Below are 72089 nucleotides of genomic sequence, written 5' to 3'. Positions count from 1 at the left end.
ACAGTACGTACATAGAATTTGTCACGTACAATATCACTAAGGAAAGAGTTCGGCGTCAATTCAATTTAAGGAGCGAAATAGGGATAGTAATTATTATAATAAAATGTCCATTTCTCGGAATCCTTAAAGTTAGAGACATGAAATTTGGTATTTAAACTTTTCATTTAAAATAAATTTAAATAAAACTTTTTTCAACGTTTTATTTCTTTATTTCTTTATTTTAATGTTTGTCCTAGAATGAAAGAAAAGAAAAGGGATTTACTAAGATATCCATAAGAGGCGTTCGAATTTCGTGCGAGACTTCGAATGGTTAGTTGTTTGATTTGAGATTTGACGTCCCTTTCAGCAACGAGGCTATATGAGACGTGGAGCCACAGCTTAATATTGGATCAGAATAACATGAGCTTCACTGGGAATCGAATCCAGGTCTCCCGCGTCAAATATGCGTACGCTAAAAATTATAGATACGAAGGAGCACATGCGAGATCAGACAAATTCTATATATAAAAGGTACAGGAAGAAAGCAAAATATTGCCTATTGCCTATATATATAATGCAGGCACACATGTATTGCAGGCAATATATATATAAAACTCTGATGCGACGTAGAATGGAATCAAATCATAGAGGTCATAGATGAAAGCAAGTGAAATATTAAACCATTTTGCGTGCAGTGCATCCATCGCCTAGTTCTGTGAGAAAGGATGGAGGCAACACTCTCAATATGAATCACAGCAGGGATTAAGCAGGCCAGTGGAGGTGTTCAACTGCATTCTGATGTTCCTCAAACCACGCCGCAACAACTTCAGCTGTGTGATGGACGCATTATCATTCTGAAATATTGTTTCATTGCTCGGAAATAACATTATATTAACAATATAAATAACATATAACCCACTGAAAAATGGGATAGTGTGGCCCAAAGCATCATAGACCGCCATCATGTTTCACGGTTGGGAGGATACACTGTGGAATATACGCTTCTTCGGGTGTCCGCTACACATAAACATGGGTCGTAGTTTGAAATAATGTGAACGGTGACGATGACTCATCCAATCACATCATACGTATCCAGTCATCAGAGGTCCATGTTGCATGTTCGCGGCACCGTTGATGACGTGCTAAAGCGTTATGGTATGTTATCAACAATTTCTGCCATACAAACCGACTTAGTATGTATGGCCATGTCATGTAACTCACGGCGGACTGTGATTGCCGACATAGACAATGGGAGGTGCTGCTTGAGTTCGTCTGTCAGTTGCACGACGATTCTGGGTAACAATCCGGCGGAAACTGTCACTGAGGGTCTTCTTCCAGCTACTGTTCTTTGCTGATGGGTTTCTGCTATGAATTGTCTTGGTTGTCATCATCTTGGACACTGTCCCTTCTGACACACCTGATGATATTTGGTATATAAACTCCTCAATAAAAATAGGAGACCTCGTGCACCATCGTTTTCCAAAATTCTTCCTTTTGGGGTAGGGTGAAGGGGGAAACTTCTGAAGTATCCTTATTTCCCAATTTGAATTTATTAAATAGCAAAAGCAAGGAAACGTTCCAACCGTTTAAAATGAATTTTTGAACATAGTTAACAGTTGGAGGATATGAAATTTTATCATTTGATTTTGATTGAAATGCGTATCATAAGGCGGAAAGAGGTTTACATTTTTCGCAGAGAATAACTCATTAAACGTATTCTACACAACAATTCTTAAAAATATTTTGAGTTCAGTTGCCATAGTAAATTTTGTGTAGGCAGTATTTAATGAAGCCCGCGAACGCCGTAGTGTTCAATGCAGGAACCTCTTAAATAAACGTTTAACCGCACAAGCCATAATGTCTTTTTAAAACTGCACGCGGCTCTGTACAGCGTATAATATACAAGAACGCCGATTTTGAAAATCAATGGATGTGCTTTTACAGTTCACGACCGGGAAATCTAGGAGTATGGAATCCTAAATAGGCTTAGCGGAATGTTCGGGGGCCCTCCTCTGGGAAGGGGGGGGATGAAAATTGCCCCTCACGAAAATGTTTTAGGTGTTTTGAAATAAAATTTTCTCACAGTGCAAAAATATGTAGGCCCTATTCTTAAATGACAATATGGCGATATAAACAGGAAGATTCTCACCCTCGATCTAAGTACTCGTCATGCTATTCTGAATGCCGACCATTTTCGATATATAGCGTGAGAAAATTAGCTGATAATAGCACAAAGAAACGCTCGTTCAAAGTGTCACTTTAAAAATCCTCAGCTTGCTACATTTTTAAAATTTATTTATTTTCATCCTTGGTTAAAGTCCACCCAAACTTTATATCCACCACTCTCCGCTATTTGAAGATATTGGATCCTACTACCATTTATGAAATCTGGTGATATACTATATTAGAATTTCCCCTCTTTTTTCTTATCTTCGTGTTTCTTCTTTTCTTTTCTCTCTTTTCTTTACTTTCTTCTCTCATTTTTGTGTTGATGCTGAGCACTCTCACAAAAATTCTCGGGAGAGGGCGCTGTAGCGCTGAAGTAGCACCAGAGTCGTCGCCTCTGATAATATAAAAGTTTAACTCGTTTGCAAGTTTCTATATTTAGATTGGTAGATCCATATTGCTCTGTATAACACATGGTTTTTATACGGCATAACATAAAATTGATGACGATGAAATTGAAAAAGATACACCTGGTTTTGAAGAAAAATAAGATAGTAATTATATAATTAGCATTGGTAGCCCCTGTTAGTGTGATTATAAGTTTGAAACGATCGCAGATCTTTTGTTGGAAACCTGTTTGTAAAATAAAAATAAAAAAAAAATCAGTGAGAAAACATACTTGAAAAAGAAGGGAAAAAAGGGATTTCTAAAAATAACTGAATTATGTTTTTCTGGATTCTCCAGTTCCTGAAACGAGATCTTAACCACACTTCATCTGACTCAAAGTTATTTTTGTTTCTGTTCTTCAGTTATTCAGTAAATATTCGTGGCTTCTCTTTTTTCTTTCCTCCTCTAGCTTTCGTCATATTCCATTTTCTTTTCAAAAAGCAGCCGGAAAGAGCTCTTAATAGTTTATGTTCTGTGAAACGATATTAATAGAAATTTCATATGCATTTTACAAATTCTAAATTTTGGATACGTGTATGGACCGTCCAGTGAACAAGGGAATCATGTCCACTTTCGGTCATTATGAATATATATTTAATCTAAAGCTCTTTTCAGAGCTTGTAAGATTCATGTCCAGATATTGCGTGAGTAAATGACTTTTATAATATAAAAAAAAACAATATTAAGGTGTACTGCTACTCTTTAAGAAGTGTAGACTGCTTATATTTGTCGGCTGATGATATGTCAGATCACAAATTGATTACTTTTCATCAGCTACAAGTATCGGACTGTAGACTGCAGATACGTTGCACCACGCAGGAAAGCCACACCAGGAGGAGAAACATTGTAACATATCAGGAATATTTGTGGTTGCAGTTATATTAAAGATGGAAAATAAAATAGTTAAAGCAACTTACGATACAAATAGATCACTCTCTATTAGCCCCATTAGGTTCAGGTCGATAACAGTTTCTGATTCTACATACGATTAAATACAGGTAAGACGCTAAAGATATATTTAAGGGATGCGTGACGTACAACTCATATTTACATTCGTCATCAGCCATCAAGTGCCTAAGGAGAATCATCATTTTACGTATACAATACACTTAATTATCATAGCTTGTTTCATATTTTTATTCATTGGTCCACTTCATCAAATATTTATATATATTATAATTAATCATCATCATCGCAGGATATATCATAAGTGATCTCCTCTAACAACATGAAGCCCATCAAACATGAAATTACATTAATGGATCAAGTCAACGCATTATACAGAAGAATTAGCACCTGAGAATCGATATTATAACTGTGACTGCTATCGCTATAGGTTTGACCTAATACAAAATTAAACAGCAATTCCTGATATGATATACACCAAATGTAAAACTAAGAGAAAGGAATATACTCCATTCACGGAATCCTTATGGATTCCGGACGTTTAGATTTAGCTGGACATTATTTATATTACTACAGTACGTCCAGAAACAAAATACATAAAATTAACGATTTATAAGTAAACATATGTATCATACATTTCAATCACCCATTTTACACATATCAAAACTCTATATGCCAAAACTATTTTTTCTAACATAACAAGATCGAACTACAACGGTCAAAGAAGAAGAATAAAAACAGGCATTAATTTCACTATCAATTTTGCCAACATTTCAATGGTGCAGATAAATTTTATATCATCTTTTACTTTGAAGATCAGTTTGGTAAGAATAAGGGTACAAACAGAGAAATAACACAAAACGCTGTAATGGATCAAACCGGTCCATTACAAAGGTTTCCATAATAAAATATCTCTTTTTCTATCACAATATTGGTAATTAAGCAATCTGCTTTTGGGCTCTGAACGCCCTATATAATTTTTTTTTTTGGGGGGGGGGGTACTATTCCTATATGCTATATTCTACTATATTAACCTACATAAACAAGACACTTTAGAAGTAATTTTCTAGCACACTACTTTGAAGTAGCATCTTTCATTTTTTTTTTTTTTTTTTAATAGTAAAAGCCACTTTTGTAGTCTGGCTGTTTTACGGACCAAAATGCTCTAGTCCTCACAAAAGTAAATTTATCATTTAAAAAAATTAGCAAACATTAATACCAATGTATTTATATTTTTTAAATAGTATTCATTAAAATTTCATTATATTTACATTGCAATTAATAGAAAAAATACATATTAATGTCTTTCAACAACTCAACGTTATTAAGAATTAATCTTTGCCTTATTAAATTATGTAACATATTATTTACATAATCAATAGTTGTTTGAGATTCTTTACTATAGTATGTAATACACAATTCACCTGATATATAGTATTTTTTGGGAAAATGCTCAATCCAAAAGGACCACAACAACATGCCTCGAAGATCATAGTTTAAAGAACATTCCAATATATTAGCCAACGTAAATAGAATATTTAAGTGAATTTCCTACGCACATTATTCTAAAGCTTAAAATATATACGTAAATGTAATAACTAGAGCAACCCAAAAGCATAAAAAGCATAATAGCAATTTAGACATATGGTTGGTACCTGGAACATGGTTGTGGTTGTTTAAGGGTCCAGAAGAAACTAATTTTAAAAGCATAATAAAGCATTAATTTTAGAAAATAAAGCATAAAGCATAATTTAAAATATATAGCACAATTCTTGGAAAATTCTGTTTAACTGCAAGTTTAACATACTGTATTAATATTTTAAAGACCAACATTTACAAAGCAATATCATTGAGAACATAACAATGCAACAATGAAAAGCTAATTTTTATTTCTGTGAATATTTTGGTGTAATCTTTTGATGTGGTGGAAAAAAAGGAAAAGAAGAAGGAAACTTTCCGCCAACAATGAATAGTGCACAAAAACTCAACACTATGTTGTTATGTGTACATCTTGAACTTGAGTACTTTCTGTACTTTTTGATGGCATCTTTTACTTTCCCTCTCTGTACACATGCACCTCAAAGGAGCACGCAAGTGATAAAAACTGACTCGAGTAAAGCATATCTCTTTCAGTGGCGAAGGGTGATAGTTTCAAGAGGAAATGAAATGGAATCTTTGTTTTACGTCCCATGGTTGTGCCGGTTAGGCTAAAGGAGACGGTGATAATGAGAGATGAGTGAAAATGGTGGAATGAAGAAAGTGGGAGGAAACGGGAGAACCCCGAGAAAATCCACGAGCACGATGTTTGTCCGCCACAAAGTCCACACGACGCGAGCTGGGATCGAACCAGGGACCCCAAGCACCGGAGGTGAACGCTCTACCACTGAGCCACCGCGCCCCCAGTTTCAAGAGGGTAGGCCCAATGTTCTACTACTACTACTAATAATAATAACGATAATAATAATAATAATAATAGTAGTAATAATAATAGTAAAATGAAACAGATTAGACATATATTTTACTACAGAAATACAAGAAGACGAATTCACATAAATTTAATACAATTGTAGTTCATCGACAGCACTTATTCGATCCGGATCTCAATTTTCATAATGAAATTGACATATGTGACTCATAGCTGATCTTAATTTGCCATAATGCAATTTAATTGCTTTAATTGGGTGGGGAAGATGGATTATCGCATTATCTGCGCTTCACAAGAAGCATATGCTGAAACAAAAACTGCTTGTAAAATTTTGTCTTTATGGGGCGTTTGCACTTAGTCGATTTGCGTTCGATTCAGTTGAATTGACGTCACTTTCAACTTAATCGACCGTGTAAACGAGACTTCAACTTAATCGCTTGTTGATCGAAGGCGACTAATCGACTGGCAACTGAATTGAAAGACGTTCTATTTTCTGTGGTTGAAATAATTGAACACATCCATCTATCTGATTCGGCCTAGTTGCTTCGATTTAGTGGCAAATGCAGCGAGTCGATTTAGTCGTGCGACTAAATCGACCAAGTGTAAACGCCCCATTAATTATATTGTTCAAAATACATGACATGCATTCAATCAAGATATTTTGTGTGCCACTTAATTTCCCTTTAAAAACAGAATCAGACTTAAATATTTCCATACGCTGCTCTTTATTTCAACAACTACACACACATATATGCAAAACTCTCTTGCCCTCTGTTTGTTCTATTTTCAACACAGGCGTTAATCTTCGTTCCTTAATTTTAATTGTTAACACATTAATTTTCAAAAGACCACTGACATAGAAGAGTCTTTAATAGCAATTATATTACGTATATTCAAATTCTCCACTTACTGACATTTTCTCTCATTCACTTTTGCAAATGTAAGAAAAAAAATCACTCATAATATCTCAAAAACACACTCTCTTTCTAATGAACTCAACTAGTCTGATTTCGTACAGGTTTGCGCCAACGCAACGGAATGAAGGGGCATTAGTTTGCGATAATAGGCGTAGCGCCTTTAGAATTTCTTGTTCCAGTTTTTGCGTTACGTTAGAGTCCGCAAAATTAAGCAAAGTTGGAACGGAATGGAGCCCACGTTATCTTGCTCTTTATTTGTTTGATATATCGAATCGAAATCGAAGGTCTCGAGAGAAACTAGTAGGTAGAAACGAAAGTCGATAAGCGCTGAGGCCGGTCTCTTTCGCAGGTTATACGCTGGTGAAGAAAACGTCATTTCCAACACGTTCTCTCGCGGGATTTTCTGAGTAGCTTGGCGGTAGTTCTTCTGCCTCCTGAGACACTGCTCGGTGAGCCTCCCAGCAGTGGTGCCAACCACGATTTCTTTATCGAACATTTTTTTTTCAACTTAGAAAATATCATGCATTCTGTGCAAGGAAAATGAATTAATTATAAATTATAATTTCTGAAAGTAAATGGGTAGGCCGGGCCTCAGGACCTCTTACCACCCTTCGCCACTGATCTCTTTACAGTGCACTAAGTAGAAAGTTCATTAAATATGAAAGAAACTGGTTGCATAAAATATTAATAAATAGATCAAGATATTTAGAATATTTAATGTATAGTAAATATTATACATTATACACAATTAACACAAAACAATGATTGGAATTAACAATAAAGCATAATAAAGCATAATTTGAAAAAAGTAAAGCATAATTACACAAAAAATAAAGCATAATGTGGGTTGCTCTAGTAATAACTAAAAGAAATTTGTACAGAAAAAATCTTTGGAGATAGATTACCTAGGTAGGCCCTATATGGATGAAATAAATCACTCAAAAGATTACCACAGAAGAGCATGTAGGTTGTTTAATTTCTGTAATGTACCTGCAGATGGCAGGTGAAAGTGTGTTTGGTATGTGTCATTGTATTGTTTTGCATATGGGAATCGCGACTTCGTTTTCCAATTTATTCAAAAGTTAGAAAATGTCACACACATATTATGTCCGCCCGAGCTGCTGATATGTATTACTTAAACAGAAAAGGGGACAATTGTCAAAGTAGGTCTACTAAACCGAAAAGGTATAGATTTTACGTACTGAAATAAAGCTTTTGGTCGAATAAAATTTTTCACAGTTATTACAGTTTTTCATTGCAGCGATGTGATTCGCTTCAATGTAAAAATATCTTAAATCCCTCAACTGAATTGAATAACATTCAGTCTTGAGATTCTATTCTATTCAGCTGAAATTATTTTGTATTAAACAAAGAATTTTGAGTAAAATTATGACAGAAAATAGCCCTTGAAACATAGATGGCAACGAATAAAAAATTGAAAATTCGAATAAAATTGACCTGGGATAGTTTTTACATTCAGATTCTCATTTGATTTACATTGAGTTCCTGCTGAATTTTCTTTTGAACTGTTTTGTAATCTTCCGATTATATTTAAAAGACGGAACATATGATTAAATTATGAAACTGTTAAAAATATTTGTGTTCAATTTACTTTCGGCTTGATTAAGTTTGTTATGTGTTCGAAGAATTTTTATATCGGTAGTGGATTTAACATTTAAAAGTGATATCTTCCTCTCTTCATTTAGATTTTTTAAAAATATTTTACAGACTGAAATAACTTCTTGTTTATATAATTTGATATCCAACTACAGAACATTATATAGTAAACAAAGGAAATAACAATAAAACGAAACAATTGCGGAAAGATATAATGCTCGGTGTAGATTGAAAATATCACTCTTCAATAAGAATACTATGAATCCTCTGTATAAACGTGTTGTACCGAAACAATGTCGAAGGTGTATGTAGAGTATAAAATATGTTAAGGGTCCCTCGATATGCCAAACTTCTTTTATTAAACGTTCACGCATTTTAAACATTCAATTGACAAACGTTTAACTTAATATACCAAACGTTTATTAACATAACAATTATAAATGTTTAAAATTCACAAAAAATGGTTAAACGCTCATTACTTGAGCTTATAATAGTGAACTCTAATATCCAGACGTATATTTTATAAGTAAAGCTTAATGTTTGTATGTTTGTTCACTCCTTAAAGCCACACCGTTGAACCGTTTGAAATGAATTTTGGAATATTGTTACCTTACAAGAGATTTTTAGTACCTCACTTTCATTAAAATGAGTGTTATTAGGGAAGGAAGTATAGAGTAGTATAAAGCTCCTTAAATTAGGGAAATGAAAATCTGTATATAAATTCATTAAAAATAATTGGACATGTGTCTCACCATTTCCGAAAATTCTGCTTCTAATGGAAGAGGAGTTCAGTTTCTATAATATGTTTCCCCATTTTGTATTCATAAAATGATAATAATAATAATAATAATAATAATAATAATAATAATAATAATAATAATAATAATAATAATTATTATTATTATTATTATTATTATTATTATTATTATTATTATTATTATTATTATTATTATTATTATTATTATTATTATTATTATTATTATTATTATTATAATGAAACGATTTAAAAATTGAAAATAAATTCTTGTTGCTAGTCTTGGGTCAGTCTTTTTTTCCATTACACTTTGATTCATATGCATATTCCAAAGTAGGGAAAATTTTCCTCGAAATATTACGGCTGCACCGTTTGAAATGAATTTTTGAACATATTTATTACTTGGGTTATACTCGGCTTTTGTAATTTCATTTCGATTTAAATACGCATCCGAACGAATTTGGGAAAAGGGGAACAAGATTCAAATATTACCATTCTAAAATATTCAATAAAGCTATTCTTCCCGTGCGAAGAACGAGTATTTCAGATAGCACATTTATATCATGCATATCGATCCTCAACAAAATGTTTTTATAATAAATCATTAGTAAGTTTACTATAAAAATAAAATCAAGTAAAGGGACAAATTATACATTTTTTCTTTTAAATTTAGCTGTAGACAAATGATGGATATATGTATATTTAATTTTCTATAGTCCCTGAATCTTACAAATGTATCCTATATTTATAATATCTCATAAAGTACAAGTTTGATTGTAAGTTACAGACACATAGAGAATTAGAAAATAATAACAGAAGGAGCTGGAGAGACTACATTCTTTCCTTGCTTTTCATTTCGCTGGTTTGCTGTGATTTCACATTTTACAGTCAAAATCGTAAAACAAACATATTTCATAATACCTGCTCTCTACAAATTCCATATGACATACTACAGGGCGTAATTAAGCCTTCCTGACGGCAGACAGACAAGAATCAATAGAGCATCACGCTAACTAAGGTGATTCATAATGGCCTAGTTGGATTCTCAAGAGCAGAAGCGTCATTTAGCTTTTAAGAAAAAAGGATTTCTGCTCTTTCGAATTAAAAAAAAAATTGAGATGTCTGTTTGTTTACGAAATACAAGTGATGCTGTGCATCGTGATACAAGCAAGCAAAAGTTCTTCTAATTCCACATTTATTAATACAATTTAATATAATTCCACATTTATACCGATTTCAGTAAGGCATTCGATGTCGTGGATCATGATGTTCTAGTGGCGAAATTAGCAAGCCTAAACTTTACAAAGTCGGCAATTGAATATATTGTGTCATATTTATGTAATCGGAAACAATCTGTTCTATACAAGGGACATCTCACTGAAAAGTTTGCTACTCTGGGGTTCCTCAAGGATCTCATCTGGGTCCTCTGTTATTTCTCCTACTTATTAATGATATTCCCCTTTTATATTGAAAACTCTGACAGTGAGATTCTCCTATTCGCTGATGATCTCAAATTATATTCTAGAATTAATTCAACGGAAGACTGCATACAACTGAGACCTGCAGCGAGTTCAAATATGATGCGATGACAACAAATTAATAATAAATGTATCTAATTGTCAATCCCTTTCTTTTACGAGAAAAAGAAATCCCATCACCTTTGACTATACATTGAAAGAAACCAAACTGTCTAGGCCAAGTGCTGTTAAAGATTTAGGTGTTATTTTTTATCCTGAATTAAATTTCAATCAACACATAAATATGATAACAAACAGCGCATATAGAAACTTTGGTTTAATGCACAGAATAGGGCAAGACTTTTTCAGTGAGACAACGCTAGCAACACTTTATTTTATATATGTTAGATCAAAATTAGAATATTGTTCTACTATATGGACTCCCAATAATAAAAAAATACTGTCAAGAAATAGAAAGCATTCAAACGAAATTCTTGAAAATGCTTACATAAAAAAAAAACTAGTTTTTATCCCAAATATTTTTTCTACAATGATCTAGTAAACAATTTTAATTTTAAAACTTTAGAAAAAAGAAGATGGATGTTGGACTTGTTATTCTTATACAAGTTATTAAACAATAAGATTGATTGTATGGAGTTGGTCTCAAAAATATCACTGCGGATTCTCACTTGCAAAACCAAAGCAGATAATACAGGTACACTCATGTCCAAAATGATTGTCGCATATCTATAACTGTCTTCTTGTAAGAATATAATTCGATAATGATTTTGCAGGGTACTTTTAATACTAATCGGGAAATGTATAATCGGGAAATGTATATTTGAAGTGAATTTCATAGGAAAAGAATTATAAATACGAAAATTAGAGTGAATAAATCAAAATGTTACTAAATGGACAAGAAAGTTTTATTTTCGTTTTATTGTTCTTATTTACTGCTGTTTTGACATGAAATTTACCACATACAAGTCTTTGCCGAAGAAATACCGGGCAAATTCGTTATCAAATTATATTCCTACAACAACATATTTATAGACATGCGACAATAATTTTGGACATGAGTGTACATTTTATTGTGCGAAACCCAGAAGCAATATATTATTTAAATCCCCTATATGGAGGCTGTGTACGTTATATAATGACATTGTAAATAAGCTTGATAAAGTGGATGTATTTAGTTTATCAGCAAACAGGTTCCGATCATATGTAAAACAAAAAAATTCTATAGAAATAATTAAGAATTTTATGTAACATTTACTGTATGTACACAACACTATAATTGGGCACTAAGCCTTTTGTGTTGTATATTAAATAAATAAATACATTTATTAATATAATCTCGTATATCACCTTAACGTTAGCCTTGACCAACTCAATCACAACCAACAGCACTAATTAAACTTCCGCAAAAACAAGCCTTGTTTCTGCAAATTATACTTTTTTTCCTTTTTATATAATGCTTTGAAACACGATGCTAAAGTTCTGGTCATTTGTTACCCTTTTCCTTGATTAATGTAAACCATTGGTCTCACCTCAAATCTGAAATAAATCATACACAATGACTTGTAAAAATCGTGTATTTTAAAGGAAAGTTATCATTAACTTACTCTATTAGGATGGGATGAATTCACTAGGGATAGACGCGAGTCGAGCTAAAACTCGACTCGACTCGAGTTTCGAGCCGAATCACTGTTTTTTTTAGGTCAAGTTTCGAGTCGAGTCGAGTTTGATAAATGGCTTGCTCGTTCAGCTCGTTTTAACTCGTTTTGAAATCATAGTCTAATTATACTGAAAAATGAAAGCCATGAGAAATGTAAGCAGTAATGTGGAATACTTTTAGTGTTGCTCATGAGAGGGGACACTGCTCGCATCTCGTCTCATCTCCATAACGAGACGACAATAGATTTTTTATAATGAGATAGCCTCAAATGTCGTGAGCACCGATATAAGTATATACTCTAGTTCTTAAAATCAAGGTTGAGATCTGCACGGTCGAATTTTTGAACCCAAGCAGAAGCCCAACTCGATTAGTGATGCCAACCGACTCGGCTCTGTTCAACTGAGTGAACAGCTCGAGCAGGCTCGGTTGGGAATATCCAAGTTTCACAATCCTGCGGTACTTCCGCAACAATTTTTATAGAGGTAGTTGCCGAGTACTTCACATTATATGCCCGTAGACAAACTTCCTCTATAAAAATTATTGCGTGAGTACCTTTGGATTCTGAAACATGTATTTTTGGATAGCGCACATATTAGTTCCTACGTGAAGTCTTGACCCTACTACGGTAAGTCCCATAGTTTTGGAGCTCTGGGCCTTTAAACTCCATTTTTTAATGTTTTCAGCAGCCTGTAACTCCGAAAGGAAGCATTTGTGTGCCCAGGTTGGTCTATATTCTACTTTTTATCTTATCTTGGTATCAGGAATCAACTCCCAAACGTTGTCGGTGTTGTTTTCAAACACCCTATATATATTCCGTAACTAAACTTTCTTTTTTAAAAAATGTAGGGAGAGAGAATGTGTCCTGTCTAATTACATGTGTAATTAGAATTTAACTTACCTTAGCTGTAGGGAGCGGCTGGAAGAAACACCATGTCCGATGATTCACGATCTATTAACTTTATCAGTATCACAGTATAGCATTTTATACTGTGTTTATACTGTAAACAAATTTTGATTGTCTAAAAATGACTAAAAGAAATATTTCCGAGATGCGAAAACATGTTCGATTATATTAAATAGAAGTCAAGGACGTACGCAAGAATTTATCCCAAGAGGGATCCAAAGTTTTTGGAAGTGGTCCAAATTTAATTTGAGCATAAATTTTCTCAAAATGTGTAAAATCACATCTATAATTACACTTAATTTACATAAAATCCGGATTTCGGGAGGGCTGGACCACCAGGACCCATCTCCTGCGTACGTCTCTGCTCGAAGTTCACATATTCGTATATTAATATCGTTAACGGTTATCTAATTTGGCCCATGAACAAGTATAGTACACAGTGTGTAAGAAGAAAATTCCAATAAAGTGGCTTGGCAAATGAACTGTTTAGCAGCTCAAAACATAATAAGATGTTGATATTGATTTTCTTCTTCTTTTAAAAAATGGATATAACTTAGGAACGAATGGCTGTATTTACGGCGGCTCAGCAACAGTAAAAGAAATCAATACATGTTAAAATATTTGATAAAAATTGTCCAAATGACTTCAAGACATTTATCCCTTCACCTTTAAGAAATTACTTCTAAAGCGTCATTCTTTGCATACTTTGACAGGAATTGAATCTGAGGATAGATCTTATTTTGCTTGGCATTTTACTGTGTGTGTACAAATTCCATCAGTTGTGAGTTTCCATTTTTTCTTTTCTTTTTTTCTTTCTCTCTTTTTTAATGTCGCCACAGTCATTTTGACACGCTTCCAACATATGAAGCTCTTAAAACACGAAGTATTTTTGATCGATCTGTATTGAACATTCTTTCTCTCTTCTTCACTTTGACGTAAGGAAACACCTCACAAAATTCGGTGATCATTTACTGACAGATTGTATATATTAGTTGCAGCGGAAAGTGTTTTTAATGAAAAGCATTGTCCCTCGTCATACTTCGCTCTTATTGTACTATGGCAAGATATAGGCTATTAAGTTCTCGCAGTTTTGGAATTACCTGTTAGAGAGTGTCATATCTTGCTTTATCTGCCTACACAAAGTCACACAGATTACTTTTAATTTGAAACCAAGTTCATTCATCTTGTAGAGAGATATGTAGATTTCATAAAATATTACTACTGCTTTTACGTATCTCTGTACATATACAAAAGCATTCCTTTACTAAGGCTAGTTTGCATTCCTTACCGTTAGTTACATATTTATATACATTCACATAATATGAGACAAGTTTTGAACGTGTATAGCAAGGTTGCCACGCTGCAAGAATCTTATAGCTGTCATTAAACATACCTTCCAACCCTATAATATTTCTCCATGTAAATATGTCTTGAAACGGATATGCAATAGTTTTTCATCTTGCAAGGATTCAAACCATGTGCAACTTTCTGGGTCGTCTTGCTTGCTACCTGCTATCGCCCTGCCATTAACATAAAGAAAAACACAATTTTGACGTTTCTGAAAAGACGGATTCTTTTAGATGGGGAGGGAAACGTGCCAAAATACACGTTTTTATTAGGAGGAGGCTCACTATTTGTCCACTAGAATACAGTGCTGCATTGTCTTTCTTGCTTTCAAGAAGTTGTAATGTGTAAATAGTAAATAGAAAGATGGTGTTCCAAGATTTTTTTAATGACAACTACAAGATTCTTTCAGCATGGCAACTTAGCTTAAAGGGGCTCTGTCACGCTACATGAATCTTGTTGCTGTCATAAAAAAAAGCTTGAAACCCTACCATATTTCTCCATGTAAACGTAGTCTTGAAAGGGACATACAACATTTTTTCCATCTTGCAAGGTTTTAAACCATGTGCAACTTTCTGGCTCGTCTTGCTCGCTACCTGCTATCGCCCTCCCGCTGACATAAAGGAAAGACCAGTTGCGTCGCTACCGAAACAACGGGGAGGGGAAGTGCGCGAAAATACACTTTTTTAATGAGGAGGTTCACTATTTGTCCACTAGAGTGTAGTGCTGCATGGGTGAAGATACCTTTCTTGCTTTCAAGAAGTTGTAATATGTAAACAGTAAATAGAAAGATCGGGTTGCAAGGTTTGTTTTATAACAGCTACGAGATTCGTGTAGCGTGACAATGTACCTTAAGTAACAGAACAGAAATATATGTCAACAAAAATGGTATAGCTATACTTCATGTGCACAAGATTTTATAATCACTTACCACAACATTTGAAAAAAAAATTAAATTAAAGATTCAATTTCACATAATTTTACAGAAGAATCAACAGTTCTACAAGAAGTTACATTTAATCGATGAACCGGAATTTAATAGAAGACGCAGATGAAGAAAAAATAGAGTTAATATCAGTGATGCAATAAGATGGATGCCCAAGTTATTATTAGAGATCACGGGTCTATTACACAATTAAACTTTTCAGTTTGCAGATTTTGTAAAGTTTTGAGTTCCGCCATTACTGTTAAGGAACTTTGCAATTAGATGCTATACAACTGTAAAGTTACCAAGTGTTTGCAAATTATCAATTGTATGTTGAAGTGTGAAATTTGGTACTATAATCATGGCAGCCATTTGTTTTAAAACAACTAAAATTTTTGTTCGGTTGTTCCTCATTTTTTTTTTCTTAAACAGTACTAGCTTTATTAATTCTGAGACTTGGCGTCGGACCAGTCTTGAAAGTGTAGGTTTTGTGTCGAATAATTATAATGAATATTGAATCCATGTTTACTTCAAATTCGTTTCGCTGATAAGTTTTATGTAAGACAGTGGAACGGTTGGATGTCCGAGGATGGTAGCAATCTTCATGTATACGGGGCATGGGCGGAGTTAGGAATTGTCTGCTTGGGGACAGACCTTTTTGTCTGTTGGGGGGGGGGGGAACGGTAAACACAAATGAGATTTGAAGGATCTTATAAGTGGTATTTGTATTTTTTTGTCAAAAAGTTGGGGGCAACAATGCCCCCCGTGCCCCGCCATAACTCCGCCCATGATACGGGGTAAAGAAAGCAAATACAAATCCTAATCATACTCTATTGAAAATCATTTTAAATAGCACACAATTCTGAACTGGGAGTCAGCATATTTTATTCTCTTTCCAGTCAACTTATTATAATTATCCAAAAAAAAAAAAAATGCATGAACACACATGTGTAACTATCATGTCAAGTATCATGCACATAAAATTGATAAAGTTCTATTGCTTTATTTACAAGAGGGATTTCCTATAAGGTAACCACGAAAGTTCTGGAGGTCTGTGTTCAATTGGCCCTCACACCGTGAGTTGAATGCGAATGGGGATAGGACGAAGGTTAGTTGTTGGTATGGGTGTATCCAACATACTATCTGGTTGTGGCAGTTCAGTTACACCGTGAACTTGCATAAGGACGGAGTGAACATGGGATCTCCACAGAGCGTCATAAGACAGTGTATGCTGTACGAGTTCAAACTAGGGTCAAACGCAGCTCAGCGGGGTGGAAGATATGCCAGGCATTTGGTGAGGGTGTCGTGACTACGCGGACAGTGCAGCGCGGTGGTTTAATAAGTTTAAAGATGGTGACGAAACGCTCGAAGGCGCCCCACGTGCCGAAAGAAAAGCACATGTACAAAATGAAGATCTTCAGGTAGCAATTGAGGCGAACAGTGGCCAGACATGTGAGGAACGGGGACTACAATTCAGTGTGAGTGGAGAAACCATTTGGCAGCACCTCCATTAACTTGAGAAGTACTACGGTTTGGGTCGATCGGTTCCACATGATTTGACTCCGGGCTAGAAGGCAAAGCGAGCAGACACCTATGTTTCTTTGCCGTCTCGTCTGAGGAAGGAGTCATTTCTGGACAAGATGATGATAGATGATGAGAAGTCGATCCTGTACGAAGCTCCACGGCGTCGTCATCATTGATTAGCATCCCATGAACCGGTTCCAAACCAATTGAAACCAGCGCTGCACCAGAAGAAGGTCCTCCTGTGTGTTTGGTGGACTGCTCATGGCATCGTGCATCACAAACTGCTACCAGAGCTGATCACAGCATTAATGCAACTGTGTACTATGAGCAGTTGAGCTGTGTTCAAGCAAAACTCAAAACTCTGGAGCCAGCACTTCTGAATCGCAAAGGGGTCCTCCTGTTACAGGATAACGCTAAGCTCCACGTGGCTAAGATGACCCGGGACACGATTCTACGATTAGCATGAGAAACACTATTGCATCGGCCATACTTCCCGTACATTACACTGTCCGCTTATCACCTGTTCCTTTCCTTGGACAATCACCTTAGAAGGCGCCAGTTCAAATCCCTAGTAGAGGTGCAAAATGCACTTGATTTCTTCTTCGATTCACGGCCCACCAAGTTCTACCGTGATAGAATCCATGGCCTTCCAGAATGTTGCCAGAAGGTCGTTAATGCTGATGGAGACTATTTTTGATCTTCCAGTTACGTCTTAGGTAACATATGGATGTTCGAAGGTAGTGGGTGGAGAAGCGACAGCACTTTCTTGATTACCTTTATACATTCATAAAATGTAAAGAAGAAATATAATTTTTATACTTTGCTCTAAATTAGTGTTTTAAGAGAGATAATGTCCATTTTTATTCAGTAGTTTTGGTTCAGGAAACGCACGATGAAGAAAGCATCTTTGATGAAAGAATTGCATTTAAAATAGTGTGATGTGGCAAAAGTAAATGGTTGCACAGAACATATAGACGAGTTACATATTTTAAGCTACATAATCAACCTACCGTGGTTAATCGTCTTTATGGTCACGACAATTAAAGTTACATACACATTAATGCATATTTAGATAAATGTGTTAAATTGTTTCTTTTGGAACAGACAGCAAGGGCAGTACGCCGCTGCTGTAGGATGATGAGAGGTGAACAGACGCTCTGTGTGAATGACCGGGCCGACCTAGAGAGGCACGGAGCCCGATTGGTAACAGTTTTGGTCGGCCCAACATTGCGACCCAACTTGCACTAAGGTCTGCAGAATCATAAAAACTGTAAAAAATAAAAGGTATGGGCCATCGCACTAAACGTTCTTGATTCAAATTCTTAAACTACAATAAATTATGTTATGCTGCAGTTGTTACTGAATATTCATTTTTGAAATATAAAAATTAAGGCATTTTCGGAAAACTTTGAAGAAAATTTGCCTCTAAAACTAAATTAGCACTTGCGGCTTTTTTAAATGATAAACGACTAATGTCATATATTTGGTTATTAATGAAATATTTGTTTTTGAAATATATATAAAAAAAAAAAAATATAGATGAGTCGTACTTGGAAAAATAAATCACCACAAGAGTAAACTAACCCTTGTGGATTTTGTAAGCGCGACATTTCTGGTACTGTTCCAAATAATTCCTTATTCATCAAGCTGAAAAAGAATATTTACAAATTGTTCTGTATGATGTTAATTTCAGCAGTTACACAAATACTAGGCCTTATCAAGTATAAGAAGCATAATCAAAGTTAGCATCCAACGAATTTGTAATTTACTAAGATGGTTTACAGTAGAGTTCAGTGAGTGTATTAGAGCAGTCGTTATCAACCTTTTGAGCCTAGCGCCCCTTTGGGTAAGTGCGATCGTCCTGATACCCCCTCATAATCTTAGTTCAATCTATCCTACACAAGGCTGAAAGTAAGAATTGGGTGCCACAGTCTAAGAATCAGAAAAATGTATCAGTTCTTAAAATCCGCCTTAAAGAATATAAAATGAAGGGAAAAGAAATTTTGTTTCTACAATTCACCTTACTGTACATTAGCCATCTTTTCTCTTACATCCTTTCCATTAAACGAAACCTAAATAGGCTATCGTCTCCAATCACCCCCTTTGGAAGCGGTAAGTTCCTCTGAGGGTTGTTAACGCTCAAGTTGAGAACCACTGTATCAGATGTAATCAGCGATAGTTATCAAACAAATTGCAATGTATGAAATCTAGATCCGTAATACATTAGCTAATAATGAATACAGTACAATAATTCATAATAAATAATAATAATACGTGTTTTTTTTTTTAAAAAAAACACTAGTGTAAATTACTAATAATGAATACAAAATGCGTCTACTAACTTTTGAGTCTAAATTACAAGTGTGATAATCGAAACGTATTGTCAGACCTACAGTCTGTTAGCGCTAACTTTTAATTTTTACACCAGGCAGTAGGCTACATGTACTATTTGTGTCTTTAAATGGTATATTCTTTTCCCTTTACTTGGTAATATGTGTCTGACTTCCAGAAGTATCATCACTCAAACACTGTGACTCTGATATGTATTGACAGTTTTGAGATCTATTTCTCTTTATAAATAGTTCCATACATGAACAATGGTAAAAATCTTAGCTGTTATCCACTTCAAACACAGTCCATTTTATCACCCGTTGCTCTATTAATATAATTTAATATTGTTAGTGTGCAATATCTGACTTATCAATTTGTCAATGTACTCTAATATTTGTGTAATTTCTCGTGTATGTAATAGACGACACCTTCATGCCTCTGACGCATTGCACGCTATTTACCGCCATCTCTCAGGAAGAGTTTTGAACAGTAACACAAATGACTCAGAATAACATTTTTAAATATATACTGCAAACGTACTGATACGATGGATTTTTTTCTGGACATATGAGTCATTTCGTACTGTCAGGTTATTAATAGAACATTTATTTTTGAAATATGAACCAAATCCCATGAGTCGTTTTTCAAAAAAATCGTCCTTAAAAAAAAAAAAAAAAAAAAAAAACTCGCCTCTAAGAGTAAGCTATCACTTGCGGATGTTTTTCTGGATAAATGAATAATGCCATATTGTCAAGTTATTAATTAAATATTTCTTTTTGGAAAATGAACCAAACCATCAGTCATTTTCAAGAAAATTGTCCGAAAATAGATAAAAACTCAGCTCCTAAGTGCAAACTATTCCTTGTGGATTTTTCAGGACAAATGAGTTACATTATATTGTTAAGTTAGTACATTTACTTACGCAATATGAAGAAAATGACCTATGACGTTCTTGAGATAATTACCCGAATAACACTCAACCGCAAGAGTCAACTTCCCCTTCCGGATTTGCACCAGACAAATGATTTACCTACCGTATACCACACTGTAGGGATGCTAACAAAATATTGATCCATGAAATATAAACAAAATCATTGAAACTGTTATCGAGAAAATAGCTTTTTTTTTTTTTAATTTTCATCCTTCAAACAGCATCATCATCATAGGTATTCTCCCATTATTGACGGTCACTTGCTGCAACTGAGAAGCTTCCACACTCCATGGTCTTCTGTTAACCTCTTCGTCTTCACGCACGATTTCTCTGTTTTGATATCGTCCATTTATGGTAGTCTCTTTCGCCCTCTCCCTCTCTTTCCTACCACCATAACCTCTAGCACGTCTCTCATGATACAGTTCCCTCTTATCCAATGCCCCAACCAGTTTATCTTCCTCTTCTTAATAATATCTAAAATTGCTCTTTTCTCCCCCACCATTTCTAACTTCCTCTCATTCGTTTTCCGCTCGACCCTGCTAATCCTTTCTCGAAAGCTTACAGTCGTTTTTCATCATTTTGGCGTTAATGTCCATGTTTCTGACTCATACAGCAGTTTCATCCTTCAAGTAAACTATCCTTATTTTCGGGAGAAAGAAGAAAACTATATCCTCCTGAAGAATTATTAAAAAATATTAAGTTTAAAATTAGTTGCAGATATGTAGAACTGTAGGCCTCTAGACGAGTGAACACATTTACATCGAAACGACCGGACAGACAGACCAACTGATGGAAGTACAGCTCTAATTATGATATTTACGGACTCTGGAGGATCTATAAACGTGGACAGGTAAATATACTCTGTGAAGATTGTCATTGGATTCTATTATCTGTTAGTCAATTTCCTCTTCTTTATACATGTTTATGAGTATTTATGTTGTGGCATATATGTAGGTTACCAGACGTTTGCTTTTACCCGGTCATATTCTCTTTCGCGGGTGGTAAAAATGGTCCGGGTGAGTTTTAGGAAAAGGTGGAAATTTCGCTTTCTTGGGATACAGACAACTGCTTCAACTTTAAGATTCGTAATATATGCAAGAGTTGTTCACTTAATTTCCAGATTATTCTTTTCTTTTTTTTAAAGTGTTAATTATAGCTTTGAATCCGCACTGCAGGTACATATGGCAACAACTCATGATAATGTCACAGCGTTATAAGGATGGGTGTAAAACGTTTCTATCGGCTCACAACACCAAATTTTCGAGGACATAAGGATGCGGCGTAGATAGGCGAATAGTGCCTAGAGTTTTTACACAGGACCAAAAGGACGCTTGTGTTACCATCAGCAAGGAATGGAGGAATCGGCGGCCAACGATCAGACATTCCTGGCCCAAGACTGGTTGTGTTTTTGACATATTCGGATCTGTGCATCATGAATTTGTTCTACATAACCCAACTGTCAATTAGAAGGTTTACAACGGTTCTTCCGATTCCGTTCTTCCTAAACGACCGGATGGATGGACACCAAGACAGTAGCGTTTGCATCATGATAATTCTCAATGTCGCACTTTAGGAATGGTGTCCGACTATTTGTGCAAAAGCAACTTTCCCGTGCTGAATCATCCTCCTACTCTCCGGTCTAGCTCCGTGTTACTTTTCTTGGACCCCTACATTGAAATCAACCTTAAAAAGGAGACAATTTTATAGCATCCAGAGCAACACGACGAAAGAACTGTGGCTCATTCTACAACAGACATTTCAGAACTGCTTCCAGCTATGGCGACAATGCATGAAATGAAATGAAATCTTTGAGTTTTACATCCCACGGTTATGCAGGTTAGGCTAAAGCAGATGGTGATGATGAGTAATGAATGAAATGGTGGAATGAAGAAAGTGGGAGGAAACGGGATAACTCCGAGAAAACCCACGCACACGGTGGGCGACAATGCAGTGGGACAATTTGTACGCAGATGCAGTGGGAAAGTACTTTGCTAGCTGGTAAATCGTCCCTGTGATTTTTTATACTGTTAATGTATGATATATATATATGTAAATAATTAATTGTTAATGTTCAATTTTCAAGGAAATACAACAGACGCAATTGTAAGTGCGAAGGAAAGAAATAATATTTCCGCAAACAATTCTAAAATTTTAGTTGTACCATTAAGAAATTTGTTGAGTAATATAAGATTTTTTTTGAAATCTAAAAATGTCCTGTTTTTTAAAAGTCTGTGATAGGTAGTCCTACGTATGTGTAACAATCTTTGGTAGTTTAGAACACGCTGAGCTTACTGTATAGATAGACAACAGGCTAAGTCTGTTTATAATACATTATAAATGACAAATCGTAATATTGAATGAACAAGACATTGTACGTACAATATAGCCACTGAGCTTATATACCTAAACTTGGAGTGATTAAAACAATGATATACTTTTTCATGTATTTTTCTGTCTACAGAATATTTTTTGTGAAAAACTTATTATTATTATTATTATTATTATTATTATTATTATTATTATTATTATTATTATTATTATTATTATTATTATTATTATTATTATTATTATTATAGCCGATACAAATATGCTTGGCTTCTAAGCTTTTCTCTCGCCTACACTATTCTTGCTTCTGCATAGAACAGCTTTCTTTGAAAGTGGCGTCGAAAATAGACAAAAATCTTCGCCCTCCCAAATGCACATGCTTATCATTCTTACTCGTGGCGTACCGCCAAAACCCACCCACTCAATGCTTTTTGTTTGACTTCATTCGTTCAATACTGGGCAGACTGGATTGGATAGGTCGCTTGCCAGTAGACAAAGAGGTAGACAATGCATATATATAATTGCTACGATGAAATGGATTAAAAAAAAAAAAAACTATTCTGATTTCATTGGTGGTATTAAAATTAGCGCTTAAATACTTTTACTGTTTACTGAACAGAACTGCCTCTTGTTTAGCCCAATAGTTAACGTACAGTAAAGTTCCGATTATACAAGCTAATGTGGACCGGATCTACCTCGGATCAGCAAAAATTCGGTGAACACGCATGGATACATAGATAATTTTGTACAGTATTTATAATTGTTGTTTATTGATTTTTCTTTTCTACATTATTTATTATTACTCTGCGTATTACTACTCTACTGTACATACAGTGCAGTACATATAATTATACACACATACATAAAGAATTAGCTATAACCATTACATAAAATGTGGTCTGGTATAATACGATAGGTATGTATACACATGAACAAACGAGCATTCACACTTCAAATTTTCACATCCAGCGCCGGTAGACAACCAACAATGCACTTAACATTGGCAGGTTGAGAACTACATAAGGCTTTCTACAAGTGCACTAGTTTGTTCGAAACGTGTCAGTGTAACAAACTTAAGAAGAAAGAAAGATGTCCATGCCCCTGCGACGAATAAAAAATGGGGTAGGAGACACCGTTTAGTATCTGCATAGCGATTGATATCATGACGAAGTCACAAAGAGATCTTATTTAACCTTAGACGTACCAAGGAAAAATCAGAGTTCATCAAACATTCATTTTATTTCACGGGTTAAAATATTTTGTAAAATCTCTGACAGTTTTACATTATTCGTTTCAATGTTGCCTTCACTTTTGTTAGTTATCAGTTCTAATATCTCTAATAAACTTTATGAATAAAAATATCATGTCGAGGTAATTTGACTCCCATCTTTGTTTTGCGAGGATAATTTTATCAACAAAAAACATCGTAGTTTTTAGTTTTAAAGACGTATTATTATTATTATTATTATTATTATTATTATTATTATTATTATTATTATTATTATTATTATTATTATTAATTTACACATTAAAGCTAACAAGAATATTTTCTGGTGTTATATTACTGGTTCTCAGAGTGTTCCGAAAAGGAAACGAAAAGGAAAGACAATCTAAGAAAGTAAAACAAGATACGCAGTGTGTGTCAGTTTAATTTGTGAAAACCATTGCATCAATAGAAAACATCTCATATGTTTCAAATATAACAAATAGTCATATTTTATGTGCACATGAGTTTGTGTAATTTAATCCCTAATTAATAATACAAGCATGTTTTATTAGAAGCATATATGATACCAAAAGAATACGAGTTCTCTCTTGTAATACATCGTAATATATCATTCACTATCCCTTGTTATAGTCTAAGTAATCGTGAACTGTAATTTCGTAAAGAACAATAAAAAAAAATGAACTAAAACATAATCAAATATAAATATCGATGAATGTTTCGGATAATATTTCAGTTGGAGATATCTCCATTCTCTCTTTCTCTCGTTTAACATGAGCATGATTCTTGCATCTCAGCTCTGGATGGAGAGCTTTGAGCAAAGAGAAGTCATCATACACCTTGCAAAAACAAATTAAATTTAAAAGTATTAAATTGATGTATAGTGGATTTGAACTCAAGACTGCACGTTTTCTAGCCCAGTGTCTATAACACCTCGACTATTCTTTCACTACTGCCGAAGTCTCCTAACTTGAAAGTTTTGTTCATGAAATGATGGTCGGAGAGAGAAAGAACGGAAACGAAGCTTGAATACAAAAAAGAAAAGAAATAAATAAAAACAGAAACTTTCGGTTTGCCGGATAAAGACTTAAGTAGTCTAGTCTCGCTTAGGACAACCCTTTGGAAGAAATGTTGAGAGATACAATATTCCTTTTGTACCATAGAAACCTGAGTTTCTTGGTAGGTATTCAATTAATTACGCTGAAATCTAAAAGAAGCGTCTTATGTGGTAAAATAATACATTATTCTCTGTCACAAAGGTTTTTGTAGCGGGTCTACATAGTTTAACCCTTCCTGGAATCGATGTTATGAAAAATCAGTCCATACAATATGCAACCAGTTCGTAATTTAATTATGTTTGACAAAGCTATTCAAGAAGCGGATTTGAATAAAATAGTTATTTACGTTTACTTTACTGTTGCAGTTCACATAAAAATCTACAAGTTGTAAAAGGATAAAAATCATAAGAAATCTTCATAGCTTAGGTCTTAACGTTAATACAACGAAAGTATTGTAACAAGTCCCATATGTTAAGTTTGTTACAGAAAGTTCTGTTCTGCACAGTTGGGAGTGGATATCGTACTTAACCGCTGAAATAGCTGTTAGGCGTCTTTGGTTCGAATCCCAGTTACACATTTTATGATTCTTTTTCTAATGTGTTAGAAAAGGAATCATATGTAGAAGGCAACACTTCAATAATTCCCATTTGGAGCTGACCACTTATCCTTGTACGTCAAACAAACTTCCTTTGTTCATAATCTTCCTTTTTTTTATCCGGCAACTATATTTCTGTAGTCTGGTGTGTGAGTAGCTCGCTGTAAGTGTCGTACGTTCAAATCTCGCCCTAGACATGGATGTTTTTAACTGTCTACGTCTACTTGCATTTTTGTTTGGTGTCGTTAAGGCTACGGAATACTTGGTGGAGAACATTTAGCTGTTAATCCTCTATTTGGCCGTGTTGCTTACAAGCAACATCAGTTTTTATTGGGTTGTACGCACGAATAATAATTTCAGTAATCATTTAAATGAAATTATTACTTTTATACAGTATTTATATATGATTGTTTAAATGATTGTATCTTCGTCAACAGGAAACGGCTAAATTCCATACTGCAGAAGCTTTACTTGTCAAATTCCGAAAAAAAACTTGTTTTATTTGTGATTTGTTGTCTGTAGGTGGATATTTTAGTAAAATTGATGCTAAATACTACTTCTGAGAGAATTATAAATATAATCATAAGCGGATTTATCTAGTGGGGCGAAAAGTCATTGGTCTCTCTCCTTCTCAGCGGGATAGGCACCAGTGCTGCAAAAGCTCGATGAGAGAGAGAACTGAGAATCTTTCACTGCCCCCTTCAGGAACGTGTTGTGGATCAGACCCTTAATTGGCCATATTAGGGCAATGTTGTTCATTAGCAAATATGATTGGCTATTTTATGGTAGTGTTGTTCAGAAATGAACATCCTGTATTTTGTATCCGATATTTGTAGCAGATATTTGAATCCAAAATGGCTATTTGGAAGGCAACTATAATATTCACTCATATATGAAAAAAGTGATAGCCGCCAACAACTAGCATTCTCTTTTTTAAGAGCTAAATGCTTTCCAAGAAGTATTCTGCACCTTAACGACACCAAACAAAAATACAAGTAGATACAAACAGTTAAAAACATCCATGTCTAGGACGAGATATGAACGTACGACACTCACAGCGAGCGATCCACCAGAAGTGAAATCTTTGAGTTTGCGTTCCACGGTTATGCCGGCTAGGCTAAAAGAGACGGTGATGATGCGAAGTGAATGAAATGGTGGAGTGAAGAAACTGGGAGGAAACGGGAGAACACTGAGGAAACCAACGCACATGGTGTTTGTCCACCAAAAGGTTCACTTAACGCGAGCTAGGATCGAACAGAGACCTCATGTACCACAGTTGAACGTTCTACCACTGAGCCACCGCTTACCCATCTACACACTTGACTACAGGAATATAGTTGATTGCTAGAAAAATGGAAAGTTATGAACAAACGTTTGTTAGACGTAGTATTGAAGCACAAGGATAACGTGGTCAGCTCCAAATGGAAATTATTGAAGTGTTGCCTTCTATGTATGGTTTCTTTTTAACAAGCATAAGGAAAAAGAATCATAAAATGTGTGGCGGAGATTTGAAATCAAGACACCTAATTCGTATTTCAGTGGTCAAGTACGATATACACTCAACCAACAGTGCAGTACAGCTTTCTGTAACAAACTTAACATATGGGACTTGTTGTAATACTTTTGTTGTATTACATTAAGCGCTACACCAAGAAGATTTCTAATGAATTTTAGCTTTTTAGAGTTTGTTGTGTGAACTTCCACAATAAAATAAATGTAAATAACTATTTTAGGCTTGTTGGACCTAATACTTGGATAGCTTTGTTAAGCCTAATTAAATTGCGAAGTGGATGCATGTTGTATGACTGATTTTTCATAACATCGATTCCAGGAAGGGTTAAACTATGTAGACGCGCTACAAAAACCTTTGTGACAGAGAGTAATGTATTATTTTACCATATAAGACGCTTCTTTTAGATTTCAGCGTAATTAATTGAATACCTACCAAGAAACTCAGGTTTCTATGGTACAAAAGGAATATTGTGTCACTCAAGATTTCTTCAAAAGGATTCTACTTAAAGGTAGACTACTTAAGCCTTCATTCGGTAAACCGAAAGTTTCTGTTTTTATTTATTTCTTTTCTTTTTTGTATTCAAACTTTGTTTCCGTTCTTTCTCTCTCCGACCACCATTTCATGAACACAACTCTCAAGTTAGGAGACTTCGGCAGTAGTGAAAGAATAGTCGAGATGTTATAGACACTGGGCTAGAAAACGTGCAGTCTTGAGTTCAAATCCACTATACATCAATTTAATACTTTTAAATTTAATTTGTTCTTGCAAGGTGTATGATGACTTCTCTTTGCTCAAAGTTCTCCGTTAAGAGCTGAGATGCAAGAATCATGCTCATGTTAAACGAGAGAAAGAGAGAGTGGAGATAACTCCAATTGAAATATTATCCGAAACATTAATCGATATTCATATTTGATTGTTTTCGTTCATTTTTGTTTATTCTTCTAGACGAAATTACAGTTCTCGATTACTTAGAATATAGCAAGGGAGAGAACTCGTATTCTTTTGATATCGTATATGCTTCTAATAAAAGCAATGTATGCTTGTATTATTAGTTAGGGATTAAATTACACAAACTCATGTGCACATAAAATATGACTATCATATTTGAAACATATGAGATGTTTTCTATTGATGCAATGGTGTTCGCAAATTAAACTGACACACACTGGACAACTTGTTTTTACTTTCTTAGATTGTCTTCCTTTTTTGTTTCATTTTCGGAACACTCTGGAAACGAGAAATATAACTCCAGAAAATATTCTTGTTAGCTTTAATGTGTAAATGAAAAATGATAATAATATGTTTTAAAAATAAAAACTACGATTGTTTTGCTGATAAAATATTATCGCAAAACAAAGATGGGAGTCAAATTACCTTGATCTGATATTTTTATTCATAAAGTTTTATTAGAGATATTAGAACTGAAATCTAACAAAAGTGAGTTTAACGTTGAAACGAATAATGTAAAACTGTCAGAGATTTTTACAAAATATTGTAACCTGTGAAAGAAAGTGGACGTTTGATTAACACTGACTTTCCCTTTGTATGTATAAGGTTAAATATGATTTTTTGCAACTTTCTCATGATATGTATCGCTCTGTAGATACTAAACTGTCTTCTACCCGACTTTTTATTCGTCGCAGAGGCATGGATATTTTTCTGTTTTTACTATTTCCTACACTGACATTTTTCAAAGAAACTAGAACATTTGTAGAACGCCTTGAGTAGTTCGCAACCAACCAACGCCTTAAGTAGTTCTCAAAAAACCTTAACGGTATTGTTAGTTGTCCAATGTTGCAGGATATGAAAATTGTAATTCTGAATGCTCTTTTACTTATGTATATACATGAAGCCCAGCACAAAATATCACGAAGAAAATTTAGAAATATGAATCTAACCACAAATAGATTGAAAGCATAACTAAAATTGGTAATTCTGATAAATTAATTCTAAGGGTTCATATTAATTCTAAGAGTTAATTGAAATTAATTATTGCAATTCAGCTATTTTCGAAAATTTGTCACAAACAGTGTTAAATATTTAAGTAGACGCAATGTTCAGATGGTGTATTTCTATTGAAGAATACGCACATTGCTTTGTAACAGAATGAAGGAAAATATTCTTGTCTTATAAGAAGATCCGAGGGACGTAAGAATCTAGGTCAGGGGCCGGGATGTAACTTTAAGTGAGGTCCGGGTACATTTAAGAATTTTTGTCCAGGTCCAGAAAAACAACTCATATTCCTTACTAATTCTTCGTTTTAATTTTCACTTACGAAATAATATGAAACAATACATTGGCATAGTTGCATTCAATAATCAATGGGAGAAATTACATTTGCGGTATTAAACAAGTTTTTTAAAGTTAACGCGGGGTGCAGCTTATACAAAGTGTCTTCAAGGTATGCGGCAGTTAATCTCGAGCGATATTTTATCTTCAAAAATTTCATTTTTGAAGATGAAGTTTCACAAACATGTGTGGAGCCAAAAGGTAAATGGTTATTTTTTGCACTTTTTGTTTTTTCTACAATATGTTCACTCCAAAACTCTTCGCTGGATACAGGGGCCGCGGTGGCTCAGTGGTAGAGCGTTCACCTTTCGTGCTTGGGGTCCCGGGTTCAATTCCAGCCCCCGCCAAGAGAACTTTGTGGTGGACAAATACCGTGTGCGTGGGTTTTCTCGGGATTCTCCTGTTTCCTCCCTCTTTCTTCATTCCACCATTTCATTCATTACTTATCATTACCGTCTCCTTTAGCCTAACCGGCATATCCGTGGGACGTAAAACTCAAAGATTTCATTTCATTTTATTCTGTTCGCTGGATGCAGTTTTATACGCTTGCAAGGAAATGTCTTCCTGCGAGTGGTATTATCTCCATTTGGAGTAAAGGCTTTGAAAGATGGAACAACTTTGCAATCACATTAGTCCATTCTGCCTCTATAGAAACTTCAAAAAGCGATTTTAGGAATTGTGACAACATCTCTGTCTCTGCGAAATCTTGGGATCTTCCTGCAAATTCCTTCCTGAAATCTTGTTTAAAATTTGAAAATGCTGCAATCTCTAGTTAAAATTATTTTTGTATTATATATGTTAAAGAATTTTTGGAAAGTGAATAAATTCTTGATTTGCAATGTCTTTTTCAAAGATATCTAAAATGCGACATAGAGAAGATACACTTTGTATCAGACCACAAATTAATTTCCCATTTCCCTGTAGCTCGGTATTAAGCACATTTAAATATTTCAAAATGTCGGACTCCAGATGCTTCTTGCTTGTTTTGTATGCAAGTGTCTAACTTCTTAGTATTTTTATCTGCTAATAGTACTGAATTATAATTAAGAATTCAACAATTTTAAATGGACCCATGGACTGATGTATTAAACTTTTGGTTGCACTAACAGCACTAACAGATCATTTTTCATTATTCTTAACTAGGACAAGACAATGTAATACCAAATATACTTTCTTTTAATATCAGACACTTTACGACGTTTTCCCCAATATTTTACGATATTATCTATGGCATTTTTCAAAGATCTGGACTGTTCGAACCTTTTAGATCAGCGTTCATAAAGTCCACTTGATCTCTATCGGACTATTTAACTGTATCAATAAAATAACTCCGAAGGTACAGCTTCTTGTCCTTCGTGTTCACACATTATTACACTTGAATTCTTTAATAGTTTTACTCCATTAATTTTACCTTTCAGCAAAATATGATTTCAAAAAGTATTTTCCTTTTATGAGCCTTTCTGCGATGTTTGCCACAATCGCTACTGACCCAGTTTTATACGTTTAATATCTAAACTATACAAAAATATCTAAAAAATATTCAGATGTTAATACTGAATTGTTATAGCTAGATATAGATTCTACAAATCATAATGGAAAAATAAGTCATACAGTTTTCTACAAAATATCTTTGAAGATATTGGCCTTAATTTCTCAAGCATACAACATCTAGAACAGTTATCGACTGCTATAAGAAGATAAGTATACCCATCTGATGAAGGCAAAGGCCATACGGCCATCAATTATCCAGTTTATATTGATTCCATCATTTACATTAGGCCCTAGTCTACCATATTTCTTGGTATTTAAAGGCCTAGCCTTTTGACATTCTGGGCAGGACCTAACAAAATTCTTTATACACTCTATTACATCTTACCATGTAGATCACTTCATTATTTTACGTAGGATTTTGTAATACCCAAGTGACCACCAATAAGGTATTCTAAATGATAATATTCGAAAGAACTTGTTCTAAGATCTTTTGGAACAACGATTTTCCAATCATTATTCTTGGCACTCGTTTTTAAAAACAAAACCAATGTTTGACCTGATACTCATTAATATTCCCTAGCTTCTAGTTTAACAATTAACTCTGGATCTTTTGTGATTCAATCAATGATAATCTCCAAAGGTTTGCCATATTTAAAAACATATCATCTGACCTTCAAACTATGGTCAAAATTAAACATCGTACTGACTAGACAAGAAATTTGTTTCCTTTTTCTAATTAGTTTACAGCTGGTGAATCTTAAATGAGAACTGGAAAAGCTGTTCTAGAAGTGAACTATACTTTAATAATCTTTTAGAGTTATTAATTATCCAGCTTAGAGTGTCGTTACCTGTATAATAGTCGGATTCCTTAAACAAGACATGTTTGAATCTTACAGGTTTAGAAATTAAGTCGTCTTAACGAGTTTCGGAATTAAATCTCGTAAATTGATCTATATCTGTGCGCCTCACTAAGATTTTTTCGAAAAGAATCGGAGCAACTGTCCATTAGGATTACTCTGTGATATTTCTCCTCCTAGCCCTCTAGACGATTCATCGACGTGTACTACGAACCTTTGTGAAAGGTCAGGTGTTTTCATAATAAGATCTTCTGAAAAAATGCTGGACTTCCCCATTTAAACTTCTTAATGGTCCTAAATTTAGATATGGAGCCAATAATTTCTTAGATTTCTCTTACGAATCTTGAATAAAACGTAACTACCCCACAAAAACGCTGAAGGGCCTTTTTGTCTTTGGTGGCGAAAGATTAAGAACTGTACCCGTTTAGAGTCCATGGTAATATTATCCCTATAAACTATAAAACCCAAATATTTAATATTTATTTAAAAGAAAAACTTATCTAGAGATATGGCGAGTTTTAACTTCTTAAACCTATTTAACACAATATTATTCGCCTGTTTATGTGATTTCTTATCGTTATTTGCGATAAAAATGACATCAAAGTATACATGGATCCCATATGATTCAAGATCCCAGAACATTTTTCACATATTTAGATAAAATACTACTTCCAACCTTAATTCAAGCTTGAAGCTTTTTATATTGAAAGGTACCAATTGGCGTGACTATGGTTGTTAATTCTGCTTGCTTCATCAAGCTCAAGTTGAAAATATGCTTTCTTTAAATCACGCAATGGTATATAAGAGTATCTCGATGAGTTCCTTAACATTCCACCATATGAGATGAGGGAAAAACATTATCTGGCGACGTACTTTTTCACAAAATTAGCAACTAATCTGTACAAACTATCTCAGTAATTCACAATGAAACATGTGCTGCCAAAGTTAGAATGATCAGTTTCAACTAATACATCTTGTTCAACTAATTCCTTTATCACACTCTCAGAATCTCTTTCTCCTTCGTACTGGAAAAGGTGTTTTTCGAAAATATTTTTGATCTCGAAGTATAATTTACATTTAAAATCTTCGAGGCAGCCCATCTCACTCACATCATGATAATCCTGTTTTAGAGATCGTACAAATGACGTATGTCTGGATCAATCCAGTAGTCACGATCTTCTTCCAAAGGACTACCAGTAGAAGGAGACCTATTGTCAGGTTTATGATGTTCCTTTGCATCCATGTTCATTTCGGATTTTTCAAGTGGTGGTTTCTCACTAATGATTGTCACTCGTAGGCTTCAGTCTGTTGTTCTTCAAATTTCTTTAATCTTTCACTGAATTCTTCTTCTAAGGCTTCGTTCAACCCATTTTCAGTATTTCTTGTTTTATTGGGTTTACCAATTCAAACACTCAATCTTCATCGACGTATACCTCACCAGTTGCTAACACGGTCTTAAATATCTGGTTATTTCTAGTAGCATCAGCAAGTCTGACACGTCCAAGTTGATCTAGAAGATCAGAAAGTGATGTTGGAATACCGTTAGCTGACGTATCTTCAGATTCTATGTAGCTCAAACTGGAATCTAGTTCACACTGAACTCCATTCTCCCGACAGTCAGACCCACTAAATGTACTAAAGTCATAAAGTTGTTTGAAAGCCTTTTAAATAAATACAAATAGGCTTCCGGCTTTCACCTTTCACACTTAAATTCATGAGTACTATTTTCTTCAAAGAATGTTTTATTGTCCACAGCATCACAGGGTAAGAAATATATTACTACGAAGTCGCCTTCACATTTAAGTCCACCCAAGTTCAAGTATGCTGTGACCTCTCTGGGTTTTGTCACATTACAACACATCATAGACTTCATGAATCTATTGTCTTTGATGAGATGACTTAACTTCAGTTATTAGACTTGACGATGTAACGGAACTTCCGCTGCCAATATACAGAGGGAGTCTGTTATCTCTAAAGGGCCCAATCACGAAGGTTGCTGAACAATTATCTCCACAATGTATAGGGTGTGAGGAAGGCACCCTATACATAGGAGGAAAATATTCAAACTTCTCATTTATGAATTTCTCAGGACTTCCTATGTTGAGATTGAGTTGGTTAGACTTAACTGAGTGCAACCTCATATTATTACTAGGTACATCGGGTACTACTAGATACTACTAGGTACATTTACCCTTTCAGAATCTCAGTTTTTCATAAAACGTTATTTTTGAAAATTTATTTTCAGAAAATTTTCTAAAATCATTATTAGATCTATAACTCTTAATATATTTCGTTCTATTCCCTTCATTAGTATTACTAAGCTTACTTCTATTGCCTCTATAAGTATTCATCGGTGATGGATCAGTACTCGCCACTCTTATCTCCTGATCACCGCTTGTAACAAAAGTTTTTAAATTTCTGTTTTACACGCATTAATTTCTAAATATTCCCTTTTTGATCTTTTGTACAAATCGAGGTGTTTAATTATAGACTTCATTTCTGAAGTGTTCCTGGAATCCTGCCGGCAAACATTTGTATCTGTGCTCAGAATTCAAATTTTGAATGATAATTTCTAGGATTTAAGACTCGCTTCATCCCATATTTAATATGATTTGGTCTTTTGTTATTTCTTAAATTTTTAACTGATAATACACATTAAAACATAAAATATACTGCGAAATTGGGCATACTTGCCTTATATATATATATATATATATATATATATATATATATGTGTGTGTGTGTGTGTGTGTGTGTGTGTGTAGTACAGTTGTTGCTTAAGAGTAGCTCCTAGCCACGGTAAAGCCTGGAGAGAAAGTCTGTATTTGAGTAGCGTAGTAGGCTACACACTAAAAGATCCAGAAGGATCATTTGTAGGAGAATCGCCTCCTGGACTATTATTAATTATAGGATTAAACAAGTAGTTTTACGTTAAACCAGAATAAACTAGTGCAACATTTTATATATAGGGCTTTAAAAATGTAACCTTAGAGTACTCACACCTGCCCTCCCCGTGGATTCGCTAGTGATAAAAGAGGATTACCTCTTGTTTCGCAGAATGCGTTATCAGGGTGCAACGTTTCCAAGTTTACCCATTTCTGCTCTGCAGAAATGTCCTAGTGGCTAAAATACACATCGATTCCTTCTGTTTCGCAGAATCGCGTGAAGAGTTTTCGTAGCAGCTTAATATTAGACAAAGGAAAAAACATAAATCTAATGAAGTCGGCTCGCAATACAGCCCTGTCGCAAAGTCTAATCGTGATTTACTGCAACAACAAGAAATTACAAACACATAGATACATAAATAAAAAATTATTTGCATTGAACAATAATGGCATAAACTATAATAAATTTAGTATATAGATGCGACTCTTAATATCGCCTTATCTCCACTAGATTATGATTTCAACTATCCAAATGAATACAATGAGATACTGCATTAAAGTACGAAATAAGGCCAACCTCCCCAGGCCTAGACCTACCCTTAAGAAACCGAGTACGACTTTCTAAACATCTCTATACTCTTCTCAGCAAAGTTAAATTGCCTGTTTCCAGCAACCGTATTCTCGGACTGTTTTTGCTTCAAAAGTAGAATGAATCTGTATATATTGGGGTGATTTTTGTCGACTTTGTATTAAACTTGGAATGCTAAGCCTCGCCTTCCCATTCGTTCTTCTTTTGCTGTTGTCATCAAATTGGATTCATATTGCTCTGAAACATTAATAAAATTATAATTAGTACAACGTACGGAAGAGTTAAATAACAATCCAATAAACTTTCAAATATTGCTGTATTTACGGCTGGGAGGTTGCATTCAGTTCATTAAGGCGTCTCCACCAAGTAGTCTAGGAAAACCTGTGTCTCTGGGATGTAGGGTGTAACGTCTTGTATCTATGGAAATACATCAGTAATGTCTTCAAGAGGAACGAGTGGAAGTGCATCTGCTCTCCTAACCCATTTCCTCATATCATTATAAGCCTTGTAAAATGGAAATGAAAATGAAATGAAATCTTTAAGTTTTACGTCCCACGTTTATGCCGGTTAGGCTAAAGGAGACGGTGATTATGAGAAATGAATGAAATGGTGGATGAAGAAAGTGGGAGGAAACGGGAGAACCCCGAGAAAACCCACGCACACGGTGTTTGTCCACCACAAAGTTCACGTGGCGGGAGCAGGGTTTGAACCCTGGACCCCAAGCACCATAGGTGAACGCTGTACCACTGAGCCACCGCGGCCCCCCTTGTAAAATGGAGTCAACAAAATATGTTGTACCTTTCTCCATATAGATTGGGTAAAATAAAACTAACAAATGCATAATGTCACTTGCTGGAATGTTTCTCTTAAAGCATTTCTTGAAGCTTGTTCAAAGTCAGTCATAATTCTTGTACACGAAATTGGAAGCAAAGATCTTCCGCTTTCTTCTTGATTTGCTGAAGTATGCATGTGTACAATAACTGATTTCTGCTTTGGAATAAGCAGAAGAGGAGTTGGAAAATGTCCGAAATACTTCCTATGCAGTGTATATAACTGAAAATAGACGTGGACAAATTTTAAATATTCTATTTATCGCTATCTTTTCTTTCTTTTCACTGTACAGAAATTACCTTTCACTTTACGGTGTTGCTGATATACCAGCCATCTTGATTTTTCAATAATTTATGAAATAATTTGTATGTTACTCACAATTTGTACATGTGATTACATTACGATGGAATCAATTTCTCAACATGCAATACAAATATCGGCGTACTTCTCATGCGGCACAAGTTTTCCAGAAACTTAGTGAAAAATAAACTCTCTCATTCTGAGAAACAGAAACACATGCATTCGGTTATTTTCTGTACTTTGAAACATGGCAAGGCGGTGTTGCCAGACCAATCAGTTGGAAAAGCAGAAGACTCGAAGATAAAAAAAACCAGGAGAAAGCAGTAGGCACATAAAGCGGCGGCATTTAAGGTGACAGTGGCCAAAAGAAGCAGTCCAAATTCGTTATTACTTTCATTTCAAAATAAAACAAACATGCAAAACATACATTTGAATTTTAGTTACTTCAAAATGTTTCTTGAAGAAAGTGTTTTTCCGATGATTAATTAATCTTTTGGAGGTAGAAAGATCGTCATACCCCCTTTGGATATATTCGTGTGTGCTGAGTAAAACGTAGTGAAAGAGCAAAGTGGGGTGGGAAAAAGTCTTATCATACACCTAGTGATAATATAGCTGTATGATTCAGTCACACGTAATAGTAACATAGACGATTTTTCGCTGATGATCGTGAAGAGATGATCTAAGCTACTTTTCCAACCAGGGGTAAAAGTAGTTCTGAAAAGGTAGGGTGACGCACCATCCCCGTGCCTAACTTTACTTATTATATTTTTAATTGTATTGCCCCGTATATTGCTTATTATAGCATCCCCGTGCCAAATTTATTATTTATCTCTTTTAGGAAGTTGGAGGATGCCATAGATATTTTTTTGGAAATGGAGTAACGACGTTCCTCCTCACTTTTACCTCTGCTTCCAATCCAAGTCCCAATCTAAACAATACGTACTCGTAGATCTTACAGTGTCATACAGATCGCCAATCATCATGCATATAGAAAATGACGTACAAGTTATATTCTTGTATTCATATTATACACAGCAAAGCTCCTTAAATATATGTTCTACAGAGCTTTGTGTATGCATACAGAGAAATTTCCTCTTTTTATGTACGGAAGAAAAATGAAAATTCAATATTAATAATAAAGTATTTCTTTAACTTCTCAAAGCAAGGAAAAAGCAGGAGATTGTTGACTTTTCATTTTCGTTCGCAGTAGACCAGTAGAACGTAGAAAAAGCAGGAGATCTCCTGCAAAATCAGTAGCTCTGGCAACTCTGGCAAGGCTGAGCGTGAAAAAAACAGTTTTAACATCTTTCTTCAAAACAAGAACGTACGATAGTGTGCTGTTGTGTGTTGCTTAAAAGCCGCGAAAGAACTACTTGTTTTGCGAAGTTTCTTTGGCTACACATTAACTTTTCTGCTGAATTTTTGCTGCTGAATTTGAAATCTCAATTTTGATTCTCTGCTTATGAATGCTGTCTTATTCACCAACAACACTTGTACATTTTAGATTGTTTTAAATGAGCGTCAGTTATTTTCCAAGTAGGCCTATGTACAGTGGCGTATTTAGGGGATGGCTATCGGGCTCAAGGCCCCCGAAATAAATTTGGTATATACACAACTTTATTAAAATTTGTCGGCACCCAAAAGAAAAAATATAAATGCTTATTCACGTGCTCTGCATAGCCCCCCGAAACAAAATCCTAAATAAGCCACTGCCTATATATCTTTCTCGAATTTTTGACACTACGATGTCAAGAAAATCCATAAAAAATTTTAAATCTTTCCACACAAATGTGCATCTAGCACATTATTATTACTATTATTATTATTATTATTATTATTATTATTATTATTATTATTATTATTATTATTATTATTATTATTATTATTATTCCAAAGCTCCTGTACTTGATACTGTTGACAATTGCTATCCCCAGGATTGACAACCATACGATAATTTTACAACTTATATATATATATATATATATATATATATATATATATATATATATATATATATATATATATATATATATATATATATATGTAGTAGAGCGTCAATTATCCGAACGTCGGTCAACCGAACGACCGCTTAATCGAACTGTGTACTCGCTCGCACCTGTTACTCTCCCACCCTACCGTCCATCATCCCCCTCACTCCCAAACCAAGTTTCCCACAGTAGTCGCCGCGTATGTGTATGTAATATGTACATATTTTTGTTTAATAAACTGTACCACACACTATATATTCCTACTAAAGTTGCCTTTGTACGTTACTTTGTAATACTTAAAGAGATGCCTGTTTTTATGAATAAATTTACTGTACAGTACTTCTTTTTGGCAAATAAACATACATTTCGATTATCCGAACACCCATGTCCCCCAATTACTTCGGATAATCGACGCTCTACTATATATATATATATATATATATATATATATATATATAAGTTTTTGGATGTGCAAATAATTGTAAATGTACTTTGAATAATTATTAAACATACATACTGAGTCATTCCCGCTAAAATAAATCAATAATGATTTCAGAATTGGCAAATGACAACCCTGCATCCATTCTTTTAATTCAATAAAGTTTATGAGAGGGTGAAAATATAGTTGTTGAGAGTAGTGTTAATGAGGATTTAAAAACAGGCGATTTGAAGTTCAAAACTGAAGATTACTAGATAAGTTTATTATATATTATTGCTATTACCGGTTTTAGTAGTAATTATTATAATTGTTTCAAAAATTATCACATGCAAAACGAATATACGATAATTTTAAGCAAGAAAATCGATAATATTATTTTCTTTGGTTGGAAACTCTGGCTAGTCCATTCGCAATTCTTTTGGTTCTGTCTTCGTGAGTGGAAATCAAACAGTAATGGTCTACAGCTGGGCGCTTTTTAAGCAAAACTTTTGTTGACCGAATATACAGGAATTTTAACTAGAAAGGCTTCTACAGATAACTGAATTTGAGTTTTTGTGCGTTAGTACAGCAAATTCAATAATGCAAGAACAATAAAGTTGTGTGTAAGAACATAATGTATGTATAGAGAGAAAATAAAACATGCACTGTCAACGGTTTTAACAATGACTTTCGATTTAAAACAGCGTTATCTCGAAACTAATATTTTGGATTTAGTGACTTCTGCAAGAACGACGACCGAAGATTGAGACAGAAGTGAAGTAAGATAAATGCATGTTTAATTTAATACATATTTCATTTATAACATTGTAAATGTTCAAAAATACTCTTAAATTAGTAAACAAAAATCCAAAAAATACGTGTGCGTTCTCCCTGGTTACGAGTTAAGTCATCTACAAATTATTCTTTTTCTCCTTGAGTATATTACGAAATAACAATTATAATTTTATCTATGTACACTACCAGTTTTATTTCCATTGTTACTAATAAATAGCGATTGTCTTAGAAACAATAATAGACTATTTATTTCTTTAGCTTCATCAATTTTCATTTTCAACAATTATAGGTAGAAGACTATTTGAACTTGAGCCTCTGAGCAAGACATTCACGGATGCCGAAATGGAAAATGGAACTTTGTCAATTCTCTTATTATACGAGGAATCAGAATTATATTGGAAATACGTAATAATACCAGGAACAGTGTTCACATAGGTGGAATTTTACATAAACGAAATTTGTCTAGTTGAAAGAATAAGAAAAAACCTTAACAGCAATACATCAATCAAAAAGAAAATGATGAACTCTCTAAGGTAAGATTTTCAACTCCTATTAGAAATATCAATTAAATATAGAAATTAGATAATAATTTCCATAATACATCTAGATACACTGTAATGTAGTCATAGTCACGTGCCTTTCTAATTTGTCGAAGAAAACATTTTTAAAAGAAACAATTATGAACTCTAGTTCCCGTATACGAGTGAGCAACGGCCCAACAAATAAACTTTAGTTATTTTAATATGGAGCCTACAACCCTGATTAGTTGCCCATGAGAGATATGGCAACATAGCGAAAGTCACAATGTTTGAAGTTACCCTCTGCGTTCACATGTTCTGGCTTGGTTTTCTTAGCGTCAGCTGCTGCCACACCCATTAAAAATCCTGTTTTACGTATAGTAATCAACACTTTTCGTGACTGCAGTCTTTCGTTTTTCATATCCTTGTGGCGAGGGGAAGAGGAGGAAATAAGGTGGAGCATGTGAGTTCTGTGTTGATCGCGTGTTAATTGGAGAAAAGGAGAAACTAAGAGGAATGAATGGTTTTTACTTCTCACGGGAGGAAAACTGACCCATGGTTTCATGGGCGAGAGAGATTCGCAGTAGGTTTTCAAAGAATGATTTTTAGTTTTACAATGGTCACACTTTATGCTTTCGGAACACATAAAACCAGTATTCGAAGTGGAAATGAACCAGTGGCAGTATGTTTCATTACGATTTTGATTTGACATACCGGCTATCTAAATGTTGAAATGCAGTGAGGTATGTTTCCTAAAAGATTGCATTTCTATTTACATAATGATTGAAAACCATTAGAGAGCTTCTCTGTAGTAACGCGTGAAGGGGGGGGGGGGCATAGAGAGACTTTGATCCCCTCCGACTTTCTGAAAAAATATCCCCTTATGTTGTATTATACACAAAAATGCTCAACAACCGAATGAGGATATTAATAATTTCGTACTGAACAGCTCCCAGTCCCCTATTCGACTGTGGGGTATTCCAAACACCCGGAAGTCACACTTTACGTGTTTTGAGCATTTATATACATTAAAGCAAGAAAGCACACACATACAAACATACATAACAAAGAAACAATTCAATATGGCACATCAAAATACAAACTAGGTGCACTTCTTTGCAGACACGTCATTTTAAAAACAAAAGGTAGGAAAAATGTGGCGTTGTGAACATAGAAATTATTTCTATATAAGAAATAAAATCTTTTACGTGCAAAGCTATTCGTCAATTACTGTGTATAAAAATGGATTTATTAAAAGGTATTTAGCATCTACTTTTCAGTGACGGTATGTTTTAATCATTGGAAAACCAGAGATGGTATGCCTTCATCACTGAAAGACCAGAGGTGGTATGGCATACCACCGCATACCGTCTCACTTCGACCACTGCATACCACCTTATGTATGTGTAGTTTTCTTTCTTTTCTTTTTTTCTTTATTTTTGCAAGCATTTAAATAATGACTATTCTTCAGCTACAAGCAGAAGAAATGCAAATACCAGTAAGTAGATAATAGCAAAATGTCGAAAAATATTTGAAATTTTGCACCCTTGTGAACCTGCCCCCCCCCCCACCTCCCGGTACAAACGATTTCCGCATATCAATAAAAAGTACTTCGTTTGTACCGGTTTGTACCACAAATATTTTTGTTTGTACTGTACTGCAGTATGAGAAATTAAGAAAACAAAGTGGGGGGGGGGCAACTTCACGCAGCAACCCCACATTGTCCTAGGATCGATTTAATTGGCTCATTTGAAAGATTTTCGTTTGTACCGGATTGTACCGTAGTTTGTTTCGTTTGTACCGTTCTGAATTATGAAAAATTAACGAAACAAAATGGGGGCCCAGAACAAACAGGCCCCAAATCACGACTTAATACACCGGGTACACATGATTTTTGTATGTCATATGAAAGTACTTGGTTAGTACCGGATTGTACCACAAAGAGTTTTATTTTAGCCGTAATAGATTATGAAAAATTAAGAAAACAAAATTGGGGGGCTGTGTGAACCTGGCCCCCACACCACGTTGTACAAACGATTTAGTTGGCTTATTTGAAAGATTTTCGTTTGTACCGGATTGTACCGTAGTTTGTTTCGTTTGTACCGTTCTGGATAATGAAAAATTAACGAAACAAAATGGAGGCCCAGATCAAACAGGCCCCCAAATCACGACTTAATACACCGGGTACACATGATTTTTGTACGTCACATAAAAGTACTTTGTTAGTACAGGATTCTATCACAAAGAGCTTTATTTTAGCCAAAATAGATTATGAAAAATTAAGAAAACAAAATTGGGGACCTGTGTGAACCAGGCCCCCCCACCACGTTGTACAAACGATTTAGTTGGCTTATTTGAAAGATTTTCGTTTGTACCGGATTGTACCGTAGTTTGTTTCGTTTGTACCGTTCTGGATAATGAAAAATTAACGAAACAAAATGGAGGCCCAGATCAAATAGGCCCCCAAATCACGACTTAATACACCGGGTACACATGATTTTTGTATGTCACATAAAAGTACTTGGTTAGTACAGGATTGTACCACAAAGAGTTTTATTTTAGCCAAAATAGATTATGAAAAATTAAGAAAACAAAATTGGGGGGGCTGTTTGAACCTGGCCCCCCCACCACGTTGTACAAACGACTTACTTGTCTCATTTGAAAGATTTTCGTTTGTACCGGATTGTACCGTAGTTTGTTTCGTTTGTACCGTTCTGGATTATGAAAAATTAACGAAACAAAATGGGGGCCCAGAACAAACAGGCCCCAAATCACGACTTAATACACCGGGTACACATGATTTTTGTATGTCACATAAAAGTACTTGGTTAGTACAGGATTGTACCACAAAGAGTTTTATTTTAGCCGTAATAGATTATGAAAAATTAAGAAAACAAAATTGGGGGGCTGTTTGAACCTGGCCCCCCCACCACGTTGTACAAACGACTTAGTTGTCTCATTTGAAAGATTTTCGTTTGTACCGGATTGTACCGTAGTTTGTTTCGTTTGTACCGTTCTGGATTATGAAAAATTAAAGAAACAAAATGGGGGCCCAGATCAAACAGGCCCCCAAATCACGACTTAATACACCGGGTACACATGATTTCTATGTACGTCACATAAAAGTACTTTGTTAGTACAGGATTCTATCACAAAGAGCTTTATTTTAGCCAAAATAGATTATGAAAAATTAAGAAATCAAAATTGGGGGCCTGTGTGAACCTGGCCCCCCCACCCCGTTGTACAAACGATTTAGTTGGCTTATTTGAAAGATTTTCGTTTGTACCGGATTGTACCGTAGTTTGTTTCGTTTGTACCGTAGATTATGTTAAATTAACGGAACAAACTGGGGTCCGAATTCAAGCAAACATTCTAATCAAGTTTTAAAAGACAGGATACATATGACTTTCGAGAAACTTGAATTTGTCATGGCAGGTCAACCTGGGCCGCACATGTTTGTTTTCTTTCAATTCGAATCAAAGCGTCACCAAAAACTTTGTACCAGTATGTATCAATTTATAGCATCAAAGTTAGAATTTGTACCGCCATCAATTTCGAGAAATTTGAATTTTTGATGGCAGGTCAAACTAATCCACAAAACATTTATTATTGTTTCAATTCGAATGAAAACGGTACCAAAAATTTGTACCCAATATATGCCAATTTGTACCAGCAAAATAAGAATTTGAACTATTACCATTTTGTAGACGTTTGAATATTTGTTGGTGGGTGAAGCTGGAACGCACTTCATTTTCTTTCTAATTCGAACCAAAATGTTGTACCCAATATATATCAATTTTTACAACTAAAATTAAAATTTCTACTCCCACAAATTCCGGGAAGTATGAATTTTTAATGACGCGTCAGGCTGGGCTGGAGAACTTATTTTCCTTTTCCATTCGAAGCAAAAAACTACCAAAACTTGTATCCAATATGCACCAATCTGTACCACAAAAATTAGAAATTGTACCCCGAATATTTTTTGAGAAAATTGAATTTTGTTGGGAAGTCAATCTGGACAGCACAAGTCATTTTTCGTCTCAATTCCAACTAAACCGGTACCAAAATTTGTACCCAATATATACCAATTTGTAGCACCAAAATTAGAATCTGTACTACCACCAATTTCGACAAACATGCATTTTTATTGGCGGATCAAACTGGCCCGCACAACCTTTTTCCTTCGAATTTGAATCGAAACGGCACCAAAAATTTGTAACCAATATGTACTAATTTGTATTACGAAAATTACAATATGATCCCCCATGAATTTCGAGAAATTTTAATTTTTGATGGCGAGTCAAACAGGCCCACACAACAAATTTTTCTGTTCAATTCGAATGAAAACAATATCAAAAATTTATAAGAATTTTTACTCCCACCAATTTCTACAAATTTAAATTTTTGATGTGTCACGCTGGCCCGCATAACTTGTTTTTCTTTCCAATTCCAATCAAAGCGTTACCAAAAATTTGTACGCAATTTGCACCATAAAATTTAGATTTGTACTCCCACCAATTTCGAGAATTGTGAATTTTTGATGGCGGATCGAAGTTACCCTCATAACTTATTTTTCTTTACAATTCGAATCAAAACGGGACCATAAATTTGTAGCAGATCTGTACCAATTCTTACCACTAAAATTAGAATTAGCACCCGCATCAATATCTAAAAGTTTGAATTTTTGTTGGAGGGTCATGCTGGCTTGGGCAACTTATTTTTCTTTCAAATTCGAATCAACACGGTATCAAAAAATTGTAGCCAATATTTACGAATTTGCAGTATCAAAATTAGAATATATATCCCCACCACTATCGAGAAATACGAATTTAAATATGCGGGTTAGATTGATCCGCACAACTTATTTTTCTTTAAAATTCGAACCAAAACTGTACCAAACACCTGTACCCTATATGTACCGATTTGTACCGCCAAACTTAAAATCTGTACCCTCACTAATTTCGAAAAAAAATTAAATTTTCACATATAACAGGTGAAGCAGAGCCAAAGAACTCTTTTCCATTCCAATTCGAATCAAAATGGCACCAAATGTTGGTACCCAATATGTACCAATTTGTACGACGAAAATTAGAGTTATACTCCAATTTCGAGAAATTTGAATTTTTGTGGTGGTAAAAGTTCTCCTGCACTGGTTTGTTCATTCTAGTTCGAATCAAAACGGTACCAAAAATTTGTACCCTTTATGTAGAAATTTGTATCAACAAAATTAGAATTTCTACCCCCACTAATTTCGAGAAATTAGAATTTTTGATGGCGGGCCAGGTTGATGACAAGCTGGCCCGGACAACACATTTTCATTACAATTAGAATCAAACGGTACCAAATATTTGTACCCAATATGTACCAATTTGTACCACCAAAATTAGAATTTGTACCTCCACCAATATCGAGAAATTTGAATTTATGTTGGCGGTTCAAGCTGGCCTGCACAACTTGTTTATCTTTCCCATTCGAATCAGTACAGTATCAAAAATTTGTACTCAATATGTACCAATTTGTACCACCAAAATTAAATTTGTATCCCCAGTTATTTCGAGAAATTTGAATTTTTGATCGCGGGCCAGGTTAATGACAAGCTGGCCCGGACAACACATTTTCATTACAATTAGAATCAAACGGTACCAAATTTTTTTGTACCCAATATATACCAATTTGTACCACCAAAATTATAATTTGTACCTCCACCAATATCGAGAAATTTGAATTTATGTTGGCGGTTCAAGCTGGCCTGCACAACTTGTTTATCTTTCCCATTCGAATCAGTACAGTATCAAAAATTTGTACTCAATATGTACCAATTTGTACCACCAAAATTAAATTTGTATCCCCAGTTATTTCGAGAAATTTGAATTTTTGGTGGCAACGTTAAACTGGCCCCCACAATTTATTTTCTTTACAATTCGGATCGAAATGGTATCGAAAATATGTACCTAATATGTACCAATTTGTACCACAAAAATTAGAATTTGTGCAACTACGAATTTTGAGAAATTTGAATTCTCAATGCTCGATCCAACTTGACGTCGAAACCTGGCTCGCACAACACATTTCTTCTATTAATTCGAATCAAAATGTTACCAAAAATTTGTGCCAAATAGATATCAGTTTGCGCCATCTATAAACACCGAAGACAAAATTATTTTAATATTTTTCTACGGTGTACCAAATGTTAGAAAGAATAAAGGAAAGCATTATCACAAAACAAGTTGTTGGGTAGGCGGCAGATTAAATGGATAGCATTGACATTTGTACAACTTGGTTTGGGGAGAGAGAGTCAAACATCTACATATGTTGAGGACTCCAAAATATTTATGAGTGGGTGATTGTTTTCCCCAACCATTTGTGAATATGGACAATATTAATTTTTATTATAGAACTCATTCAGATGATCAGTTCTGTGAAGTCATCTCTATCCACTAATATCTCCGTTTCGAAAACAGAGTCTAAGTTCTAATTTTGCTTATACAAATTTTTACAAATTCATTTACCATCAATAATACACTCCAGAGTTAAAATGTTTAATGGAAATAGTAACAAATTCATTTGCGAAGTAGTGATGTCGAATTAAAAAAAAAAAATGCGTTCCTCTGGTTTACCTTGAGATCAAATAGATACACATATTTGAGTAAGCATTTCAAATTTATTGAATTGGTGCAGGTACAATGTAATATTTTTTTGTTACAAATTGTCTTAAAAAATTTGGACAATTTTCATATGGATTCTGAATAAGCCTTTGGCCTGGAAGAGTTGACTTGGTGATAAATTGACCGTTCGTTGAATAACAATTTCTAATCTTTATTCGTACATGATTTTGCTCATGCAAATCATAAGCAAATTTTCCTTCCGCTTTTATTTTATGAATTGCGGGGAAATTTGGTTGCACGTTCTCGTTCGAATCGAATATTTTGATTGAATACAAAAAAAAAAAAAAAAAAAGGATTGCAATGCCCAGGAAGACTGCAATGAAAATTTAAATTTCTAGAAATTGGTAAGGTTGGAAATTCTAATTTTGAGAGTACAAACTGGTACTTACTTGGCACAAACTTTTGGTAACATTTTAATCCGAATTCGTAAACCAAATGTGTTGCGCGAGCCAAGTTTCGACATTAATTTGGCTCCAGCATTGAAAATTCAAATTTCTCCAAATCGGTGAGGGTACAAACTCTAATTTTATTGGTAGAAATTGATACATATCGAGTACACATTATTGGTACTGTTTTCATTCGAATTGCAAAGCAAATAAGTTATGCGGGTCAGTTTCACCCGCCACCAAAAATTATAATTTCTCGAAATTAGTGGGGGTACAAATTCTAATTGCGGCGGTACAAATTGGTACATATTTTGTTCAAATTTTTGGTGAGGTTTTCATTCGAATTTGAAACAAAAATAAGTTTGCCGGCCAGTTTGACCTGCAATTAAATTCATATTTCTTGAAATTGGTTGCTGTACAAATTCTAGTTTTGGTGATATCAAGTTGTTACATATTGGATACAAGCTTTTGGTACAGTAATGATTCGAATTGGGAAGAAAAAAGTTTTGTGCTCGCCAGTTTGACTTCCTAACAAAAATTCAAATTTTTCGAAATTGGTGAAGGTACAAATTCTTATTTTGGTAGTTCAAATTGGTACATAATGGGTACAAATTTTTGTAAGGTTTTTGGTTTAAATTGGAAAGAAAATGTTTGTGGGTCAATTTGAACCGCCATCAAGAATTCAAGTTCCTCGAAATTGGTGGGACTAGAAATTCTAATTTTTGTTGAAAAAGTTGTACATATTGGGTACAAATTTTTGAACAATTTTGATTAAAATTGGAAAGAAAAATAAGTTGTGTGGGCAAGTTTGACCTGCCAACAAAATTCTGTGTCTGACGTGACCTGCCACGCTCCACGAAATTTCTTGGGATATTCTAATTTTGGTGTTACAAATTGGTACACATTGGGTACAGAATTCTGGTACCGTTTTGATTTGAAATGGGGAGAAAAAGAGTGCAAGCCTACTTAACTCACCATTAAAAATTCAATTCTCGCGAAGTTGGTGAGGGTGCAAATCAGTTTTGGAGGTACAAATTGGTACATATTGTTTACAAGGTTTTAGTACCGTTTTCATTCGAATTGAAATAAAATGTGTTGTGTAGGCCAGTTGACGTCATACTAATCCTCCATTACATCCCCATTTTGTCGAAATAGGTAGTGTGTACAAATTCTAATTTTCGTGGTACAAGTGAGCGCATAGTAGGTACAATTTTCTGGTACCGTTGAGATTCGAATTTGAAAGAAAAATAAGTTGTGCAATCCAGTTTGACCCGCCATCAAAACTTAAAATTTCTCGAAACTTTCTCGAAATTGGTGGAAGTACAAGTTCTAATTTGGTGGTACAAATTGGTAAGTATGGGGTACCAATTTATTGTGCCATTTTGATTCGAATTGGAAAGAAAAAGAGTTGTGCGGCTCTGCTCCACCCGTTATCAAAAATCAAATCTCTTCCGAAATTGATGAGGGTACAAACTTTAATTTTGGCGTTACAAATTTGTACATATCGGGTAAAAATATTTGATACCGTTTTGATGTGAATTTTAATGAAAAATAAGTTGTGCGGGCCAGTTTAACCCACAACTCTAAATCTAAATCAAACTAAAACTCATTGTTTTACAATCCGCTACAAACCAAGTACTTTCATATGACAAACAAAACTCATGTGTACCCGGTGTATTAAGTCGTGATTTGAGGGCCTGCTTGATCTGGACCCCCATTTTGTTTCGTTAATTTTTCATAATCCAGGACTGTAAAAACGAAACAAAATACAAACGAAAATCTTTCAAATGAGCCAACTAAATCGTTTGTACAACGTGGTGGGGGGCCAGGTTCACACAGCCCCCCCAATTTTGTTTTCTTAATTTTTCATAATTTTTTTTCTAAAATAAAACTCTTTGTGATACAATCCTGTACTAACCAAGTACTTTTATGTGACATACAAAAATCATGTGTACCCGGTGTATTAAGTCGTGATTTGGGGGCCTGTTTGATCTGGGTCCCCATTTTGTTTCGTTAATTTTTCATAATCCAGAACGGTACAAAAGAAACAAACTACGGTACAATCCGGGACAAACGAAAATCTTTCAAATGAGCCAACTAAATCGTTTGTACAACGTGGTGGGGGGGCCAGGTTCACACAGCCCCCCAATTTTGTTTCCTTAATTTTTCATAATCTATTTTGGCTAAAATAAAACTCTTTGTGATACAATCTTGTACTAACCAAGTACTTTTAAGTGACATACAAAAATCATGTGTACCCTGTGTATTAAGTCGTGATTTGGGGGCCTGTTTGATCTGGGCCCCCATTTTGTTTCGTTAATTTTTCATTATCCAGAACGGTACAAACGAAACAAACTACGGTACAATCCGGTACAAACGAAAATCTTTCAAATAAGCCAACTAAGTCGTTTGTACAACGTGGTGGGGGGGGGGGCAGGTTCAGACAGTCCCCCAACTTTGTTTTCTTAATTTTTCATAATCTATTTTGGCTAAAATAAAACTTTTTGTGATACAATCCTGTACTAACCAAGTACTTTTATGTGACATACAAAAATCATGTGTACCCGGTGTATTAAGTCGTGATTTGGGGGCCTGTTTGATCTGGGTCCCCATTTTGTTTCGTTAATTTTTCATAATCCAGAACGGTACAAACGAAACAAACTACGGTACAATCCGGGACAAACGAAAATCTTTCAAATGAGCCAACTAAATCGTTTGTACAACGTGGTGGGGGGGCCAGGTTCACACAGCCCCCCAATTTTGTTTTCTTAATTTTTCATAATCTATTTTGGCTAAAATAAAACTCTTTGTGATACAATCTTGTACTAACCAAGTACTTTTAAGTGACATACAAAAATCATGTGTACCCTGTGTATTAAGTCGTGATTTGGGGGCCTGTTTGATCTGGGCCCCCATTTTGTTTCGTTAATTTTTCATTATCCAGAACGGTACAAACGAAACAAACTACGGTACAATCCGGTACAAACGAAAATCTTTCAAATAAGCCAACTAAGTCGTTTGTACAACGTGGTGGGGGAGGGCAGGTTCAGACAGCCCCCAACTTTGTTTTCTTAATTTTTCATAATCTATTTTGGCTAAAATAAAACTTTTTGTGATACAATCCTGTACTAACAAAGTACTTTTATGTGACATACAAAAATCATGTGTACCCGGTGTATTAAGTCGTGATTTGGGGGCCTGTTTGATCTGGGCCCCCATTTTGTTTCGTTAATTTTTCATAATCCAGAACGGTACAAACGAAACAAACTACGGTACAATCCGGTACAAACGAAAATCTTTCAAATAAGCCAACTAAATCGTTTGCACAACGTGGTGGGGGGGCCAGGTTCACACAGCCCCCCCAATTTTGTTTTCTTAATTTTTCATAATCTATTACGGCTAAAATAAAACTCTTTGTGGTACAATCCGGTACTAAGCAAGTACTTTCATATGACATACAAAAATCATGTTTACCAGGTTTATTAAGCCGTGATTTGGGGGCCTGTTTGTTCTGGGCCCCCATTTTGTTTCGTTAATTTTTCATAATTCAGAACGGTACAAACGAAACAAACTACGGTACAATCCGGTACAAACGAAAATCTTTCAAATGAGCCAATTAAATCGATCCTAGGACAATGTGGGGGGGCTGCGTGAAGTTGCCCCCCCTACTTTGTTTTCTTAATTTCTCATACTGCATTACAGTACAAACAAAAATATTTGCGGTACAAACCGGTACAAACGAAGTACTTTTTATTGATATGCGGAAATCGTTTGTACCGAGAGGTGGGGGGGCCAGGTTCACAAGGGTAAATTTTGCAAAGAAATATAATACCGTCAAGTGGGGTGAATAGGAACGGTTTTTCAACTTCCAACCAAATTATTTTAAAACTGCTTGGTCAATAAAAATAAAGTTTTGGTCTCAAATGACAGTCTTTATGGGGGCAATAGAACTGTGACAAATATTAAATCCCCTTTCCTTTTATTACATGTTTTATTTTAAAAAATATTGGTTGTTCCTATTCACCTGCCAAGTGGGGTGAATAGGAACAAGCATTTATTTTTTGCTTACTTTCCTATTGTACTGCCCGAAATATCAATAGGAACAAAAAAATAGTTTTTAAAAATATTTATTGAAAAAAGAATGATTCAAAGACATTTATATCACTAACATAAACATAATGAGGACTTGACAATACCGTACTATAGTTATAGTTCAGATACCAACATTGCAATTGACGGGAAATATCATCATTCCTCTACAGTAAGGCTTGGGCAGCGGGAGTTTCCCTTTTACCTGCCCAAAATGAAAATCGAATACATCTGGAACGTCGGGAAACCATACACGAATCCACTGTGTTCCCTAGTAGATCTGCCGCGCAAGAACGTTGCTGTAACTCTTCCATTTCTTTTGGAAAGAACTTTACCGATGAACAACTTTTCAACATTAGCCCTCATAGCTCTTGATGTTTCAGCTACAGGAAAAGACACTAACAGCCAGTCGTCCTCTGAAATGTCGTCATAGTTAACATCTGTTACTACCGGTACAAACGTTTCCTGCTTCCCCTTGTCCTCCTCTTTATAGTCACTTTCGATTGCTTCTTCCTCTACCTCAATATCGTCTTCTGAAGAATCTAGGTCATCTGGGTCTTCCTCATGAAGGGCAACACTTTTTCCGGCTTCAACAGACAATTTCTTCTTTGGAACTCTTTGTGGAATGCAACTCCCATATCGCATTTCTTTGAACTTTTCCAACAGTGATCCGTCCAACGCTGCAATATTTCCTGAAGCTTCAGGATCTGCATCGGGAAGCTGCTTGAGAATCTGATCTCTGTCTATAGGAAATATTCCACATTTGCGAAAACCAGACTTTATACTTGCAGTAGAATGATCTTCAATGGCTGTCAGAAGCTCTGCAAAAAGCCTTGGGAATATATCTTTCCGAAGAGCTAATTCTCGGATACCAGGGCCTCTTTTCCACCTGGAAATGAGTTCCCACCATTTCCTCTTGAGAGGGGCAAAAAATGCATCACCAAGTGGTTGAGTTAAGTGTGTTGAATTGGAGGGAAAGAATATAAATTTTATGTTATTTTCAGAGCAAAGGCGAATTGATTCCACTGACAGATGTGACGAGAGATTGTCTCCGATGAGTGCTTTAGGACCATTTAACTTTCTGAAGTATGGGAGGGCGACAGTTTGTATCCAATCGTCAAAAGTGCGACTGTCAAACCAACCCGATCTGGTACAGTTATATCTTACTTCCGGACGTCCTCCGAGCTTCCATGTGTTGTACATGTTGACCGCTTTGTAGACAACGTATGGAGGCAGCAAAACTCCGCTTGCTGATGCTGCAAACATAACGGACGTAGCTGACTTACTATGATTCATCACCCTCTCCGGGTACTTACATCCACGTTTAACAACAACTTTTGATCTTCCAGGATCATCTGTAACATTACTTTCATCATAGTTTACAATGTTTTCAGCAGGAATCCTGTTAAGCTCCTTCTCCAAATTGTCAAAATATGCATTTATGACTTCAGGAGACACTGAAGCCCTGGCTTTCTTGATGTTTTGGCTTAGCCGAACTGCCAATTTTGCTGAATGACGTAGAAGAAAACCACGAGCAAATTCTTTCAATGGAAAATTATTTTTGAACTTTGGAACTGTTTTCCCACATTTGTCCAGATATCCTTTGATCATAAGCCTTATGTCATACACTTCTAGGGGATAACCCCACTCTGCACACTTTACAATTCTGTCAACAATCATTTCTTCTTCATTTTTTGTTAGCACTATTTGACCTCCTTGAGACTTCACGTTAGAATGTTTTACATGTCTGTGTAAAACTGTTGTGGGTATGTCGTATTTGTCACTTACACTTCTGTACGTTAATCTGTTAACGATAATGTCCCTTTTAGCCTTTTCCAATAGATCCTTTGGATATTTGCGATATTTTTTGGCACGGGGATCTGGTTTATAAACTCGAGGCATTCTGTTCCTATTCACCTGCCACTCTCAAAAATGCTGTTGTTATTTACAGAAGTGTGTTAAAATCAAATTATCTGATTTCTAAACTAGTTTTGCACGTTAAACCTCGAAGTGCGCTCATAAACAAATGATTTGAAGTAGCATACAACAAATTGCTTAGAGCGCCACCTCTGGAGTGAACAAAGTTAAGCTAAGTTCACAATTGTCAACAACAATGCGGCTAAAAATAGTTGCGGAGAAAAAAATATCAAAGCAAGCCGCAAAACCTATTATTGCACGTACAGCAAGGTTAGGCTATGAAGAGTGTCTCAGACAATTAAAATAGAGTTTATCTTGCATAAATGAAACGTAAGGTTGAACAAATTAAAACGTGAAAGTTTTGTTCCTATTCACCACACAGTTCCTATTCACCCCACTTGACGGTACATAAACACAAATTCCTATTCTTTTTATTACGCTAAGATCATAATTATCGTGGTTTTGAGTCAATTGTTAAATCTGTAGGGTATGTTTAAGAGCCTGACATACTAAAAATAATACAACAATTAGGCCCTACGATTTTTTCTTTGCCTGTTTTTCATAAGTGTAAGTAGGTAATGAAATGCAACTTACCACAATCATAGATAATATTATTCTACAACAGAAAATATGCACATGAATAATTTTCAGTGTTGCCAAAATAACATTTTTCCAAAAATCTAAGTTAAGGCAGCGACTAGAGGAACGAACTCGATCGCATTTGATTACGTATCATGTTGTCTTGGAATCCTATGAACTACTTTTTAAATAATACTTGTATTTAGTTTGTAATGAACAAAATAGTTTTAACATGCCGTTATTAAAATTAATTCGCATGATTCCAAAACAACATGATACGTAACCAAATGCAGTTGATTACATTCCTCTAGTCGCTGCCTTAACTTAGATTTTGGGGGAAATATTATTCTGGCAACACTGAAAATTCTTCAGGTTCATATTTTCTGTTGTAGAATAACATTATCTATGATTGTGGTAAGATGCATTTTATTATCTTCTTTCACTTATGAAAAACAAGCAAAAGAAAATTGTAAATTTTGTATTATTTTGTAGTATGTGAGGCTTTTAAGATAGGGCACACTCACAGAGGTTCAATAAGTTCGGTCCCCGCTAGATTTGCAGAACATCATGCATATTTCTGAGCTTCCGCCTGACTATATTATTAAAAACGCGTTTTCCGTATAGGACACCGGGGTTCAATTTCCGATAGAAGCTCGTGTAATTCTGATTCAACGTTAAAGAGTAGGGCTAAGTGTAGTCTTAGTGATGGAAATGTATGATCAAATGAATTATTCATTTGCTTTAGAAACGTTGAAAATAAACTGCATACTTGAATTTCAATGCAATATGAAAGTATTATCATGCCATTATTTTACAAGCAATAATTATAAATAGTCGACAAAACACCGAATGATTTTCATAGAATCGATTAAGAAATTCAGACTGTAGAAATACGTTGAGCAGTGTTGGCAACATTAATTGTTTTTCACTTAAATAGCTTGAATTTTTTTGTGCTGCGTAGTGTAATTAAAATTGTGTTCAATATTTATATATGTAACACCCTATACTGGGTACAGGTTTTTCGCTGTGTATCAGACCATTTTCGATTAGGTGCTGGAACCTGGCATATTGTGGAACTATGGGTTTGATGGCGGGAGCAGAGTTGTCTGACCATGTAGATGCGTAAGTATTGGTAGTGAGTGTTATAAAATGTCGATGAAAATCAACCAGTATTAGGAAAGTTACGTAATGGTCCTTTTCTATGCTAAGTTTTCATACGTACGCATTGTGAAACATCCCTGGTTCGATTCCAGCTCGTGCCAAGTGAACTTTGTGGTGGATAAACACCGTGTGCGTGGGTTTCCTAGGAGTTCTCCCGTTTCTTCCCACTTCTTTATTCCATCATTTTACTCATTTCTCATCATCACCGTCTCCTTTAGCTTAGCCAGCATAATCGTGGGACGTAGAACTCAAAGATTTCATTTCATTTGTTTTTTCATTGTGAAACAGTGTCGGGAGAATTGGTTAATAATCGGAGTGACTAGTGCGAAAGTTATTGCGACCCGTTACACACAACAGGCTCTCCTTGCGGAACATTCACCCACTAAGACCACCAAGAAAGGGCTGCAAGCAAAGTGACACCAGTAGTGAGTGCTACGAGAGATCCATCGATTGGCGTGCCAAGAAAATCTCCCGACGCAACGTGATATGGATCGCAGAGTTCACCTGTGAAGAAAACAATTCGCGATAGTCTCAGGTTTAAGTGGGTGCGGAAGGCCTTACGTCAAGTTGCTGAACCTAAGATGAACTGCAGGAAACTGTATAAAAAGTACCTGGCAGATTCCAAAAACATGAAAGTTGTCACAATGGATGAATCATTTGTTTGTCTTACTGCTGATGGTCACATTCGGGCGATGACATACCGTGCCATTGACGGCAAGGGGCACAGCAACTTTATTCGTCAGTGCAGGGAAAGTTTTTCTCGTGGTTTTATGAATGTTACGAGATTCAGTTGTGTGCGTAAGTTGCGGCTGCGTAAGTTGCTGATGCGCAAGGTAAACAAAAACGTGAAGTTGAATACAAGACACTTTCGAGCATCTATTCTGATACCTATCTCTCGGAGAGACGTCCCACAATTGCATGAAATGGACGCAAACCAGGTGATGATCCATATTAACAAAGCTTCGTCTCATACCGCCAGAACATCACTACGTTTTTATCATTAAATAGAAGAGGAATTAGGAATTCGTGGTATTCCGTTTGAATATATTCCTGTGAAAAGCCCAGATGCCAGTCCAGTGGATTTTTGAGCATTTGGACTGTTGAAACGACGCATTCAACATCGCCGCCCGCGCACCCTGCATGATCTATGGAAAGCCTGCAGGAAGGAGTGGGACAGAATTCTCAGTCTGTCCTGCGCCGGAGGTTGCTGCAATGAAGACTGCGATGCCGTGTGATATTCCACAATGCTGGGGATCTAATTGAACAAGATCGGTGGTGGTAGCACGGTATCTCTTAACATGAATTGCCGTCTAAAATTGTCGGCGTACAACCTCCTGTATATTATTTTGTTTCTACTGATTTACCGAAAGTTCGTCTGACATGTGCTTCTTCTTCGGTACTCGGCTGACATCCTTCAAACATAACTATTACATTTTCCCAATACTTGGTTCTAACATACTTTAAGTATGTTTCCCATACCCCTTTATACGGTGCATGCCGTGGCCATCGTACTTTATAGAGCAGATCACCACCATCCAGAATAAATTTTGAGTTTGGAGGTAATTCACTATTTTCGGTCATTTCTTCAATCAATACCCTCATTTCTTATTTTTTCTCCTTTGCGAAGAGTTATGTTGTTAACATCGCTTGTTGGAACGAAGCAAGTTCATAACGAAGATCATTCTTCACGTTCTTATGTTCTTACAACATTTGCAATTCTATGAAATAGCTGATTTGGGTTTACTACAACAAGATATCCAACAAAGTTTACGGTTTTTCCCATTGCAGAAAAAGTGTAAACTTTATTTATTTATTTATTTATGATTTTTCTTTTTAAAGCTGAGCCTATGACATTCTTATCTAACAAAAGATTTGACAGCAGTTTTCCCAATAGCTTTCGCAGTATCACATTTACAACTCCCGATAACAGCGATACAAGGTAAGAATCTGGTCTATTAAATGGAGAATGCTGTTGTAACCATTCTTTAATTTTTTGCCCATCGATTGTTTCATGTTTCCGCCAAGACGTTGTCACAGTTCTTTATGCTGATCAGATAACTCGTAAATGTCCCTAGCAAAAGTTTATGTTGCTTCAGTTGCCATTATTGTCTCTTGCATAGATTCTATCCACATAACTACAACGGTTTCTGTTATTCCATGTGTAATGACTCCAGTTGACTTTATTTCTCTCATTGGCACTTGTTATATTATGGGGTCAGTCCAAATACCACTCCAGAACTTGTTTGTTTTCCGTATAGTAAAACAGCCACCTCTCACAAACGTTTGCAATTCTACTTCATTCATTGCAGATTCAAACATCAAAATGTTTTGAAGATATAAGTGGGTCTATTTTCCTTTAGTTAGTGAATACTGAATGTTGGTGAAGTTTTCTTTATGTGTAAATAGGTTTAAGCTAAGCGGAAAGAAACTAAATTTTAAATTCTTCGCCATTGTCAAAGATGGTGGCATGTTTCTCATGGAAGATTTTTTGAGAGGTTGTCTAGTGAATATGAAAATTCTAAAGAACAGATTCCAACAATGATTAGCTTTCTACTAGGTTTCCCTTCTACCAGCAGCAGCTGACGAAGAAGTAGAATATGCACCTTTCCCGACATTTTCGCAAGATGGTGGCAAGTTCCCCAAGTAGGATTTTCGTCTGGTGAATAAAAGGGTCCTAATGAACATGTTCCAGGAATAACTAGCTCTCTATCAGTTTTCTCTTCTACCAGCAGCGATTAAATCAGTGTTTCAGCTTTAGTGGTTCATATCAGCATAGAATCTATCACTCTTTAATTGAATACAGGTATTTCATTTCATATAATTTTTGAAGGAGTTTCATTCCCTTGATATTAGAAAGAACCTTAGAATCTTACGCCTTCTCTATAACTATCGACACTTGGCTTTTAGGATATTTTATAGTATTGTATGCTAATTATTTAAATTCAGATTTAGTTTACTATTTTTCTGCTTTAGTTTTGTTAAAGATTCAAAACAAGGTGAATAAATACTTGTACAGCTAAAAGCGTGTAACGGTATTTGTATCATGCATGTAACGTATGTTGTGAATTTGTTCGTATGATGAAATAATTTCATTACGTATGAAGTGACTGAACATATTTCCTTCCATCAACAAATTTCTTTCTAGAAATGTTTTTTAGGATTACGGAAAATATTTAGGTTGTGCATGAATCAACACTTTCATGGTTACTTGCACATTAGCAGAATTTAGCACTATGAAACGTTACGAAAGTTCCAAGATGGTGTACAGAACGGATTAGTGATTATTTTGACGAACGAACGATTCAGATTATTTTGACAGAGGAGACTACACTGAAAAAAAAAATGTAGGTGGCATACTTAAAAACGTAGGTTACATTCGTAATTCCTGTAGTTTCTGGACTTAACGTACAACCGTATATAACATCCTGCAGCAAACGTATAGCTGAAAAAGTATGTATTATACGTACTGTCTGCACAAGTGCAATGACGTCATTCGTGTGACGTTATCTGCAGTAACAAGTATATACGGAGGTAATATCTAGCTTTGTGACGTCAGGGTCGTATGTAGCATGTGGGTTAATAATGACGACATACACTGACTATCAGGACGGAGCATGATTTCAAGAAGTATGCAATATACGTTCTGTACGTATGTTTCTTGCGTTCAACCCCGAGACAGCATCTATATTGTACTTGTGCCCCATACGTACGACTAGATACAGTATACGTATTGTACGTATGTATTATACAGATTTTCCTTATGTCGCACACAGCTTGTCCAGATACAGCATACAGAATATCCGTATGCACCATACAGAGTGCATATATGTAGCTTACAGACTGTCTGCATGCAGCATATAGATTATACGTATGTCGCGTACAGGTTGGCCATATGTAATGTATAGATTGGATGTATATAGCTAATAGGTTGTCCATATGAAATATACAGATTTTACCTGTATCGAATACGTATTGCCTTCTTGTAATGTATGGATCGGACATATGCAGGATCTAGAGTGTACGTATAGTGCACCATTATTAAAGTGCTGCAACATACTGCAAAGTGCATGATACATTCTTACTGTAATGTTGTCAAATATTGTTTTACTCTGTATGAAAACAAAAATAGCTTAAAATATGGTTGATCTCCTTTGTGCCAATAATAATAAAATTAACAATACTACACTTTTCAAATCTTAGTTTGGAGCAGTGAAACTGTCCAAAGAAATGTATTTACCTGCAGGGTGTCCTATAAGTTTGGGCTTCCTGCTAATTCGTTGGAAAGCTACTGCAAAGTCAAGTGTTGAAAAGTGACACAAGCGTTAATTTTAAAATTATGGGCACAAAGCAGGGGCGGATCCAGGACGGACTTCTGGGGGGGGCGGTCGGCGGTAATACTGCTACTTTTAAGAGCTCCAAACTTGTTATGGATGGGTTTATTTATATATAAAATAAGAAAGTTTCCTCTTGTGGGGGGGGCGATCGCCCCCCTCTGGATCCGCCCTGGCACAAAGGAGGTTAACCATATATTAAACTATTTTCGTTTCCATACAGAGTAAATCAATATGTGATATATTACTGTAAGAATTTATCATATGGTTTGCAGTTAGTTAGTTGCAGCACCTCAATAATAATGCAAAATGCACAGCCTTATACAATCCTATATTCAAACTCAAACAAGATTTACGTACAATCATTTATTAAGCTGTTATCATCCATTGCTTGTACGATATAAAGATTATTTTACCTCATTCTTTTCCTTAATAGTATCTTCTACTAAAGTGCAGTTGTTACCACAAGAGGCCTGAATAGAATTTTCCAGAAATAACTTCTCTGTACATTTTAATTAACAGGTATGTCTTTTTTTTTTTTTTAAATGTCGCAATAATTAAAAGTGTGGTGTCAGCCGGAAACGTATTCGCTTACAATATGATTCCTACTCAGTACTCGCCATTAAAAATGAAACACCAAGAAGGAGACTGGGTAGATGCGCCAAAGTTCCCAGGCCGATACCTAATAATAAGTGCAGAATACTCTTAAACGTTCGCTGTATTCGCTGTGTGACAACGTGGTGACAGCGGAGGCGTTGTGCAGCCATCGACTAAACATATTTATTCTTCCCTGCTATAGACATTCTGCAAATTTGGACTTTCCTGGATGCATCCTTCTTAGTGCAACATTTTAAGGAAAGAGCAATTTAACAGTCTCATACATTGCTTAAAGAAAGAGCAATGATTCTCAGAATTACTCGGAAGATATATATACACAATAATTTAAAACGGTTATTTCAAACTTTGCAATTCAAAGCACGAAAAGAACTATAGATAAAGGAACACTGATTTTACCCAAATAGTAATTAGTAAACTCAATCACACTCAGTACCATTAGTTGCTTGGTGTTATCCGTAAGTCAGAGATCACGGTATCTCATTTCGTGTTGATTTTTGCATTTGTTTAACGCTAAAAATGTATTTTATCGCTAATTGAACCCAGTACCATATATATACCGACAGGACGTACCTTAGTCACAAGGTGACATGAGTGAAACACTAAACTATTCGATTGACACCTGCGGCCTTGTCAACACTAGAGAAAGTTACAAAGTGATTAAGTAAATACGGAACATAGTTCATACAAAGTATAGCGATGTATGAAGTCTCCGTTTCATACGACTTGGATAAAGGATACATCTGAAATAGCAACAAAGAAATATATAATGATTTCTCTGGATAATTTGGATTAGTCCAGAATTCGAACACACACACGCTGGTAAGTCCAACATTTTTTTTTTTTTTTTAAACTTCTTTCTTCGGATTCCCAATAAAGTTGACTACTGAAAAGCTGAGTTATAGATTCTGTATTAAAACAACACCTTCGCTAGACATGTTCAGTATACACATTGCCTTACATACAGAACAATACATTAGTTATTAATGCATGTCTGAAATAATAGTGCTTCGTATAGAATTTTACTTCATCCAATCGCAATAGCACAAAGATAAAAAATATTGCTAGGGATAATGTTCTTATTACAGAGAAAAAGAATTAAAATGACTTAACATTAACAATCATTTTCTTTAAACAGAGATAATATTTTATTATAATTTATGGAAGAAAGAAATAATTTGTAGTACAGTATCTTTATTAGGGTTATATATTCGTACAAAATAATGTAAGTACAACTGAGTCTGTCTTCAGAAAGGGCGTACTTTTAGCCACAACCTACACTGCTTCTTTTGACTGTCTTTCAAGCAGAATCCTGGTTTGATGCACGAAATACCTGCAACAAAAATCAGAAAATATTTAAAATGTTATATTCAGTGTGCTTAATTTGGTTGTACTTAACAATACAAAGTATCTTAACATTTTTGAGATTAAATGGACAAAATCTGTTCGGTCAGGTATGGACTTTTGGGTTGCACGTAGAAAAACTATGAAGTGTTTATTGATGCTGAACAACAACTCAAAATGTATTACCATTCAAAAGTAAGTGGGTACCTCAATGGTGTTCGGGCTACCATGGGGTACCTAATGTCTGTATTTTTTAGATATATGAAAATATATGTCTCTAAAATGTAAGGAACTGACATCTGTTTACCGAAAACCTCAACTCGGTAAGCCTTATGGATATCGAGATATGGGAAAATAAAGAGCGACACTACAGAACTGTGGAGTTTGCGTACTAGATGGTGCAGTTTCGGAAACGTAATTACGAGGGCTTACAACAACCTCAAAAGTAGTTTCAATTAAATACACTACACACACGCCCTGATGGGGGTTTTCGGGTACCATGATATTCCCAGAACTCTCATTTCTAAATATTCTAAAATATGTCTTAATAACGTTTTAAAGAACGTTAGAGGTGTGTGTTTACCGAAACCGCAAGTCGGTACGCCTAACAGTTACCGAAATATGGTGAAATAAAAAGCGACACCATAGGTACGTGGAGCTTGCATATTAGCAAAGGCGCAAATCTGTCTTCAACATTGGGGGGGACGGGTAAGATGTTCCCATATATATATATATATATATATATATATATATATATATATATAAGCGATGTTCAAAATATTTATGAAGTTGAAAAACAATGCTGTGAAGGATCAGGGGAGCAGAATTGTCTTCAGTGACGTATTTAGGAGACTATCGTGCTCATTCTCCCCTCGAAATAATTTGTTAGTTTTACGCATTCCACGTACAACAATAATCCTTCTTACCATTTCTAAGAATGTCATTGACTTTCCATTTTCTTATGCTTTTTGTTCAGAAATAATACTGTATTTGTCAAATTTCATTCCATGTAAGAACTGCGTCCTTAATTGTTCTTTCTGTCATCCTTTCTATTTTTCTGTTTCTTTTTCTTGACGTTACTACTTTCATTTCTCCTATCATACTTTATCGACCGTTGTCAGTTGTGATTCAAGTTGGCCGTCATCAGTAACACCAAAACTAAGAGGAGCTGATAAGCGAAACTAATGCGCGGATTTCCACACCAACATGCGCGGATATCAACATGACAGGACTTTAGTTATTATAACAAAGAAACAATTATATCGTTTAGTTATTTTTAAAAGAAGGAAATGTTTGAATTAAAGAAAATCAAAACGGGGGAATAATTAGCCCGGGAAATTAGGACGGCCAAGAGGATGCTTTCTTTTTCTTGTATGAATAGAATAAAGGGTTAGATTCACTTCTAAATTTTTGTATCATATCACATAGGATTTATCGATCTGTAATTCTTGCCATTATAACTTCAATTTATGCATAAATTAAAATATATTTAATTCTCAAACTCAGGTGGGCAATTGCCCACTTCCTTCCATGTGTTGGGCATAGAAAGAAAATCCTAAATACGCCATTGGTTGTCTTCAACATTGGAAGGTGGGCAGATTTGAGGCTTATTCTAGATAAGGGAGATGAAACTCATATTGCGGTAGATGAATCTGATCAACTGTTGCAGAGTATATTAGGTGATGTAGATGAAGTAGTAGTACATATCAGTATTACAAATCACTGCCGTGAAAACATTCTGAAATCTGAATACATGCATATTTATAATTGGTATGTTTCTAATTAGGCATCCACAAAGATCCACGTTAAAATTGTTTTATAGTAATATAATAATATAAATGACGACTTCCCCAAAACTATGAAGAAAGAATATCAATTATGTATGACGCAACAATACTCTTTGAGCAAAATTATTATAATCTTAATAACATTACAGGAATCGTTTCAGAAATCTGACGCATAACATACTTTTTACTTAGCAGATGTAACCTTAAGATTATAGAGAAAAATATTCCAGCAATTGAATTCTTTTCTTTGCTTACGAAACATCCTCTCTCAAAAGAAAAAATGGGACACGCGGAAATACGTAGGAACAAACCATGGTTCGAACTAGCAGAGAAGAGAAAACAGGCAAAATTACGTTGGCTACAAAATCCGAATGAAATAAATACACAAAATTTCGTAGACATCAGACGAGGAACTTCCAAAACTTTTAGAACAAAGAAACGCGATATTTTGAAAGCTAAAATTTAGGAACTTGAAGATAATAGTAAAAATAAAAACATTCGGGACATGTATAAAGGGATCAACGAATTTAAGAAAGGCTATCAACCTCGTTCTTATATATGAAAGAAAGCTGATGGAACAGTTCTCACTGATACAGATAGCATTTTAAATAGATAGAAAGATTTCTTTGACGATTTGCTTAACACGCAACCAAAAACTAATGTGCGTGGAGAAAGGAAGATACACACCGCAGAACCATATATTCCAGAACCCAATCGAATAGAAGTAAAAATCGCTATAAAGAAATTAAAGAAACACAAATCTCGGGTGTAAACGAAATTCCAGCTGAGTTAGTTTTAGCTGGAGGCAAAAAATTGTGGAACAAGATACACAAACTCATTCTCCTTATCTACAACAAGGAAGAATTGCCACAAGAGTGGGAAGAATCAATCATTGTTCCAATCCACAAGAAAGGCGACAAAACTGACTGTAATAATTATCGAAGCATCTCTCTTCTGTTAACATCCTATAAAATCCTTTCAAACATTCTATTAGCAAGATTGACCCCATACGCAGATGAAATTTTTGGAGATTATCAGTGTGGATTTAGACGAAATCGATCAACTATTGACCAAATATTTACAATTCGCCAAATACTCGAAAACAAGCGGAAATACAGTAGTCCGGCACATCAACTATTTATTGATTTTAGAAAGGCTTATAACTCGGTTAGGAGAGAAACATTGTACAACGTTCTTACAGAATTTGGAATACCGAAAAAGCTAATTAGATCAATTAAGGCATGTTTAAATGAATCCCAAAGTAAAGTCCGGGCAGGAAAATTTTTGGCCACGAGCTTTCACGTTAAGAATGGCCTGAAACAAGAAGATGCGTTGTCGCCATTATTATTCAACTTTGTCCTGGAATACGCTATAAGGAAAATCAAAGATAGCAACCAGGGCCTAGAGCTGAACGGTGTTCACCAGGTTATGCGTACGCTGATTATGTAAATTTAGTAGGGGATGATAGGAGAAAACTAGAAAGAAATGCAGAGATCTTATTAGATGCGCTTGCATGGACATGGGTTTAGAAGTAAATGCAGAGAAAACTAAATACATGGAAATGCGTCGGGACCGCAATACGGCAAATTATGTATGTGTTAAAATATTAAATAATACTTTTGATAAAGTGGATACTTTCAAATATCTAGGATCAATATTAACAGACGAAAATCATATTCACGAAGAAATTAAATGTCGACTAAAAACAGGGAATTCGTGTTATTATTCAGTTCAAAACTTCTTGTCGTCGCGAATTCTGTCGAGGGATTTGAAGCTTAAAATGTATAAAATGATAATCATACCTGTTGTTCTGTATGGTTTAGAAGCATGGTCGCTTACTGAGTGCAGAGCATAGACTGAAAGTATTTGAGAACAAGATCCCGAGATAAATATTCGGACCAAGAGGAACGGGAATGGAGAATGGTGGAAACTTCATAACGACGAACACCGTAAATTATACGGCTTACCAAACATTGTTAAGGTCATCAAGTCTAGGAGGCTTAGGTGGGCAGGACATGTAGCCAGGATGGAAGAAAGTAGGAACGCTTTCAAAGTGTTAGGGGTAAGACCAATCGGAAAACGACTATTAAGAAGACTTAGGCGCAGATGAGAAGACAATATTAAGATGGATCTCGCAGAGATAGGAATACAAAGTAGAAACTGGATCCAGTTGGCCAAGAATAGAAGTCAGTAGAGAGCTTTTGTGAACGCAGCATTGAACCTCCGGGTTCCATAGGCTATAGAGTTAGTTAGCTTACGAAGCATGAGTAGATGCCTAGGCTGATACTACAAATAGATTAAATGCGCATTTACTGAAAAGATGGGTTCTATTGACATTGGATATTCTATATACTCTTCGTGTGCTAGGGCCTAGGGGAGAGGAGGAGATAAGATTTCATATCAGGTTACGTCACGCACAGTCGCACGCCTTCATTTTCATTAAAAATGGAAAAGCCAAGAGAAACAAATTTCATCTCACTTTCCTATGTGGCAGTCGGACACAACTCATCACAGTTATCTGCAAAAAGCACTTTTCAAGCACTATTGGGAGAGCCTCCAGTTCCAATGTTGGGGGGGGACATGTCTCCCCTTTTCCCCGGAATTCGTGCCCGTACCTACAGCTGAGACAACTTTCCAGCATGAGGAGAGGGGCATATCCTCCTCTGGCATTTATTACAATTTGTGCCCAAATAGCGGAAGTGGAATTAATACATATTGATGAGACTACTAAACTCACTACAGCACGAAGTTCAGTTTGAAATACTACAGAATACGATTCTTTTTTTAAAAAAATGGAAAAGCCAAGAGAAATCAATTTCATGTTACATTCCTTTCGGGCAGTCGGACACAAATCATGACACTTATCCGAAAAAGCACTTTTTAAATCAGATTATTGGGGGGGACAGTCCCCCCCAGGTCCAAGATTGAGGGAGACATGTCCCCCTCGTCCCCCCGGGATTTGCGCCAGTGCATATTAGACAGTACAATTTAGAAAATTAATTAAAATATGACTATCAAGATATTGTCAAATAAAGGGAGGATCCATATAGTTATGGGGTTTTCGTGTTAGGTGGTAAAATTTCCGAAACCGGTCATGTAAAGTTAATAAGCATCAGTAGCAATTTCATCTTAAAATAATTAGGTATTTCCATGGAGTTTAAGAACATCATGGGGTCTACCAAGATTAAATTTTAAAAGTTTTGTAAAATATATTTTGACATTTGTAAAGAGTATTAGAAATATGTATTTACCTAAAAGTTCCAGCTAGTACATCTAGCAGCTACAGAGACAATAAAAGCGTATTAGATCTTGAAATTTCAGAAAACAATTATTGATCCTAACAAAAGTTAAATAAGATGGTACTTATATGGATTAAGTGAGTACCTCAGACTCGTCAGTACAATTTCGATCGAAAGATTAATTCAGCTCTAAATTTTCTTTGGACAATTCCAAGCGTTCATCGGGCTCTGAAATAAAGTGAACATTTTTTGTCAATATCTAATATAGCAAGCGAGATATAAGGAATTATGCATTTTATGACGTCGTAAAAATAGAGACCCACATGGATTTGTACTTTTGAGTATTTGCTGTAAGAAGAAGAAATTTCAGAATACAACCGTATATACCTTAATAGACAATTAAATGGGCGAGGGCACGATGGCTTAGGGGTAGAGTGCTTACCTCTAGTGTATTGGGTTCTTGGTTCGATCCACGGTCAAGTCAGTTTGTAGTGCACATCGTATTCGTGGGTTTTCTCGGGGTACTCTCTTTCCTCCCACCTTTGCATTCCATCAATTCTGTCAACAACATTCACTTGCTTTAATCATAATCTCCCTGAGACTAAAATGCATAATCGTGGGTCGCTACACTGAGATATTTCCTTTTATTTAATTTTAAAATTAAATAGGGAGTTAAGTATGATCGTATCTCTATGGGTTAAGTGAATACTCCAATAGTTTCTGCAAAAAAAGATTAGTTAAATACCCTACCACTAAGCTACTGTGTCCCCGCCCACTGAATTGTCTATTAAGGTATATACAGTAGTTTTCTGAATTTTTTTTCTTATAGGAAAGAGCCAAAAGTACAAATCCGTAAAGATCTCTATTTTTACGTCATAAAATATATAATTCCTTATATCTTGGTTACTATCTTAGATATTGACAGCGAATTTTCATTCTTTTGTACATCTCGATGAACCCTTGGAATTGCCTGAAGAAAACCTAGGACTGAACTAATCTTTCGATCGAAATTGTACTGAGGTACTCATTTAACCCATAGAAGTACCATCTTATTTAATTTTGTTGCCACCAATAATTGTTTCCGAAATTTCAAGATCTCGTACGCTTTTATTTCACAGTGTTTCTCCAGATGTTAGATGTACTAGCTGGAAGTTTTGGGTAAACACATATTTCAAATACTGTTTACAAATGTCAGATTATATTTTCAAAAGCTTTTAAAATTTAATTTTGGTAGACTCCATGATGTTCTAACACTCCATGAAGATATCTAATTACTTTAAGATGAAATTGCTACTGGTGTTTATTAACTTTCCATGACCGATTTCGGAAATTTTAGCATCTAACACGAAAACCCCTTAACTGTGTTGGTCCTCCCTTTATTTGACAACATCTTGATAGCCGTTAGTCATATTTTAATTCAATTTCCGAATTGTAGCGTCAACTATGCAAGCCCCACATACCTATAGTTTATTTTCCCATACCTCGGTATCCATAAGGCTTACCGAGTTGCAGTTTTCAGTAAAAAAAAAAAAAAAATCAGTTCTTTACATTTTAGAGACATGTATTTCCATATATCTAAAACGCAGAAATTAAGTACCGCATTGGAACTCCATTGGAGTACTCACTTACTTTTGCATAGCAGGGTAAAAACGCCAGTGGTTCTCACTTTAAGGTTGAAAACATACTATTTTGTCTCTTCTCTGAGCATCGTGAATCTGTCGGAGCTGTACCATAGTTGGAAAGACTCACTGATCCTTCCTATAATGACCATGTAGTTAGAATTAAAAAAGGAGTAGCCGTTGGAGGAAAAACAATATTTTAAAATCCTTGCACCAGTAGTCGTCACCTTAAAATCAAAATGTTCCAGTAGTAGTCAGGATTTTCTACTAGTGTTCGTCACTCAAATAACTTGACATAATTTATTCAAAAACGCACTGTGTATCAGTTTAGGGTTAAGAATACAATATAAAGTAGTAAGCTTAATAACTTTGCATCACTTTTAGCACTCAAGAAATAAAATAAAAACGTTTTTACATACTTTTTAAAGCAATTTCAGAGAGAAAAATGTTAACTGAATTCAAAAGTTAACTGTATATCACTTCCACGTTAAGAGTACAATATTAAATACTATGTTTAATAACTATACGTCACTTTAAACTCTCAAGAATGAAAATAAACGTTTGTACATACATTTTAAAAACAATCTGAGAAACAAAATAAGTTAACTGAATTCAAAATTTAATTATACATCACCTTAAGCTTGAGAATACACTATAAAATACAGAGATTAATAAAAAATGAAATCTTTAAGTTTAACGTCCCACGATTATGCCGGTTAGGCTACAGGAGACGGAGATAATGAGAAATGAGTGAAATGGTGGAATGAAGAAAGTGGGAGGAAACGGGAGAACCCCGAGAAAACCCACGAGCACGGTGTTTGTCCACTACAAAGTCCACACGGCGCGAGTTGGGATCGAACCAGGGACCCCAAACACCGGAGGTTAACACTCTACCACTGAGCCACCGCGCCCCCCTGAGATTAATAATAATGCATTACTGAAGAATGAAAACAAAAATGTTTTAGCTACCTATATTGTATTTACATGTTACCGGTATTTCTCATTAACTTTTTTTTTTTTTTTTTGATACCTCATGATCAAGTGTAGGGATGCGCAAGAGAAAAGATTTGAGATTGTCTCCTCTCGAAAAGGTGCCGCGAAAGTTATGTCTCGTCTCGAAAACTGGATCCGTTTCTATTGGAAGAGCTCTATCTCGTCTCGAATTTCGTAACAAAAATTCTGTCTCGTCTTGTCTCGTGCGCATCCCTAATCAGGTCCATAGCCAAAAACTTCATTTCGGAGGGGGTTCGATAGGGCTTTGGGATATCCGAATTTAGATATAGATAATCGATATTGAGGGGGTTCGAAATATCGAAAAATACAGCAATATCGAAATATAAACAATATCAAAAATCGAAAATATAGAAATATGAAAGAGATCAAAAATATGGATATATCGATCAAAAATGGATATATGATCTTGGAATACGATTTGGTGGAATAATGAGGGAGAAAAATAATCATTGATTAAATATTAAATTGAAAAGAAATAAGAGCCTGACGCTCAAATACTTATCTATCCGGCACCCATCTTGATCCCCATAAAATATCATGAAGTGCTTGATTGATTCTAAACCCAATAATAGTAATAGTAATTTAACAACAAACACAGAATATATAATTTACGCACCTTGAAATGTAGAAATTAATGATTGTAATCCCCAGCTTTCCAATAGACGTTTGATTTCTCCAAATGAAGATTCGGATATCTTGTTTCTTCTCAAGCAATAATGGGTTACAATAATCAGTTGCAGTCCAAAGCCAAGTCACTAAGTTAAGCATGAAAATAAAGAATTCATTAGTTAGATGCATACAAAATCCTACGCATATAAATCCGAATCTACTTGTATTAAATTGTAAATTTAAACAAACTAAATTATACTACTTTGGAAAGCGTCTCCAAATATAATGTTTTCATTCTAAAGTGAAGGAATTTTTAAAATCGGATGACCCGTTTGCGCTGTACACTCGCTATGCGTCCAATGTGAAATGAAAATGCAACATTGCCATTTACCTGGACCCACAACGTAAGTGAGTGAAGTTACTGTCTTTTACGCTAACATGTCGATGGCCAGCCCCCGTTTCAAACAGTAACTTCATTCACTTATGTTGTGGGTCCAGGTAAATGACAACGTTGCATTTTCATTTAAAATTGGGTGCATAAAGAGTATACAGCACAAACATCTCGTCCGATTTTTTTAAAAAAGTGTTCACTTTAGATTGAAAACGTCATATTTCGAGATGTTTTTCCTCTTACATTTTGTTGTAACTCTGATAATAACAGTTATCCTATGTCAGGGAACGTTTGAGACATCCTGTATACATCATAAGAAGTTCCTTTCTAAATTCTACACGGATGAGGTTTCATTGAATGTGAGGTGGGTGATACACATTAGTAGGGATGGTACCGAGACCGAGACTAGTCTCGGTCTCGTCTCGGTCTCGTCTCGAATTATCGAGACGAGACCGAGACCGAGACGGGCTTTTATATATCGAGACGAGACCGAGACCGAGACGGATTTTATATAACCGAGACGAGACCGAGACCGAGACAGGCCTCTATAAATCGAGACGAGACCGAGACGAGACTTAGGTCAGTCTCGAAAGTCTCGGTCTCGTCTCGAATATTGATAAAAATTAAAATTGTCTTCACTCAAAGTTTCTTTCGTCGCAGTGTTAGATAATATGGGAACGGTTGGCTGATGTACAGTCCTGTATTTAGGGGGTGCCTATCAGGCTCAAGCCCCTCCCGAAATAAATTTGTGACTATTTTTCGCACTGCACGTACAGCACAAATGTTTCTTACCCGTTTCTCAAACCTCTCCCGAAACAAAATCCACTGCTGATGTAGCCTTCTCTGTCCGTCTGTCTGTCTGTCTCTCTCTCTATCTATCTACCTATATCTATCTATCTATCTATCTATATATATATATATATATATATATATATATATATATATATATATATATATATATATATATATATATATATATATATGTATATCAACAACGTTTGGGAGGTGATTCCGACACCAAGATAAGACAAAAAGTATAGACCAACCTGGGTGCACAAATGCTTACTTTTGGAATTATAGGCTGCCGGAAACATGAAAAAATGAACTTTAATGGTCCCTAGCTCCAATACTATAGGATCTACGGTAGTCGGATCAAGAATTTACTTAGGAACTATTATGTGACCTATCCAAAAATACATGTTTCAGAATCCTGCGGTACTCACGCAACAATTTTCAAAAAAAGGAGTTTGGCTAAGGGCATATAATTTTAAGTACTCACCAACTACCTCTGTAAAAGCAGTTGCAGAAGTACCGCAAGATACTGATACATGGATATTTGGATAGGGCACATACTAGTTCTTAGTTGAAGTCTTGACCCGACTACGGTAGATCCCATAGTATTGGAGCTATGCTGTAGCATAGCTAGAATGTTTTTCAAGGGGGCCAGTGAAGGGACCACGAAAATTTTGAGGGGGGCATCTTCAATGAATGGAAAAACTTGATTCATATACTCACAAAACTTGTAAGGTTCAATCACAAGCTAAAATGTACTGAATAATTTAAAAATCATTGAATATGCATATCTTATTCTATCCATTAGGCCTATCCTATCCAAAAGCACTATTAAAAAAAAAGCAGAAATACGATAACTACTTATTTTTTAGTAGTCGTTAAGAAAATCAAAGCGAACTAGAAAACAAGTCTGTTTATCATATTTATACAGTGGAACATTACTTCTGAAAGTTGAATAGAAACTGTAAACAACAAGCTGTTCGCAGAACATGCCGCGACATCCTTTGTGAGTAAACCTAGTGCTCGTGATTGCTGCCGAACATGAGCAAGGGTTAGGTGACTACTCCACTTAGACGTGACGGCGGAGGTTGACTGCTATAATAGAATTGGACATAAGGCGAAGCTCAAGGTTATAGGCAGTAGTCATCTCAAATTTTACCAGTTCGAAACATTCCTTCTTGCACACATGAGACCAGTTTGCCTGATGGAATGATGGAAGTGAATAAATATCACAAGTTCCAGATTTGTTTTAATACCGCATAATAATATAAATAGTTATTTATATTATTATGTAGATAAACTGTAATAATAATAATAATAATAATAATAATAATAATAATAATAATAATAATAATAATAATAATAATAATAATAATAATAATAATAATAATAATTAGTAGTAGTAGTAGTAGTAGTAGTAGTAGTAGTAGTACCAAATTATTTAATGATTACTATGCATTTGTTCTATGTCACCATAGTCAATGAGAATTAACAACTTACTGTACGAATTGTAATAAGTAATGTACGAACACTTCTTTCGTCCAACGCAAGTGTAATGGTTTACTAAAG

This window comes from Thermobia domestica, chromosome 15, assembly GCF_964235325.1.
Source record: "Thermobia domestica chromosome 15, izTheDome1.hap1.1, whole genome shotgun sequence".
In the NCBI taxonomy this organism is placed as follows: domain Eukaryota; kingdom Metazoa; phylum Arthropoda; class Insecta; order Zygentoma; family Lepismatidae; genus Thermobia; species Thermobia domestica.
The sequence above is the reverse complement of the archived record's forward strand: the minus strand, read 5'-3'. Positions refer to the sequence as shown.